At 42.8% G+C, this 72,089-nt stretch overlaps 5 protein-coding genes across 7 annotated transcripts; 1 reads left to right on the plus strand and 4 right to left on the minus strand.

The window, feature by feature from the left end:
- Positions 1-828: 828 nt before the first annotated feature.
- On the minus strand, positions 829-1,797 carry LOC143300787 (uncharacterized). The gene has a single exon (XM_076614717.1). The coding sequence runs from the start codon at positions 1,795-1,797 to the stop codon at positions 829-831; it is 969 nt and encodes a 322-aa protein (XP_076470832.1).
- Positions 1,798-2,438: 641 nt separating this feature from the next.
- LOC143300488 (uncharacterized) lies at positions 2,439-7,418 on the minus strand. 2 transcript variants are annotated; one of them, XM_076614202.1, is made up of 2 exons: positions 7,336-7,418; positions 2,439-6,210 (listed from the first exon to the last, which is right to left on the minus strand). In XM_076614202.1, the coding sequence occupies exon 2, from the start codon at positions 5,917-5,919 to the stop codon at positions 2,911-2,913; it is 3,009 nt and encodes a 1,002-aa protein (XP_076470317.1). In that variant the 5' UTR covers positions 5,920-6,210; positions 7,336-7,418; the 3' UTR covers positions 2,439-2,910. The 2 variants fall into 2 exon arrangements, with proteins under 2 accessions (XP_076470317.1, XP_076470316.1); XM_076614201.1 differs by having other exon boundaries at positions 7,340-7,412.
- A 232-nt stretch (positions 7,419-7,650) lies between these two features.
- Positions 7,651-23,056, plus strand: LOC143300154 (uncharacterized). 2 transcript variants are annotated; one of them, XM_076613696.1, is made up of 3 exons: positions 7,651-7,785; positions 9,328-9,462; positions 11,438-23,056. In XM_076613696.1, exon 3 carries the CDS (start codon positions 11,448-11,450, stop codon positions 15,972-15,974), a length of 4,527 nt encoding a protein of 1,508 aa, XP_076469811.1. In that variant the 5' UTR covers positions 7,651-7,785; positions 9,328-9,462; positions 11,438-11,447; the 3' UTR covers positions 15,975-23,056. The 2 variants fall into 2 exon arrangements, with proteins under 2 accessions (XP_076469811.1, XP_076469812.1); XM_076613697.1 differs by having other exon boundaries at positions 7,676-7,735.
- Positions 23,057-23,872: 816 nt separating this feature from the next.
- Positions 23,873-38,274, minus strand: LOC143300722 (uncharacterized). The gene is made up of 13 exons (XM_076614601.1): positions 38,180-38,274; positions 37,081-37,296; positions 36,497-36,604; positions 35,496-35,711; positions 34,912-35,019; positions 33,906-34,121; positions 33,321-33,428; positions 32,304-32,522; positions 31,301-31,615; positions 27,606-27,794; positions 26,665-26,856; positions 25,293-25,426; positions 23,873-24,222 (listed from the first exon to the last, which is right to left on the minus strand). Exons 1-12 carry the CDS (start codon positions 38,244-38,246, stop codon positions 25,308-25,310), a joined length of 2,073 nt encoding a protein of 690 aa, XP_076470716.1. The 5' UTR covers positions 38,247-38,274; the 3' UTR covers positions 23,873-24,222; positions 25,293-25,307.
- A 476-nt stretch (positions 38,275-38,750) lies between these two features.
- LOC143300788 (uncharacterized) lies at positions 38,751-47,262 on the minus strand. Its single transcript, XM_076614718.1, has 6 exons — positions 47,160-47,262; positions 46,577-46,696; positions 45,599-45,823; positions 44,243-44,356; positions 42,176-42,391; positions 38,751-38,986 (listed from the first exon to the last, which is right to left on the minus strand). Exons 1-6 carry the CDS (start codon positions 47,197-47,199, stop codon positions 38,751-38,753), a joined length of 951 nt encoding a protein of 316 aa, XP_076470833.1. The 5' UTR covers positions 47,200-47,262.
- Positions 47,263-72,089: the final 24,827 nt, after the last annotated feature.

A 72,089-nucleotide genomic window follows, 5' to 3' on the forward strand; every position in this document is an offset into this window, starting at 1 on the left:
GCGGCACAGGCATCCCTGGTGTTGAGTCTCGTACTTCTGTCTGTGAGTAGATGGTGACAGGCTGAATTTCACACAGCACAGTCCTGGGAGGTAGAGTAACTGTGTGGGTTGATGTATTTTCAATGTTGACGTCCACCCGCCCGTTTTTCTTGTAGCTGTAGCTGATGAGAGTTGGAGCTACATCTAGACCATCATCCAGGTTTGTATGAGGTTGCAGGAGGGCGCATGTAGACTGATAGGGGAGATCTTTGTCAACAACACCTTGAACAACCACGTTCTGATTTGGGTAAATGGTAACTGGCTGAGATTCTGCCAACTTTACCAACCCAAGGCAATATTTCATCCGTTCCAGTCTTCTCTCTCGAAGCACAATGCACCTGAAGGCGATGTACCAAGATGTTGCCATGTCAGCTTTCTGAAGAAACTGTTGTCCATACTGGGCCTTGCAATCTGCTATTGTTTGTGACAAGATGTTGGTTCCAAGAAGAACAGGCACTGCGCTGTTATATTTGCTGTCAGGGACTACCAAAAAGATACAAGGGGCTGCCTTATCTATCAAGTCTGGGACTAAGATTCCAGCGTCAATGTAACCAAGGTAGGGCAACTGTTGTCCATCAGCACATTCAATATCCAGCAGGCTGTCTAACTGCTGAATCTCCAGGTGACTCAAAAACTTGGAGTGAAAGGACTGACTAACAGTGGAGACAGATGAGCCAGTGTCCAGGAGAGCTATTACTTGCTGTCCCTCAATGAAGATCTCAGCTTCGTTGGCGTGACCAGTGAGTCCTTCCAAAGGCCTTTTTGTTTCTTGAGGCTGTTGTCCCAAACCTATGAGTCGCCTCTCGTCATAGGTTTTCTGTGAAAATCCTGCTTGAGATGATCTAATCTCACCCGACATCCAGCAGCAACGTGGTCAAACTGGCCACATCTGTAGCACTGGATCCGGCACTGGCTCGACACTGAAGATCTGTCTCTGTGATGCCTCTTTGTTTCTGGGGTATAATGACTCTGTGATTCTTCTTGAGCAGCAGCAGACTTAGTTCGCCAGTACTGTGGTTGGTTTTCCCTTTGCTGACTTTGGGCGTTTGAAGTGACCTGTTTCTTTAAGTTTGCCATCTCATTTGTAAGTTGTTGGATTTGCGAAGTTAGTTTCTTGATGGCTGACGTTTCTTCCGATGACTGGTTCATTTTCGATACCACTGGCTTTTTAGGGACATTGAACTGAGGATGTTGTTTTTCAAGTCGACGAAGAGCAGTTCTCAGTTCATCAAAGTCTTTTATTCGGTCGTAGATGTACATGGAGATGTCCTTCAGCTCACACCTCAGTCCTGTCCATAGCATAGTGCGCAGCATCTCGTTGGGAGAAGAGGGGAGGGGGGCTTGCTTCTTTACTTGATCCAGGATCTCTTCCAGTCTGCAACTCCAGTCAGCTACAGACTCCCCAGGGCCTTGTCTGGCACCATAAAATGTGGCCAGGAGGTCCGACTCCGTGTCTACAGTTCCGTAGATACTGTCCATCTTCTTTATTATGTCAGATACAGAAGCATCCGTTCCCATTCTTATGAGCACTCTTCCCGCTTGACCATGAAGCGATGATCTGATGGCATTTGAGACTTCTTTCTCTGGATACCGATTTGATATCAGGCTAGAAAGTTGATGCCTCCATACAGGATAGCTTTCTATGTCCTCCCCGGTGAACCTCACGAGCCATGGTTTACCAGTAGTCACATTGACAACAGTAGTTGGAGTTGAAGTGTCAGCCATGGCAGAAACATCGGAATACTTGCTCTCAGCCATTTTAAGAAAACAACTTCCAATAAATAATTCTTTTTAAATGTCTGAAGGTATGGCTGAAAGGAAAATCCTTCTCTCGAGAGGGGTGAAGCTTTGTGGGCGGTGAGAACCAGTCAGTGAACACTGGCAACACTGGGGTGACGTTCTGAGTGGTGATTAATATTGGGCGCCATTTTGTAGCCGGTTGGGCAGGGTTCTTTCACCACGTCAGCACCAGTTTTCGTCAAGGCTTTACTCAGGACAAGACGGGGAACATATCGGGACTTGGGTAAAGGGAACAGGGGAGCGGGGGGTTAAAGGGCAAGGGACTGTCCTCGTGAAAGGCGGGAAATAAATAAATGAATGATTGATTACCCCTATCAGGTTGACAGAGGCCCGCACACACACTGCTGTTGCCTGTTCTCTTTTTTAAAGCTAACTGAGAACTGATGATATTGGTTCTACAAGGAAAGGGTAGGAGAACTCACTTCGTAAAAACATATCAAGATGCAGCACATCCACCCTACATGATTATTATTTTGCACGTGAAGTTATCATGCTAAAGCTAACACGGGTCATAAACGTGCACTCACTCACTCACTCACTCTCTCTCTCTCTCTCTCTGCGGGGCAAAGAGGACAATTTCACCCTGTTACATGTGTGTGACCAAATGTGAAACAGTTAGTTTTTTGAGACAGAAGTTAAAAATGTACTGTTCCAACCTCACACAGCTGAAGAACGATGACAAGTAACACTGATCAAAAGAAAAATCAACAACTGGAAACTAATAACAGTTCATGTTATGAAACAAAAGACATACCTTGTTAAACAACCAGACATATGGCCATCACAGTCAATCTGTTTACAACATTGTAATACCTTCAGTTCAATGTTTCCTCGACATTTCTCAAATTCATTCATATTTTCATTTCAGATTATATCACAATGATTTTGTTAATTTGTTGAGTTCATCATTAAAACAGATTTCATGCTTGCCGAATGCCTTCATTATGCCATTTGAGATTTTCGAAGACCAAATGACCGTTATCTGCATCAGGCTATGTGTGTGGAAAAAAACCATAAAAAACAAAAATGATCATGTCAGTAAAAGTCTTGGATTCTAAAATCTCCACACAATTACTGTTCATCTGGCTTGGGCCAGGCCAAAGTCTGGTGGATAAAAGTACTGTAGTGACTCTGGTAGTTCTGCAGTTCAAATAAGCTGATGCTGGGAAGTTCTTCATTAGGCTGTCCTTCAGAGATGTCATAGTGCGGTTCACTGCTGATGGTTTGAGGCGTGTGAACAGCATACCCTTGTCCTGAATGAACTTCAGTATCTGCATCTGCCTGAGATGCACAGATTTGTGTCTCCACGTTTGGGATGTAGTGCTCAAGAGGATGCCCGGGTTCTGGGCTTTTGGAGTCTTTCCTAGGCCGACCTGCTGGGGGGATTTTACCCTGGGGGTACTTGGCATGGCGAGCCATGTGCTTTTGAAGATACACTTTGCGGGTGAAGTGTTTACCGCATTCCTCGCACAGCAACAGGCCTCTGCCCAGCTGGCCATGCCTCTGCCGGGTGTGTCTGTCCAGAATGTGTTGAAAGTAGAAGCCTGCTCCACACAGGGAACATATGTACGGTTTAGCAGTGACAGTGTCGTGATTGGCCATGTGGTTCTTGTAATCGTCAAGGTCTGTAAACCCCCTCCCACACTGGGAACAGATGCAAGGTGTTCCTTGCCCATGACGCTTCAGTTTCAGATGGAGGTACAGGAAATTTTCTCTCCTGAATTCTCTGCCACATTCGTTGCACATGTAGGTATCTATGTGCACCTCCGCGTAATCTGGCTTCGGTGTGTGGTGGGTCATTCTATGGTAGGACAAGTTTGAAAGCCAGCGAAAGGTTTTTCCACAGTCTTGACAACAATGTGGCCGATCTTCTGAATGCTTCCTACTGTGAAAACGCAGAGCTGAGAGAACGGCAAACTGACGGTCACATTTGTCACACTTGAAACGCTTAACGTTGGTGTGTCCACGTTTATGCACACGTAATGTCTGTTGGCAGGAGAACTCTTTGTCACACAAGTCACACTTGAGCACTTCTTTACTAAGGACATCACTCAGTGACATGCCAGGATGTTCTGAAGCAACATGGGCACTAAGTCCTCTCCAGAAGAATGCTTTGTTGCACAGGTTGCATAAATGTTGTTTTGGTTGTTTTGAACCTAGCTGATTCGGATTTGTGAGCTGAACGGTATGCTGATACATATGTTTTTTATAGGGCTTTGCATCAAAAAATTCTTTGCCACACAACATGCATTTAAATGGTCTTTCTTGTCTGTGAAGATTTCGGATGTGTCTGGATAGCTGGTAGGCTGAGGATAAATCAGCATCACATTCATTGCACTTGAAAGGCTTCAAACCACAATGGACACGCATAACATGTATAGACAGGGTCTGCTTTTCGTAGAAGGCTGCCTCACACATAGAACACCGAAATTTCCGGTTTTCTTCATGTCTGTTCAAATGTTTCTTCAAAGCGCCTTGATCGTAGAACTGATTATCACAAAGAGAGCATTTGAATGGTTTTTCTCCAGTGTGACGACGCATATGGGCATGAAAGCGATCTCTCTTTTCATATGTTTTGCCGCATTCCTCGCAAGTGTAGAGTCCCTTTGGGAGAACTTTGCCACAGATAAAACGCTGATGACGTTCCAAGCCAGGAGAGGTGGCAAATGACTTATCACAAGTACTGCATTTAAATGGCAACTGTTTGTCTTTTTCAGAATTTTCTCCATGGTCAGAAGACCCACAAATATTCTGATGTTTGGCAAATCCTTTTGCAGTGACAAAGCCCTTACCACATACTTGGCAACTGAACTCAATACGTTCAGACAAGTTCTTCCCACATGTTTTCTCATGTCTACGCCTTGCTGTTGGGTATGAAAAGTCTTTGCCGCACTTTGTGCACAGGTATGGTCTGGAGGTGGAGTGTTTGGAACGCACATGGTCACGCAGGTGTCCAGCGATCTTGTAGGTAGCATCGCAGTGCTGACACTGGTAAGGCCGGTCTCCTGTGTGGACGCGCATGTGGATCGTGAGACTCTCAGGGCGAGTGAAAGTTTTCTCACAGACATGGCACGTTCTGCTGCCTGGTTTCTTTCCTGCCTTATTTGCTTCCTTCAGTGTTGCAGCTGAAGGCTCAGCTACTTTTGCCTGGGTTTGTTTGGATGACCTTGTGTTTCTTGCCAGGCGGCCCGATCTTCTCTTTTCAACATCACCAGTAGGAGAAACTGCTGGTCTACGGGAACACCTGAGTGACAGATGTGGTCCAGTCTTCAAACTGTCACACTGTTGTGGTTCCTGCTTCGTGGACTTTACAACTGCTCCACTTTGAGAACTTGAAGAGTGTAAATGACGTTTTGGGGAGTTCTTAAATTCCTGCTCACTGTCACTAGAATCTAGACTTGGTGCAACAACAAAAGGAAGTGAACTGGAGGTAGTATTCCGTGAAGTAATCTGGATTGTGCTACCTTCGTTGTGAGAGACTGAGACCATATCTGAAGTGTCATTTGATCCAGCAGTATGTCTGGCAGTTTGTATTGATATAGAAACTGGGGAGCTGCCAGCAGTTGTACTATCCACAGGTCCCTTATTCTGAGAATCCATCAGGCTCATTTCACCATCAGCAGTTGCTTTTTCCTCATTTTTATTCGTGGTATAAAAGCCAGGTTCAGTCTTCAATGTTCCTGTCTCACTTTCAACCTTAAAGGAAGTTGCGGTCCCTTTTTTTCCCTCAAAGTTACAGGGAGTGGCCTGATCACTGTACCCTGTATCAGGCTCTTTTTTAATGCCTGAAGTTGCAACATTCTGCCACTGACTGTGAGTTTTTTCACCAGCACATTTCCCGTCAGGTGGTGCATGGTCAGTCATGGTGGGATCATGGTTGTCCTCAGGAGGAGCACTGAGGTGTACAACATTGGAGTCACTGTCCACAGAAACACAGGGTGGCCCTGACTTGATCACTGATGTCTGGATTCTTGGCGCTGGGGACTGCGTCCCGTCATCGCCAGTTGGAGAAGTGAGCCGATGCATGCTGCCCTTTCTGCCAGACCCTGGAGTAAAATTTTGAGGTCCACTGCTCAACATCTAATCACAGTCACAACCTTCAGCCTTACTGACCTCCTGGCATCTGGTGACTGTCGGCTGTCTCAGTGCACTCTGCTCATTGACATCCTGTGGTCTTGAGATTGTGGACGGTCTCAGTGCATTCTGCATCCCATGTGGTCATCAGAGTGCTGGTCATCAGGGATTGATGTATGGTGCTGCCTGGAGCCTGGGTGACCCATGCACAGGAGCAGAAAGGGTCTGCATGGGGCAGATTTATCTGATACACCACTCCAATCCTCCTCTCCTCCCTGCTCCATCCTGGTGAGTTTGCTGGAACAACCAATTACAATGTGGATAATTTTACTGTATTATTTGTTATATCACTCCAATCTTCTCCTAGTTGCTCCATCCTGATGAGTCTAGAACAACCAGTAATAAAACAAATAATTTTTACTGCATCTTTTTTTCTGAATGAATATTGGTGAAGAATGTGCTGTTAACACCACACTTGTATAAGTATCTTCTATGAGACCTTTATGCCTGACTGATAAGCATTACCATCTTTTACTTGTAAGCGATTTAACTTTCTAATCCTCTGACCACACCTGAAATAAAGGTTTGGTTCATTCATTTTTCCCACATTAGGATAAGTTGTGAATATTCACAATGCTGTGAATAATAGTACTGGAAACTTAAGTTAAACAAGAAAGTCAAAGCTGTCACAGAGATCAGGACTCAAAGATTATACCTGCTTTACAAAAACAGGAACTACCAAATAAAATACTGTATATTGTTAAGAATATCATCTTACAAAAGGACATTTTTTATTTGCACAGTGTTGAGGCCTTCTTACCATTATATAAAATCTGACTGTATACAATTAAAGCTGAAATATTATCAAATATGTGTGTGTGTGTGTGCATATCAGTGTTTGTGTGTGCATGCTGGCGTGGAAATATGCATGGAAGTGCGCTGTTTCACCTTCTACTGCCAGATATATATTACAATGCGAGAACCTATATTAGTATATATGATTTAGAGAAAAAAAAAGTGACCTGTGCACATTAATTTTGTTATTTCAAAAAACATTGAAATATTTTTCACCTCAAGTTTTATTTCAAAGTTATGAAAAAAACAACAACCTGATGACAGATCAAACTTTACATTATTGCAACATTTTCAATTTGTTGGTGGGATACTGGAACTGTCCAATCTTTTTGGACATCTTGGTAAAAACTTGTGACGTCATCTACTGAGGTTCATTGTCCTCAGCTTGACCCCGAACTTGACCTGAGGTGACGTCCACAGAGGCACTTTCAAAATGGCCGCTGAGGATACTTACAGTTTTTCGGCCACACAAATATCATGCAAAAAAGCGCGAGTCCAAGCGCATTTTTCTTTGCAACAGCAAAACGGTTTTAAATTCCACCTCCCGTAATTGGAAAATATGCCCACCAACCAAATCAGATGAGTGCAACTCCTCTTGCAGTGCTGCCGAAACACTAGTCTGCAACCGAAAACCCTGCAAAAACAATTTAGCATATTTCTGCCGATCTGTTTACTTTGTTTCGTATTTCAGCCGATCTTTATTCGATTAGTTCGCTATGTCACATGTAAATTAGACTGGAAGGAGATTGTAGATCACAGTTGCCTGTCAACAATGTCAAATAGCATGTGCGTTTCTCAAACCGTTCATATGTTTCGCGATACAGGACTGTGTCTGTAAATTCTCCACTGTCTCGACGTCTTCGTCGCTGTCATGGCGTTCAGCTCGACGTGCATGATTGTGGTCGGATTTGAGTCTAAATCAGTTTAGTGCATCATTGTACATTCGAAGTCTATGGAGAAACGAAAGGTGCTCCGTTTGTGGCTTGTAAAAGCAATATGAGAAAAAGGATAACATGAGTAAGTGTTGCAGAAATAAAACGACATGGATACTTAGATTTTCACTTTTTCTCCCTAGCCATTTGAAACTTTTTTTTTTTGTTCTCCGTTTTTTACTCGTAGTATCATCCACGACAGACTTGTGCAATAAAATATGTATTATAATGCTTACAAAGTTTGCAAGTGTCAGTTTTAGCACAGCACTTACTACACTGTTTCGCTGGATACTTCAAATGGATTTCCCGTGCCGTGTATGTTTCGGCATAACCAGCTGAGAGTTGGGATGGTAACAGTGAGTTCGCGCCCTTCCACCACCCCAATCATCCCACCCACCTTCAACCCGCCCCCCACACGTTTTTACCCACAGCACATACACGGGTAGGGAGGGAAGCTGGTGTGGCGAGTCCATGCTAGTTGATGAATTTATACAGCATTTTCTTTCACTGTTTTAGTGAAGACAGAAAAGAGGAGTGTATTTTGTTATTGCTCAAATGATGTCATTTATGATGTTATGCTTTCTTGGGGGTAATTTCCCTTTTAAATACCCAAGGTTATGGAATGTGTACATTTGACTTCTTTTTCCAATATCTGGGCATGTGAGAAATGATATGCACTAATGTTGTGGAGTGTAACCCACCCTTGTAATCAAGGAGTTACATAAAAACAACATGAAATGACCCACATCAACTTCAACCAACACTTGCCAACTCAAATCAACATGTTTTTTGTTTACCATTGCATGGTGGGTGGCAGGGGGGGGGGGGGGGGGGTGGGGGGTGTTACAAACTGAAACAGTGGCTCTCTGACTGGCACAAACTAAATGAATGCATCATTGCAGACGATTTTGTGGACCTTGCAAGATGGCTGCACTCTTGTGTAGTGGCTGAATCTAAACAAACAATAATTATGTACAATAACCAACCAGGTATAGTCTAAAACCACAGGAAATTGGTCACTTTAGATTGATAATGGTATTATCACTTAAAACCATGCACAAAAAGTGTTTCAAATTAGGTCCCAGAATATAGGATATTAAAGGAGGAAATTACCATTCTTACATTTCCCGATGAGACACTGCATGTTGAAATCATAGGGGGGAAAAAAGAATTCTAATCAGAGAAAGAGAGTATCATAACAGATATGAAGTTCTCTGGTTGTTTCAGCCATGTCAGAAAAGAGAGAGGAACATGTTGGTGTAAAATACATTGTTCTAAACTTCTGTTGTTTGTAATTGTATTGCCTTGCCAGGTGTCTTTCTTTTACAAGATGATTTATTGATAGATTTGTGTACTGTTGAGTAGATGGTTGTGTGTGCTGGGGAACAACAGGGAGAGAATGACTAAGATTGGAACAATGTTAGGGTGCTGTGATTGATGTGTGTGTTACATTTGTTAAAAAAAAAAAAAAGTACGGCTAATTGATATTTCTCTGTATTTAAAAAAATGTTTTTGGCCATTGTCAGGTCTCAGAAGAATGATAATGTGTTCATCAGTGCTCTAATAATCTCATTTATTGTCATTATAAAACAGAGTGACTAATCATCAAATATTTGTTTTGTTTAAGGCATTCTGAACTGGAGGGCCATCTGACGAGAGGAGCTGTTTTTCTTTTCTCACTTCAACGCCAAAGTTTTCCTCCACTGCTGCAGAGGAAAAGAGCCATCTGACTCGTTGGTAGCATCAGTGGACAGACAGAAAAGTGAGAAATGTTTTACCTCAGCCACATTTATCCGCGACAGTTCGGGGTTGCATGAGGGATCTTAGCAGCGCTAAGTTTGCTTAGCTTTGAGACATGTCCTAAGTTTATGCTTGTTGAATTCCATGCAGACGTAGGTATATTCTTAATGTTAAGTAAACTTTGTGGTGCTAAGACTGTTCATGCGACCCAGCTGTGTGTGGGCTTGCGAAGTTCAGCCATGCCATTCACTTCCATGCGGCATGATGCGCAGACATATATGATTCATGCTATAGGGATAGCTGCATTATCAACAGTCTAGCCGGTCATGCGAAAACGTTTACTTCCTTGTAAATGGCAACTGTCTTGGTGCGTGTTCAAAGTGATATATTTGCAAGTTTTAGCTCAATTTTGATGTGTTTATATTTTTGCGTTTACTTTCATAAAGCGAAAAGGTGTTAATTAAGCGTGTCAATATGGCTGCCAGGACATACAGTACAGAAGAGGTGGCTAGAATTTTTGTTTGATTTTTCTGCACAGCGTCCATAGCAAGAAAAAATGTGATAGAAATAGAAACCAGAGATAATGTTGATGTTGATGTTGATCAACTGAAGTGATTCTTTCATGATGATGATTCCAACCTGCAAAGTACATCAGCAGGAAGGGGACAGGGTTGTGTTGGAAGTGGGTGTGTAGAAACCTGGGTGTTAAATGTTTATGCATGTGTTTATGTTTAGAACATGATAGTGGAGGAAAACAAGATAATTGCAATTGGTTGTTGTGTCTAAACTCTAATATATTTACAAATATTTGAGCACAATTTCCTGTCATAAAAATGAAATTCACACTATCACAGATATACATTTTCTCTTTTTTTAATGAAACGATTTTTGGGGATTAATTTTTTTTTCTGTAAATATTTTGTGCATTTTTTCCCCTAAAAATGTTAATCTTCCCCTAATTGGGAGTTATCTCATCCTGTCAATATTGAACTTATGATGCATTTATAATTCTCTATTGATTTTCCTTCAATTTTCCTTTTACATACTTTTCAGCATTGATTTTTGTGGTATTATTCTTTAGAAGTTGGTGATTTTTATCGTTGCAAAAATTACAAATAGTTCTGGAAATCACATGGTTAAACATCTTAGTGGTCCCAGGGACTCTTTTTACCAAATTCTAATGCATTCCACTCTGCCTTCAGATGGTCACTGTAGTGCTGCACATTCTAGTCAGATCTGCTCTGCTACATACATGTATACATATGCAGGCTTGCATTCTGGTTATGATTATCTATGTTTCTGGGCCGAGGTGGCAAAGAGAAAGAACCCTTCCCTGTACTCAGTGATCCTGGTGTTAAACTGAAATCCCGATACAGGATTTTCACTCTTTTTTTGTGTGTGTGTATGTGTGTTCATTCAATAAATGTTTAGAATGTTCCAGGAACCAACTTGAAAATGTTGTGCACCCTTTTCATTTTCAAAGTGTTAATGATGCATGTTTCTCAGAAGCCCTGACACTGTGGCAGTTTATTTGTCTGCAGGATTATGCAAAAGGTTGTAGATGGATTTTCCTGAAGTTTGAGCAGGTGTTGGCTATCAGACTAAGGTCCAGATGATTTGATTTTTGTGGTGATCAGTCTAGATCAGTACCCTTCTCCAGGCATTTTTAGGGATTCTTGTCTATCTGGAGACTGGGAAGGTTTAAAATTACATCATAGGAATTTGGTGTTGGCAGATGTGTGTTTTTTTTCTGTGGAGAGCCATCTAGTTTATTTTTGTGTGGATACATATTTGACGACTGTAATTTTTTTCTGTTCCTTTTCTTTCTGTCATTGTCAGTTATACACTGTCATTGGTCAAGTGTTTTAAAATTTATTTATTATTTCATTCCATTGTGATTTGTGTTTCTGCACTATATAAGTATCCATATCATATGGTAATCATAATGTGGCATTTCATGACGTCTATTATTTTTTCTTATTCTTTTTTTTTTCAAGGTCAGTAAAAATGATGGGTGACAGTGGAGGAGGAGGAGGAGGGGGACCGCGGCCTGTGAGAAATGACGACCGATCGGCAGCAGCGGCCAGCAGTTACACAGAGCATCGTTACTCACCAGGTCATGCCCTGCCAGCCTTCCTGTCACCAGGCAGCGGCATGGACCGGCCGCCGCCAGACAGGAGTCCTCTCACCTTCCCCCCCACCATGAGCCCTTCATTCTGGCACGGACCTCTGACGCCGGGCTTTATGAGCCCCCCCGGCGTGAGTCCCGCCTGGCCGGGCGGTATGGACTTTGCCTCTGTGGGCTCTGGACACAGTCAGAGCCGATTTGAAGGGTCCCCGCCCCCGGCACATGCAAACCCAGACAGGAAGGTGTACGATGGACAAGGCAGAAACATTCTCCAGATTCCCTTTTATCACAGCGAGAGGAGTGAGCAGGGAAAGAGTTTGGCCTCTGCTACTGCCACTGGTGGTGTGTCAGATCGAGAAAGTGTAAGTGAAGTGAGAGTAGGCGGTCATTCTGACAAAGACAATGATGAAAGCAGAGTGGTGACCAAGAAGCGGGAATACTCACCGATGGAAGAGGAGACAGACAAGTATCCATCATGTAGGACAAAGGAGGAGAGCCCTGGCTCCCCAACTGTGTACACTTCCCAGCCTATTTTCCCCCAGAACGAAGCCAGGATGGTGTACCCTGCAGACTCCAAAAGCACAGACGAAGAGACAGAGAGCACATATGCTCCCTCCAGTTACACAGCTTCTGGTGTGGCCGTAGCAATTAACCCTGACATGTTCAATGTGCCATTCTCCTCCAAGGCCTTTTCTTCTCACTTGAGTGAGCTCTCCAAAGTCCATGGACGTTTTGCGACACACCCTCCAGCACATTCTTCTTCCAGTGTCACAGCAAACCACAATGCTGATTGTGCTGAGAACCAGAGTTCCCCATCGCCTGATGAACGGGAGTCCAATGCTAAAGTGGCAGAGGACGGCACCGATCGGGAGAAAATGTCAGACTGTGAGTCAGCAGAAGAACAGATGGGAACACCACGATCTCAGGCGGAGCTCTGCCCACCCCACCAGACCCAGCCCCCATCTCCTCCTGCAGCCAGAAAGAGCCCCGACCCGGCTCCCCACAGCCAGTCCTCTGACACTGCTGCCTTCATCGTCACACCAAGCTTAGACTCTGGGTCTGATACTGATGAATACACAGAGGCAGACTACAAGCCCATCGTTGAAAAAATTGCAGCACAAAACACCCAGAGCAGCACTGCAGAAAAGAAGGAGAAGAAAATTGTCCCAAAGAAACGCCCCAGAGCTGTCAGAAAAGGTGCAAGGAATAAGGTGGTAGTCAAAGAAGAGCCTGAGAGTGAGAGCGATCACAGTTCAGGGTCAGATTATCAGCCTTCGTCACAAGGCAAAGGCCTTCCTGCCAGGGAAAAGAACCCAGAGAGGGTGCAGCCAGTGCGTCAGAAGAGGCAGAGTGTTCCCTCATCCTTTGTGGAATACTATGAAGATTCTGATGACAGTATACCAGACCGGGTAAGGTCGACAAGGAAAACGCCTGGAAAAGTGAAAAAGTCTACTCCAGACGCAAACGATAATCAATCAAAGAGTAAGAAGAAAAGGAACTCTACAGTCACATCTGCAAAGGCATGTAAGAAATCTGCACCTAAAGGTGCAAGCAATAGAACCTGTCCTGAGTGTAACAAGACCTTCAGCCGAGCAGACAGCCTGACTGTTCACATGCGAGTCCACACAGGAGATCGCCCGTTTCGCTGTCAAGAGTGTGATGCTACTTACAAAGTCTCCAGTCATTTGCGGAATCATGTGAGGTCCAAGCATTCCAACGTCAAGGCCTATAAGTGTGAGAACTGTGGTAAAGCTTTCTCTACTTCCAATGCTAAGCGTCGGCATGAGAAAACGTGTGGCACAGACATATCAGAACGAGTAAAGCATCAGTGCTCACGCTGTCAGAAGCGTTTTGTGACAGAGGAAGGCTATGAAAGGCATAAGAATCAGGATTCGTGTAGTGTTAGTGAGATGAGCATTGAAATTGTTGATGACGACCAAAACATTGACAATGCTGGAGAGGCAACCACGAAACAGGAAGGAAAGGCCTTCAAATGCACTGTGTGCCCGAAAGCTTTTATAGAGTTTTCTGGTCTGGATACTCACCAACGATTTCTGTGTGGAAAGGCACCAGGGGCTGGCCCCTACACATGTTCACAGTGCAAAAAAGAGTTTCTGAGATGGAATCGTTTTGTTGCACATTGTCGACGACACACAGGGGACAAGCCTTATGTCTGCTCCCACTGTGGATCACGGTTCTTTGACAAAGATTCCCTGAGAAAACATGTCTCTCGCCACAAAGGCAAAAGCTCTGTGAAATGTTCGCTGTGCGAAAAACAGTTCACGGTGAAAAGAACTTTAGCAATGCACATTATGCGGGTCCATTGTGGCATGAAGCCCTACAAGTGTAATGAGTGTGATGGGGACTTCGCCAGTGCAAAGTTATTATCCACACACATTCGACGAGTTCACCGGAAAGAGAAACGATTCAAGTGCCAAATTTGCGGAAGAGCATTCTTCGAATCCCAGGCCTGGATGAAACACATGATACTCCATGCTGGCGACAGACCCCCACGAATAAGAGGGCCTGTTCACAAGTACCCCTGTAACATTTGTGGCAAAAGTTTCAACATGAGATTAATGCGAATGCATGTTGAGGAAGACCATCCAGGAGTCGCTCTCAGTGAAGCGGTGACCAAGGCCATGGTGACGTGTAAACTGTGCAAAAAGGAGTTCTCCGACCCCAGCAGCTTGAAAATGCACATGATTCGCCACTCTGGCCGGAAAGACTTCAAATGTGACAAGTGCGACATGTACTTCATCACCCCAGCCGCCATGCAGCTTCATCAGCGGAAGCACAGCGACGACCGGCCCTACGCCTGTGAGGAGTGTGGGCAGACCTTCCGCTGGAGAGCCTCCCTTCGGGACCACAAGATGCACCTGCACAACCCCAACTTGGACCCCCCCGATGCCAACGGTCGAAGGTTTGGCTGCAAGGAGTGCGGGCAGCGCTTCAAACGATACAACACCTTGAGGTCCCACATGATTCGGCACCGTGGCGTCATGCCCTGCATCTGCTCTGAGTGTGGGAAGGGGTTCACGGACAACACCCGTCTTAAAATACACATGTCCTGTCACAGTGGCTCAGACAGGCCGTTCATCTGCGAAACATGTGGCGCCGGTTTTTACTACTCCTTCCTCCTCAAAAGACACATCCAGAGCCGACACAACCCATCCCCTTGGCTCTGCAACTTGTGTGGGAGATCCCTCTGCAGCAAGGACGCACTGAAGCGACACATACAGCACCATGCTAATTCCCCAGACGGGAAAGTCCGTGTGGGAGGAAACCGAGGCAGACCCCGTAAATACAGAGGTCCTGATGAGGAGCAAGAGGAGCCCCCAAAGCCCAAGGAGTCTGTGGAGGCTAAAATCAAAGGCAAGAGAGGAAGGAAGAGCAAGAAAACAGTAGAGATACTGAAGGAAACTGACAATGAAGTTGTCAGCCACAGGGTGTTGAGAGAGGACTTGAGGAATATGATGGAGTCCAGTAATTCCTCAGAACAGAGAGACACATCGGAGCCAAGGAGCATGACTGAACCCAGGGACAGGATGGAGCATGGGAGTATAGTGGATCCCCAGAATATGCCTGAACACAAATCTGCTTTGGAGAACAGGAATTCAGTGGAATCCAGGAATATCATGGAACCTCGGCACGTTGCAGATCCTAGGAACGTGGGGGAGCCAGGGAATATGATGGAGCCTAGGCATGTAGCAGATCCTAGAAATGTGGTGGAACCAAGGCATATGATGGAGCCTAGGCATGTAGCAGATCCGATGAATGTGCTGGAACCAAGGAATATGATGGAACATACACATATAGCAGATCCTAGAAATGTGGTGGAACCCAGGAATATGATGGACCCAAGGAGTTTGATGGAGCCCAGGAATATTGTGGATCCCAGAAGTATGATGGAACACAGGAATGCGATGGAACCCAGAAATATGATGGAACCTAGGAATATGCTGGAACCAAGAAATATGGAACCTAGGAATGCAGTGGAACCTCGAAACATGATGGAGCCCAGGAATGTGTTGGAACGAAGAAATATGATAGAACCCATGAATACAATGGAACCCAGAAATATGATGGAACCCAAGAATGCAATGGAAGCCAGGAACATGATGGAGGCCAGGAATGCTGTGGAGCACAGGCGTATGATGGAGCCTGGGAATCCAGTGGAACCCAGGAATAACTTGGAACCCAGGAACACTGTGGAGCCGAGGACCAGTCTGGAACCCATGTCCACAGAAATCAGCAAGGAGCCCTCCGAAGGAACTTTTGTGGAGCTGACGAGGGCCAGCCACATGCAGATCAACAGCCACATGTATGCCCAGCAGAACTTTGGCTACTCGCCAGCCAGCTACATGATGAACTCCATGCACTGGCCAAAGACTGAAGAGCGATGATGACCCCCACACACTCACCAGTCTATCAGGGAGATAGATTTGTATCATGCAGAAAGATTCTCTGAGATTAACTGGTGGGCTGTGCTGAGACCTCCCCATCTGTCAGAGATCTGTGTCTTGCAGAAAATTTCTCCCTGTTGGGCTGTGCTAAGCCCTCCCAATCTGTCAGGGAGGTCTGTATCTTGCAGAAAGATTCTCCCTGTTGGGCTGTGCTAAGCCCTCCCAATCTGTCAGGGAGGTCTGTATCTTGCAGAAAGATTCTCCCTGTTGGGCTGTGCTAAGCCCTCCCAATCTGTCAGGGAGGTCTGTATCTTGCAGAAGGATTCTCCCTGTTGGACTGTGCTAAGCCCTCCCAATCTGTCAGGGAGGTCTGTATCTTGTAGAAAGATTCTCCCTATTGGACTGTGCTAAGCCCTCCCAATCTGTCAGGGAGGTCTGTATCTTGCAGAAAGATTCTCCCTGTTGGGCTGTGCAAAGCCTTCCCAATCTGTCAGGGAGGTCTGTATCTTGCAGAAAGATTCTCCCTGTTGGGCTGTGCAAAGCCCTCCCAGTCTGTCAGGGAGGTCTGTATCTTGCAGAAAGATTCTCTGAGATTAACTGACGGGCTATTACACAACGGCTCCCCAGTCTGTCAGGGAGATATGTATCTTACAGAAATATTCTCCGAGATTAATTGACGGGCAGTGCTGAGACCCACAATCTTTGAGGGAGATCTACAGGTATCATGCACAAAGATTCTCAGAAATTAACTGGTGGGCTATGCTAAGACTAAGAGTAAGACCCCTCCTTATGTCAGGGGAGATAGTATATTGTGCAGAATGATTCTCTGACATTCATTGGTTGCCTGGTCAGATGATTGATTCTCCTTCTCGCCCTCAACATTATCATCGGTGACAATCAGTACAAGATACTGAGGGATATAAAGACCAAAAATCCCTCCAAAGAAAAAATAAAAACAAGAACAAGACCCCCCCCCTCCCCCACACACAAGAGAATAAAAGGAAAAAAGATCAGAATGAGATAGCAGGCATAGGAAGAGAGGAGTAACCAGAAAAGGTATGGATTAAAAAAACAAACAAAAAAAAGTTTTGGTAACAGGCAGTTTGAATTTGAACATTGATAAATGCTTCTGCCTTTCAGGATTCTGCTGTTGTAAGGAAATAGATACCAATGTTGAAGGACAGCATCTTGGAGGTTAAAGAGAAGGAAAGAAAACGGACGTTATCGTTCTGGGCAACGAGGGAGGTTAGTAGTTTTCAATGGAGTCCGAATACTGTTTGCTGTCATATCACAGGATTGATGTGAAAGTCATAGCAGAGCTCCAGGGTAGCACCAAGTACATAGGCAACTGGGAACAAAATTTCAGTTTGTTTTTCATTGAGAACTTACTGGTACTTTGGGATACATGCGTCAGTGCTTACCATTCTCACTCATTTATCATTTATACAAAATTGGATTTTTTTTGTCACCAGTACAGTACCTAGAAATGTGTGTCTCTGTAGATGAAAGTGAGATGCGGAGGATTTTTGTTTAACGTCCCGTCACATTTACTGGTGATTGTGGACATTTTCTGATTTTGTTCAAGTATTAATTTTCACATTGGAATGTGATCATGTGTCTACATAAATAAGGGTTTTAGGCAGAAGAGAAGGGGGGAGTTGCAAGGTGATTTGTAGGGGAAACGGTGAAATAAGTTGCCCACATGTTTTCGCATTTTCATGTTGTTCACGAACTGTGTGTTGTGTGATAATCTCCTGTTCAAGTGCAGCTTTCTTGGACAAGCATAACTTCCTTCAACATGAGTGTTCATGTTCTGGTCCCAAACTTTATTCTGTGCACCATAAAATGAATGTGTGTGTGTGTGTGTGTGTGTGTGTGTGTGTGTGTGTTGTTCATTTACAGAACAACACTTCTGAGAGTAGAGAAGGTAGATTAGAGAGTTTGAGTCTTGTGAAATGATTTAATTAAGAAAAAAAAATCTGCATTGAAAACAAAGAAATCATGTTCTAAAATTCTAAGAATTGTCATACCAAACATGTATAAAGTAAACATGGTAAACTTAAATCTTAAGTGGATTCGGACTGGGTTTCATTGTGTGTGTGTGTGCATACGTAGACACATTATACATTTTCTTTCTTTTATTTTCTGGTGTAGTTTTGCTATAGGGATTTGCTGTATGGTTTTGCAAAGTTCTACCTTCTTTGATTCATGCTGTTGATAGGTATCGACTGGAACTGCACGTTTGATGCAAGAACTGTGTGAACAGTTATTAGAAATGGCACTACTTGTTTGGTATTGTATATATAATAATGCTTTCTGATAGCCTTTCGTGGAATTATTGTTTGTTTTTTTGGCTGTCAGGCAATGGAAGGTATTAAGTTGTATCACATTTTGTTAATTATATACACAGAAACCAATTTGATCTTCTTCATGCTTTACTTGATAATTGTTATGCAGTTAGCTATGTTTGAAAGGCATATCAAACTCTGTTTTTATTAATTAATGAATGGGTGATTGGCATGGGTTGTATCTGGATTTTCTGAAAAAAGAAAATGTGAAATAGAAATTTCTCTCCTGACATCATAATCCAATATTAACATTATCGTTGTAGAATTTTTTTTTTTTTAATTTTTTTCTACTTTCCGTCAGTGTTCAGAAAAATTATATGGAAATGGATTTGGAGCAGCTGATCTATTGTGTAAATTCATGAAATGCACATTGGAAACAGCAGCTTCCCCTCCCCCCCTTCCAATTTGTCAGTCTTCTGGGTTTTTTTCATGAGGTTACAGTGATGCTGGTCTGGTTTAGGTTTCTTTCGGGGGAAAATAATACTTAACCCGTTCAATCCTGGGTTGTTTTCTGCCATTTTGATGCAGAAAAACATAGAAAATATACTGAAATCAAGCGGTTTTTCCTTCAAATTGACCTGCCAACACATCCAGAAATAGTGTAGAAGTTAGTTCCCTTTGCTTGATGTTTATACATATGTAGGAATGTGGAAACTTGTCTTCATGAAACAAATTTTGACGTCCAAGCATTGCTCGTGTGCAGGGTTGCATGAGTTAATCACCAACTATTCAACTAACCTCATGTAACAGTATGTATTTGAAATCAAACCATTAACTCACTCAGTACGGCCAGTCCTCTCTTCTCCTCTACACAGACCCCTCCGATGTCCAGTGGGTGTCTGAATGACCCGACCTTTAGCTTCCCGTTGTCAGAATTGTGGTATTCTTAATCAACATTCACCTCTTCAGTATAAGAGCCTTCCACTTGCAATATTTTGATGATGGTAATTGGGGTGAAACGCTGTTAACGTCGTCTCTTTCGCCGTTCGTATGGAGAGAGTTAAACAAGATGATTACATGAATGAATGTCATGTAATTAGCTTGTAAATGACTAATGTATTTGTTCAGAACATACTCATTTTCTTTCAAGTTGGTTTTTGTTTAGTGCATATTTGTTGAGAATGTACTCATTTTGAAAACAGTCGAGTCTTGTCTTGTTTTTTTCATTATTTTCCTTGAAGACAACCCGTTGTTCAATGTTGGTACTACTTTATATGTGATATTCTGGCAACCATAACTTTTATACTGCATTTCTTACAGCTTTTCAGGTAATCAAAACCTAAGCTTTGTGAATACTGTACTCTGATTCACCTGTGAGTGAGCAGCTCAAAGGTGGTGAGGGTGGATATAGATAAGCTGTATGATTGTGATTGATTTTTTTAAAGTTCTGTTTTTGATTATGTGTTATATATTTTTGTCAGCGTTTTTAATTTTTCGTTACATGTTTGATATATTTTCATCAGTGTTTTTGAGTTTTGTTGTGATATATATATATATATATATATTTTTAATTTTTCTTTCTTTCTTTCTTTTTTTCCCTTCACCAGCATTACTTTCTTTGGTTTTGATTGTTATAATCTTATTTTCGCAAGATATTTAGACTCGTTAATTTTGCTGATTTATTATTATTTTTTTGTTTATTATACACTTTCTTGGCAGTTCTTAGTTTTGCTTGAGCTGGTTTCTTGGATTGGCGTTGTTGAGGAATGTCTGTATGACCTTTTCACTTTGAAATTATTATGATAATCAGACAATGATCTTGTAGCAGTGAAAATTTGTTGCAGTTGTTTATGCTTTTGTTGCTTGCTCATAGGTATTGTTAATAGGCTGTTAATAACTTTTTACTTTGAGGTTTTGCATTGATCACCAGATGTGCGGAAGCTTAGGAAGGCAAGGAGTGAGGACGGAAAGAAGAGGCAGATAAGATGGGGGGTTATTTTTTCGCTAACGAAAGTTCCACTCTTTTCTTTTCACAGGCTGTTATTTCATCAGTTTTGTGCCAGTGTCATACGAATTGATTTTGTTATGTCGGTAGGCAGTTGGTGGTATGTGGAGTGATGGCCTAGAGGTAACGCGTCCGCCTAGGAAGCGAGAGAATCTGAGCGCGCTGGTTCGAATCACGGCTCAGCCGCGGATATTTTCTCCCCCTCCACTAGACCTTGAGTGGTGGTCTGGACGCTAGTCATTCGGATGAGACGATAAACCGAGGTCCCGTGTGCAGCATGCACTTAGAGCACGTAAAAGAACCCACAGCAACAAAAGGGTTGCTCCTGGCAAAATTCTGTAGAAAAATCCACTGCGATAGGAAAAACAAAAAAAACTGCACGCAGGAAAAAATACAAAAAAATGGATGGCGCTGTAGTGTAGCGACGCGCTCTCCCTGGGGAGAGCAGCCCGAATTTCACAGAGATGAATCTGTTGTGATAAAAAGAAATACAAATACAAACAAATACAAGTAATACATGGTTACCACTGAAAATGGACTGTAGAGCTCTGCAAAAAAAAAGAGTGAGATTGAGAGCAGTATTAAGTGTTAAACCTCATTCCTAGAAATGTGTGAAATTGCTGCCCGTGTGGTTAAAACAGCAGAACTGCAATGGTGGCGCTTCAGGAGGGGGCAGCCTCTGTGATGAAGGCTCTGTGATACTCTTCACTACACACGTTTTTCTACTTTGTTTCATTTACTGAAAAGATCAAGTTATACTGGTTCTGATTGTCTTATATACATACTATGAGTAGTATTGTCCATAGCAGTCAGAGCTGTAATTGTATCTGTAGTTTTCAGCAGTTTTCAGAGGAAAGTTGTGCTGTTTCTTAGGCAAGACAACTGACAAGAGACAAATACTTTCTTTCTTTTTTTTTCAGTTTTGTTTCTCAGGAGGAGGAAATCTCATCATCAGCAGGTTACAACTTCTTCTTCTCCTTAGGTTGAGTTGCCACAATCAACAAGCCAATGTTTGTTATCGTGGTTTTTTGGGGGGCCACTTGGAGTTGGAAGGATGCTACTTTCCCTTGGTGGTTGGAACAAAACATTTTTTGTTCAACCTAATCTATTTTCCCTTGAGCCTCATCAGAGATGTATCAAATGTTGTTGTTGTTGTTTTTTTTTAGCCTAGGGTCATGTTTTTGCTTTATGGTGGTAGTTTTAAATCTGTTTGAATCTGATTTGCATGGGAAAAGATGTATGTATGTGGTGACCAAAGCTTGGCAAGAACTCCCCCCCACCCCCTTTCCCCACTGGCAGTGAATGGATTTGTTGTGAATCAGAACCAAGTTAAATGTTGTGAAGGTAAAGGGAAAGCGTTTGTGTACAGTTGTGAATATATCCTCATTTGATTTCTAAGGCAACAGAAAACATGTGCTGAAGTATGTTGTGATAACTTAAAAGTATTTCTCAATACTGTTCCCTCGGATTGCATTCAATTGAAGAGACAACAGCTGTTTAAGGGAAACTACTCTTGTGTGACCTACTAAAGCAGGATTGGATCCCTTGTTTCATGAGCAAGGGAATTATTGTGAACATTTTCACCGAGGTTGTTTTTTTTCTTAACATGTTAGGTCATCTTCATCTGTACATGAATTATGTATAATTACATTTTGGTTCTTGCAGATGAATTTTCAGTGTATACGTTTTGTTGAGTGATTATCTGTTGACTGTTGTTTGGAGACTTGGTGTATTCTACATGTGTTGAAAGCAGTACCCATGTACTGACCTAAACAGAGTGACCTGGCAGCAGTAAAAGGTTTCTGATGAAGACGACATGTGCAAACCTGACATCAGTATCCCCTTGTCGAGGGTTGTACTAGCATCGGTGCCTGGTGAATCTATGCATCAAAGAGTTTGGTGAAGCCGTGAGAGCAATACGGGGAAAATGCCACCAATGGCAGTATGTTTAGGAGAAATATAGGCAGCACAGAACATGTTTTTGAACACCAATGTTAAGATCAGAGGAGAAAAAAATAATATACAGCACTCATTATAAAAACAAATATCAACAATGTTATTGCCTACGCTCAACTCTCATGAGAAATACCTTTGGATTCTTTAACTTAATAAAAATTAATGTGGGCAGCAGCAGCATATGGTTTAATCACTATCAGCTTTAAGCAATGTTACTTAGATTGTTGTTCCATTGTATTTTTAAGGTAAGGATGAAAAAGTGTTAATGTTATTCCCTTTCATGGATGTATTCCCTTTCATGGATGTTTCTTTGTCGATAATGAATATAGTGTTTGCAAGAAAGGTATGAATAAGATCTTGCTACTTATTGTGATTGTTATTTTCATATTGACATGTTCCTTTGTTGATAATGAATATAGTGTTAGCAAGAAAAGCATGAATAAGACATTGCTACTTTTTGTGATCATTATTTTCATATTTTCTTTCAGCATTTTCCTTTGGTCTTTAAAGAAATCTGTCAGGAGAGACTGGAACTGGAAGTTTCTTTCTATCTAAACTTCTTTGTTTATTGTCTTTTGTGCCATATGTTTCGATAATAAAGGAGTAGAAATACAGTATATTTAACCAGCCATTATAAGTACATAGAGAGGCTTTTTGTGCAGTTTGTTTACTGACATGTTAGTGACATTGTGAAGCTCTTGCACTGTTTGTAAATGCACTAACACAATGAAAATATCAACCATTATTTGTTGTTAAACAGTTCATGTGAGGTGTAAAGTCATCCTTTGCTTTTCTTTTTCACATGTAAATTAAATAAACATCTTTGTTTTTTCTTTGGAATGAAATTTGTTTATTTGCACAGGTGTTCTGACTGTCCTTTTTGTTGTATTTGAAGGAGTGTTTGTGGGAGTGGGTGTATGTGTGTGCATTTCCGTGTTTGCATGTCAGTGTGTCTGTTTTCTCCTCAAAAGAAATGGAAGACAATTATTCATTTGTGAAGGTCTGTCTGACTTTTTTTTTGTTTTGTTTTTTTTTGTTGTTGTTGCTGCCCCATCATCTGCGCCATTTCAGTGGCATTACTCCCACACCGCTCATTTAGATTTCCCCGTACACGACCACACCCGGGTTCATCCGTCACAGTTCCAGCGCATGGGCAGTCCGCAGGGAACCATCGATGTTAGGTCGGCAGGAGGCCACACACCAGAGGAGACCCTGCACTGCTGCTGAGTCACTTCGGTGGTGTTCAGTGGTGCCTGTTCTGATTCAACGTACTTAGGACACCACCTACTAAGCCAGCTACTAACGACAATAATGGCTTAGTCACAGAGCCAGACTGAGTGAGCATTCCTCCCAGAGTGGAGACCGCCACCACGTCCCGCAAACAACAGCCCCCCCATGAATCTGAAGACACTGACAGGTCTCACCCCACGCACAGAAGTGGACTCACCCCACGCACAGAAGTGGACTCACCCCACGCACAGAAGTGGACTCACCCCAAGCACAGAAGTGGACTCACCCCACGCACAGAAGTGGACTCACCCCACGCACAGAAGTGGAGGGGTATCGAAACGGGTCACCATGAGAGCAGGGCATGAAAGGCCACAGACTTTGAGACTAGGTCTGTCTAATTAGCCTATTCCTGATTTGACTATTCTTTTAGGTCTCCACCTCGGGCTGTGGCCTCTTAAGTATTGTTTGACGTTATTTTTTTCCTGACCACAAATCTTGTACTGCCTCAGAATATTTAAATGTTATAAAGAATTTAATTTCAAGCAAGATTCCGATACATAGTCCTGATCACACATACTGAATACTGCCTCCAAAGGTAATTTCTGTTACACTGATAATATCATGTACTGTAGGTTCCTTGATCAAGAGGTAGATGATTAATAAATAGGATTGCAGGAGTGATGAGACTGGTGGTCTCCTTCATTGAGGTGTTTTCTGAATCCATGATGATCCTCTGTACTCTTCTGCTTGCTTCAGTTTTCACTTGTATCTGCCAATAAAAGAAGAATAAAAAGAAGTAAATTTGGGAACATATTTCCGTTGCCTTTATGCTCCGTTCTTCCTCTGATGCTCGACTTCTCAGGATACTTCACGTCAGAAGTAAGACCTATAGACACAGAACGTTTTCTTTTCAATCGCCAAAGATGTGGAACAAGCTCCCTGATAACCTCCGTCATTCTGATTCCCTCGCATCTTTTAAATCTCATCTCAAAACTCATCTTTTCCCTCAGCAGTAAGTTCAGTTGTGGCCGGTCCACTTCCTTTGCGTTTGCTGTGCTTGACTATGTGTGTATACATATGTATGTGTACATAACTACATGCATGTATATGAATGTGTATTGTGTGTGCGTGCGTTTATTTAAGTTTGTGCCTGCCTATGTGTGCGTATGTGTTAGGGTAGCTGTTTGATACACATGTATTGTTAAAATGTATGTATGCAGTGTGTGTGTGTGTGTGTGTGTGTGTGTGTGTGTAGTCATATTTTGGTATGTGTATGTGACATAGATGTAATGTTTTATGTTAACAAAGCGTTTTTGTAAAGCACCTAGAGCAGATTTCTGTATAGTGTGCTATATAAGTATCCATTGTTATTATTATACACGCATATATATATATATATATATATATTATAGATATATATATATATATGACTAAATTGGGATGAGAAAGCTGCAAGGGACAGGTTTGCCTGGTTAAGAGAGATGGAGCAACGTGTGTTTCAATGGCGAATGCGTTCATGTTTTTATGCATGTACATGCTTATAAGTACAGTTTGCATGTGTGTGTGTGTGTGTGAGAATAATAATCTCAAAATACTGTGACCTCTGATATGTCCTTTGCAGCTTTCTCAGTCCCTAAATTTGATTTTTGAAAATCACAATTTATATATAGGCCTAATGACATATGCATATTATCACATGCTTCTGGGGTTTCTAAAATCATTGAAAGTATGAACCATATAAATAGAAACAAAATCATGCCCGCCTTCACTTAAAAAAAAAAAAAAATCATCATGGGACTAATATATGTCAGCACACACAAATGTGTGAAGTAGGCCCACCTTGGAGAGAGGCCACTAGCAGAAGCCACAGAACCTGGCACACACTTGGTGGCCCAGCTCATCCCGGCATGGATCCTTGTCGTATTTGTCCACCAGGTCCTGACATGTCATTCCCACGATGCGATCCTCACAGTCTGCGACAGGTGAACATGCAGAGGTAGGAAGGTAGCAATGTGGCGTTTGGTATTGTCACACACACACACACACATACACACACCGTAAGTCTTCTGACAGATGCCATTACTCACTGCAGAAGCAGCAAATCTGACATCCCTCACCGCAGAAGCTGCAAGTCTGACAGTACTCGCCACAGAAGCTGCAAGTCTTCTGATGTCACTCACCACAGAAGCTGTTAAGGCTGTTAAGTCTTCTGATATTACTCACCAAAGAAGCTGTTGAGGCTGTTAAGTCTTCTGATATCACTCACCACAGAAGCTGCAAGTCTTCTGATGTCACTCACCACAGAAGCTGTTAAGGCTGTTAAGTCTTCTGATATTACTCACCAAAGAAGCCGCTAGTCTTCTGACCGAGGATATTACCATAGAAGCCACAAGTCTTCTGGCAGTACTAACCACAGAAGTCGCAAGTCTTCTCACAGACGCTATTACTCACCACAGAAGCTGCAAATCTTCTGATGGATGCTATTACTTACCACAGAAGCCGCAAAGTCTTCTGACAGATGAAATTACTCATCACAGAAGCCATGTCTTCTTTCAAATGACATTACCACAGTAGCCGCAAGTCTTCTGACTGAGGACATTACTCACCACGTTCGTTCGTTTATTTATTTATAGTCTGTTCATCTAAGATGATGATATTAGACTGAAAATAAATGATATTATTATCATTTGGATAATTATCATTTCTATCATAATGATAATTGTTATTATTAATTAGAAATCGACATTTCTGTATATTCGAATGAAAAGGGAGGCGGTTGAGGTGGAGGGGGGGCGGCAAGGAGGAAGGGACTAAGAAAGGAAGAGAGAGAGAGACAGAGAGAGAGAGAGAGAGAGAGAGAACAGAATGTGGAAAAGATAGAGTACAAAGTCTAAAATGGAGAGGGTGAGTGTCAGTGACTGGAGAAAGAAAAAACATAATATTGAAAGGGTGTGTGTGAGAGGCGGGACGGGGGAAGTGGGATTAGGACAAAAAAAATTATCAATAATCAAATATTGTATGCACTACTCCTGTAGATTATTATTTGAAAAGAGGTTCGTCTGGGGACCTACAATAAACAACCAACTGGACTATTTAACACACAGCTAGCTAACTTTAATAAAGAACAGTTTGAAATATATAACTTTTTCCAAAAAAATGTTAACATTTGACACAGAAGCCGCAAAGTCTTCTGACAGCGGACATTACTCACCACAGAAGCCGCAGGTCTTCTTGCAGATGATGGAGGCCAGAGGGTCGTTGCAGGCCCCGGGCAGTCCGTCACAGGTCAGCCCTAGTCCAACGTTGTCCTCACACCGCTCGGCAGGCGTGGTCATCATTAGAGTGCTGCTAGCCAGGGTGGATGGTGGAGACAGGGTGGTGGCGGGTGTGATGGAGGGGGTGGCTGAACCCAGAATCAGGGAGAGAGGGGATTATTTCTTAGCGTTTTTTTTTTTTTTTTTTAATGCATGAATTTGATTAATTTTTGTTTTTGTTTTGTTCATCCATTGCTGATCGTGTTCCCAATGGTGAAACTAACAATGATCTATTGTTTCATGACAAGCAGGCCTACATGTAAAACTAAAGATCACACGATATTTTGCATTTGTATGTGTGAGTTCGTGTGTATGTGCCTGTGTGTGTGTGTGTGTGTGTGTGTGTGTGTGTGTGTGTTTATGTATGTGTATGTGCACACGCACGTGTAGTATATGTGTACGTCTGTGTTGTACGTGTACGCACCGCCGGGTATGCATGCGCTTGCACTCAGATCTGCTGGCTTGACTCTGTATATAATACGAGAGACAGACACAAACTGACTAATCAACTGAGTCAAGTCAAGTCCAAGTTTAGCATCCTAAATTATTGTTCCTGTTTTACTGGCAATTAATTTGTGTGCATGATTAAAACGATATTACTATTAGTATATACTGAGACCCATTTTAGGTGGATTTCAACTCTTAATTGCACGTTATTTTACTCCATTTTGATGTGGATCCACGGTCACTAAACTAACGTGCCCACCATCTTGCTTTTCCGTTGTTGTTTTTTTTTTCGTCCCACGAACCATGGAATTGTATAACCAAATAGGTGCAGTAATTTAGGATGCTAAAATTGGACATTACCACCAAACTTTCCCTTCCCCTACGGACTCACTTGTCGCCACCACCTCCCCGCACGCGTTGCACGTCCGAGGGCAGACCTGGCGGCCATACTGGTGGCTGGCACACACTGAGGGGATGTCCACACACGTCAGTCCGTTGACCACTCGGTCCACGCAGCCACCTGCCGCGTTGGAGTCTGTCGTCGTGTCCGGCGCGTAGGTTCCAGTCTCCATTAGGGGTACTGGAAGGATCGAGAATCGTTTGAGTACTTTGGTCAGTCTTTTGGCCCTCTGTTGTTGGGGTATGGAGGATGTAGTGTAACGTCCTTAGAAGAACCGAGAATTGTGTGAATATTTTAATGAATCCTTTGTCACACTGTTGCTGGGTATGGAGGATGTAGTGTAACGTCCTTAGAAGAACCGAGAATTGTGTGAATATTTTAATGAATCCTTTGTCACACTGTTGCTGGGTATGGAGGATGTAGTGCAACGTCCTTAGAAGAACCGAGAATCGTGTGAATATTTTAATCAATCCCTTTTCACACTGTTGTTGGGGTACAGAGGATGTAGTGTAACGTCCTTAGAAGAACCGAGAATTGTGTGAATATTTTAATGAATCCTTTTTCACACTGTTGTTGGGTATGGAAGATATGGTGTAACGTCCTTAGAAGAACTGAGAATTGTGTGAATATTTTAATCAATCCCTTTTCACACTGTTGTTGGGGTACAGAGGATGTAGTGTAACGTCCTTAGAAGAACTGAGAATCGTGTGAATATTTTAATGAATCCTTTGTCACACTGTTGCTGGGTATGGAGGATATAGTGTAACGTCCTTAGAAGAACCGAGAATTGTGTGAATATTTTGATCAATCCTTTTGGCCCCCTGTTGTTGGGGTATGGAGGATTTAGTGTAACGTCCTTGGAAGAGCCGAGAATCGTGTGAATATTTTGATCAATCCTTTTGGCCCCCTGTTGTTGGGGGTATGGAGGATATAGTGTAGTGTAACGGTGTGCGAGAAAGAGAGAGAGAGAGAGAGAGAGAGAGAGAGAGAGAATGCGTGTGTGTGTGCACGTGTGAATGTGTGTGTGTGTGTGTGTGTGTGTGTGTGTGTGTGTGTGTGTTTCAATATGTATTTTTTCGCAGCCATTCCTCAAAGATTCAGTGTAAAAAAAAAAAGAAAAAAGAAAAGAAAAAAAAGGTTATAGCCTATTCTCCTTGACTAGGAAATGTGCCTCAGGCAACCAGACTCTTAGAAATTTAACTTTCACTGCAAAATTGACTTGGAATAACACACACACACACACACACTGATGAAGACGAGTGTAAGGAGAACAGAGACTTTCCAGTGAAAATCACCCACCACATAACCTTTCTGGAAGGAGCTGAGAAAAGGATGGGAAAAAAGAAAGAACCCCCCCCCCCCCGAATCCCCCCCCCACCGAAAAAAACCCCCCGCTCTTCTTGTTGTGTTCTCTGCACCTGTTAGGGATGACTATTATTGATTCGTGTTTTTTTTTCATTCTTTCTTTACTTCTGTCTGAACCAAATTGTATTTATACTGGCAATTGTTCAATGTGGAGTGATAGAATAGAACAGAACATGTCTTTATTACCAAGTGTACCCGGGGTCACAAGGAACATGGGGGAGGTGGGGGTGGGATAGTACATAACAAGATACGGACATACATCGAAAATCATACACAAACACAGATACAGCAGAAATTAGGATAAAGACAAGTGCATATCAATATAAAAACTTGTGCATACTCACACATGCACGCAACACACACACACACACACACACACACAAACTCTCTCACTCACACACACACACACACACACACACACACACACGTTTGAACAGAAGTTGCATGTTACGTGTGGATGGGGTTGATGACTAGATCTCCAGGTAGATGGTTGTTGGTGGCCACAAGTGGTAACATGTCCGCTTAGGAAGCGAGAGAATCTGACAACACGGCATCGAATCCTACACTCGCTACCATTTTCCTCCCCATTCCACCAGGACGTGAGTGATGGTCTGAACGCTAGTCATTCGGACGAGACGATAAACAGAGGTACGGGACTTAGCGCTCTGGAAAAAAATAACAACCCCGAAACAAAAAACAAAAACAAAAACAAACAAACAAACAAAAGACAAACACAACACGACAGCAAAAGAGTTGTTCCTGGCAAAATTCTGAAGAAAAATCCACGCTGCTGGTGACAGATAAGAGATATGCGTATGTGTGCGCGTGACTGAAGCATAACAGACAGGAAACGAATGATGAGCGCCCAAAGGTAACTGTCAGTTGGTTGTATCCTGGTAGGCAGGCATAGCTTGTTGTGCAAATGACTCTTGTGTTTGTAAAGCGCGTAGGGTTTGGTCTCTGACCGAGGATATGATAATAATAATAAGATGTGATAATAATATAGCCACTATATAAGAATCATACTAATAACTGATCACAAGACCAGTAATTTCTGATGGAATAGTCTGTGACATTGATATTTCTCTCTCTCTCATTCTCTTTCTATCTCTCTCTCTCTGTCTGTGTGCTTGTGTGTGTTTTGGTTTGGTTTGTCTTCCATTTTTTCATCCTTTCTATGTTAATATTTGTACTGTATCGTTAGTTAAATGTTTGGGGTTCTTTTTGTTCTGTATATTATGTAACAACTAAATAAAAAACAACCCCAAAATACAACAAACAAACAAACAAAAACCACACCAGAATAAGGAGACAAAACAAATCTGACCACAGGAACCACAGAATCTGGGACACAAAATGTCGGCCAAGAGCCCAGTACGGCTGACAAATGTCGGGGTAGCTGGCATTGTATCGAAAGTTAAATGGTCTTTTTTTTCAAAATTTATTTTTTTATTTTTTTTATTGTTCTCTATATCATGTAACAATCGAATGAAAATTCCAAACATAAAAAGGAGAAAAAAACACAAAAAACCACCCCCCCCAAAAAAAAAACAACAACAACCAACAACAACAACAAAACAACAAAAACAACAACTGACCACAGAAACCACAGAACATGGAACACAGAATGTCGGCCAAAGAGCCCAGTACGGCTGACAAATGTCGGGGTAGCTGGCATTGTATCGAAAGTTAAATGGTTTTTATTTTTATTTTATTTTATTTTTTAATATTGTTCTTAATATCATGTACCAATCGAATGAAAATTCCAAACATAAAAAAGGAGACAACCCCCCACCCCCCACACCCGAAAAAACAACAACAACAACAAAACAAACAAACCAACCCCAAAACAAAACCAACAACTGACCACAGAATCCACAGAACCTGGGACACAAAATGTCGGCCACAGCCCAGTACCGCTGACAAATGTCGGGGAAGCTGGCATTGTATCGGAAGTTAAATGGTTTTTTTTTTTTTTTTTTTTTTTTTTTTAAATTATTATTATTGTTCTTTATATCATGTAACAATCGAATGAAAATTCCAAACATAAATAAGGAGACAAAAAAAAAAAAAAAAAAAAAAAAAAAGCCCAGTACCGCTGACAAATGTCGGGGTAGCTGGCATTGTATCGGAAGTTAAATGTTATGTTTGTTTGTTTTTGTTCTTTATATCATGTAACAATCGAATGAAAATTAATTTTAAAAAAATATAAAAAAAAGAGACAAAAAAAACAACAACAAAAACCCCCAAACCCCAACAAAAACAACAAAAAAAACCAAACAACAAACCCCCCCCCCAAAAAAAAACCAACAACAACTGACCACAGAATCCACAGAACTTGGGACACAGGAGGTCGGCCAGGGCCGGGTCCTGCCGACAGATGCTGGGGTAGCTGGCGCACGTCCTCCCGTTACCCACGTGGTCCTTGCACTTGGGCCAGTGCAGAGCCGGGGTGGAGGTGCTGGGAGGGGTGGTGGTAGTGGCGGGAAAGCTCGGGGGTGTGCTGGTGGTGGTGCTGCTGCTGCTGGCTGAAGGGGAGGCGGCGCTGGAAGTCCCTGCTGATGATGGGGGCTGGGTTGGGCTGAAGGAAGGCGGGGCACTTGAGCTTGTTGTTGTTGTTGTTGTGTTCTCTGCATCTGTTTGGATGGTTATTATCATTCGTGTTTTTTTGTGGGTTTTTTGTTTGTTTTTTTCTTTCATTTCTGCTCGAAACAAATCGTATTTATTACATTGACACTTGTTCGGTGGTGCCTTCCCGGCCTTGATGAGAAGGCAGACATAATTTTTAGCAATGGTGAATACCCATCAACGGTTGACAATCGTCTTGGCAAGAAATCCCCCCAAAAGAACACACACACACACACACACACGCCCCGAATAAATAAAACTAATAAACAACAGAAGACATCTAACAGAAGCAGGCTCAATGGCCCCGAAACACTGTGAACAAAAGCTCTTCAAGACGGAAGTAGCGACTGTCACTGAAGTGAACATGGAACATACAGATCTGCTGCAGCAAGAGTTATGACACACTACAAGAAAGTTCACACTTGCATGAAAGACAAGGGATGTGTCGCCCACCTCAGGCTATGCAAGGGGGGGGGGGGGGTGGGGGGGGGGGGGGGAGAGAGAAAAAAAAGGATGTCCCATAGACGAAGTACGAAATCAAACGTTGTTTTTTTTTTTTTCCAATAAGGACCTCTGTTGAACTGGAATACTCAAAGTAGAAGTTGATTCCGTTGAGTATGGCGTTGATATACCTGTTGTGGCTGCAGGCAGCGGAGGGAACAAGGGAACGAGTAAAATGCAGTTAACAGCCTTTACCTGCTACAGTCGTAGACGGAGGAACGGTTGTAGTGGTGGTGGTAGTAGTAGGACCGCAGACAGCACAACTCTTGCGGCAGAACAGTCGTCCGTAGTCGTCGTCACACACGTTGGGAATGACGGGACAGGTCAGAGCACCGACCACGTGATCCATACATGTCTCCGTCCATGGCGGGTACGTGGAGGTGTCCGTTGGAGCTTCTGTCGTCGATGAGGAATCTAGATTGGAGAAAAGTTTAGAATAAGTCAGAACAGATATCGGGGGGAAAAACACAACGCAGATCTGGTACCATGCATGTGTGAATTCATGTGGCATGAATAGTGGTAACTGATTGGAGAAAAGTTCAGAATACATCCGAACAGATATCAGGGAAACAACAACAACAACACCCAAAGCAGATCTGGTACCATGAATGTGTAAATTCATGAGGCACGAGTAGTGGCAACTGACCTGATGTTGCCTGTCAAAGTTTCAGGCTTGTGGTTTTCCCTTTGAAGTTTAGGCTACTCTTTGTAGGTCAAGGACAAATCTAGCTACTGCACCATCTCTGCTCATGTTATTTATAATGTGGCTTCGTGAAATGAATATGAGTGCTTTGTTCTTTAACGAGTGGATTATACCAACAGAGTGCAGACTGTCACAATTTCAAAGAATGAATTAAAAGATCATGATTCGTTTTAAGTGCAGTGGGGCATGAGAATATGGCGGGCGTGGGTACTGGAGGTGGGAAGGTGTGGAAGAGGAGGGATATTTTGAAAAAAAAAAGAAGTCTCTACTCTACTTACTGAATCACAAACTTGTTTATATGAGGATTTACTATTACTGGACTACACTCATGTTGTCACATTTCTGCCATGACTGTTGATGTTACGAGTCACATGATCGTTGTTGCTGCCAGTTGCGAAGAATTTGGAGACACACACACACACGCACACACACACACACACATACACATACACACCCCTAAAAACATGCACGGGCATATACGAGCAGCCATACACAATAAAAAGGCTTACTGCACAGTTTGCAGTATTTTCTGCACAGGAGGGGAGCGAACTTGGAAGAGCAGACATTGGGCAGCATTGCACACTCCAGTCCATGGCCAACCTCATCAGTGCAGGTGTCTGTCCCCGTGGACGGTGGATAAAAGACAACAATAAATGACGTCAACAACCTTTCCCAAATAGAATGACATTCACTCGCACGTGATATTTCATATTTTATATTCCACATATTACTGAACTTCAGGTTTGTGATGTCTTATAGGTTAATGTAACATTTTTTCCCCAACAGAGGCAATCTTGTCCAAAAGGCTGGTATCCTCGTTGCCCTGAATGCTGACAAGTTCAGGATGATTCATGTGATCAGTCCACTTTGAAGATTTCCACGAGATGCATCTATATTCATCGAGTTTCACCGATGAAAAACAGAATTTAAACATAACAGGAATGTTATATCATTGTGATAGAACAAAAACCAACGACCAAAGATTTGTTTGCTTTCAGCTGATTTTTAAATGTGTCAGACAGACACACAAGTTCTAGGCTGTGTCAACTACCTTCTGGAAAAACAAACGTATTCCAGTTAGGAACAGCACTGACCTGCAATTGGTGTAGTGGGAACGGTTGTAGTGGTGGTGGTAGTAGTAGGACCGCAGACAGCACAACTCTTGCGGCAGAACAGTCGTCCGTAGTCGTCGTCACACACGTTGGGAATGACGGGACAGGTCAGAGCACCGACCACGTGATCCATACATGTCTCCGTCCATGGCGGGTACGTGGAGGTGTCCGTTGGAGCTTCTGTTGTCGAGGAGGAATCTAGATTGGAGAAATGTTTAGAATAAATCAGAACAGATATCGGGGGGAAAAATACAATGCAGATCTGGTACCATGAGTATGTGAATTCATGAGGCATGAATAGTGGTAACTGATTGGAGAAAAGTTCAGAATACATCCGAACAGATATCAGGGAAACAACAACAACAACACCCAAAGCAGATCTGGTACCATGAATGTGTAAATTCATGAGGCACGAGTAGTGTCAACTGACCTGATGTTGCCTGTCAAAGTTTCAGTCTTGTGGTTTTCCCTTTGAAGTTTAGGCTACTCTTTGTAGGTCAAGGACAAATCTAGCTACTGCAACATCTCTGCACATGTTATTTATAATGTGGCTTCGTGAAATGAATATGAGTGCTTTGTTCTTTAACGAGTGGATTATACCAACAGAGTGCAGACTGTCACAATTTCAAAGAATGAATTAAAGATCATGATTCGTTTTAAGTGCAGTGGGGCATGAGAGGATGGTGGGTGTGGGTACTGGAGGTGGGAAGGTGTGGAAGAGGAGGGATGTTTGAAAAAAAAAGAAGTCTCTACTCTACTTACTGAATCACAAACTTGTTTATATGAGGATTTACTGTTACTGGACTACACTCATGCTGTCACATTTCTGCCATGACTGTTGATGTTATGAGACACATGATCGTTGTTGCTGCCAGTTGCGAAGTATTAGTAACACACACGCACGTTGCGACACACACACATACACATACACACCCCTAAAAACATGCACGGGCATACACGAGCAGCCATACACAATAAAAAGGCTTACTGCACAGTTTGCAGTATTTTCTGCACAGGAGGGGAGCGAACTTGGAAGAGCAGACATTGGGCAGCATTGCACACTCCAGTCCATAGCCAACCTCATCAGTGCAGGTGTCTGTCCCCGTGGACGGTGGATAAAAGACAACAATAAATGACGTCAACAACCTTTCCCAAATAGAAAGACATTCACTTGCACGTGATATTTCATATTTTATATTCCACATATTACTGAACTTCAGGTTTGTGATGTCTTATGGGTTAATGTAACATTTTTCCCCAACAGAGGCAATATTGTCCAAAAGGCTGGTATCCTCGTTGCCCTGAACACTGACAAGTTCAGGATGATTCATGTGATCAGTCTGCTTTGCAGATTTCCATGAGATGCATCTATATTCATCGAGTTTCACTGATGAAAAACAGAATTTAAACATAACACGAATGTTATATGATTGTGATAGAACAAAAACCAACGACCAAAGATTTGTTTGCTTTCAGCTGATTTTTAAATGTGTCAGACAGACACACAACTTCTAGGCTGTGTCAACTACCTTCTGGAAAAACAAACGTATTCCAGTTAGGAACAGCACTGACCTGCAATTGGTGTAGTGGGAACGGTTGTAGTGGTGGTGGTAGTAGTAGGACCGCAGACAGCACAACTCTTGCGGCAGAACAGTCGTCCGTAGTCGTCGTCACACACGCTGGGAATGACGGGACAGGTCAGAGCACCGACCACGTGATCCATACATGTCTCCGTCCATGGCGGGTACGTGGAGGTGTCCGTTGGAGCTTCTGTTGTCGAGGAGGAATCTAGATTGGAGAAAAGTTTAGAATAAGTCAGAACAGATATCGGGGGGAAAAACACAACGCAGATCTGGAACCATGCATGTGTGAATTCATGTGGCATGAATAGTGGTAACTGATTGGAGAAAAGTTCAGAATACATCCGAACAGATATCAGGGAAACAACAACAACAACACCCAAAGCAGATCTGGTACCATGAATGTGTAAATTCATGAGGCATGAGTAGTGGCAACTGACCTGATGTTGCCTGTCAAAGTTTCAGTCTTGTGGTTTTCCCTTTGAAGTTTAGGCTACTCTTTATAGGTCAAGGACAAATCTGGCTACTGCACCATCTCTGCTCATGTTATTTATAATGTGGCTTCGTGAAATGAATATCAGTGCTTGTTCTTTAACGAGTGGATTATACCAACAGAGTGCAGACTGTCACAATTTCAAAGAATGAATTAAAAGATCATGATTCGTTTTAAGTGCAGTGGGGCATGAGAATATGGCGGGCGTGGGTACTGGAGGTGGGAAGGTGTGGAAGAGGAGGGATGTTTTGAAAAAACCAAAGAAGTTTCTACTCTACTTACTAAATCACAAACTTGTTTATACGAGGATTTACTGTTACTGGACTACACTCATGTTGTCACGTTTCTGCCATGATTGTTGATGTTACGAGTCACATGATCGTTGTTGCTGCCAGTTGCGAAGTATTTGAAATACACACGCACGTGCACACACACACATACACACCCCTAAAAACATGCACGGGCATACACGAGCAGCCATACACAATAAAAAGGCTTACTGCACAGTTTGCAGTATTTTCTGCACAGGAGGGGAGCGAACTTGGAAGAGCAGACATTGGGCAGCATTGCACACTCCAGTCCATGGCCAACCTCATCAGTGCAGGTGTCTGTCCCCGTGCACAATGGATAAAAGACAACAATAAATGACGTCAACAACCTTTCCCAAATAGAATGACATTCACTTGCACGTGATATTTCATATTTTATATTCCACATATTACTGAACTTCAGGTTTGTGATGTCTTATGGGTTAATGTAACATTTTTCCCCAACAGAGGCAATATTGTCCAAAAGGCTGGTATCCTCTTTGCCCTGAACACTGACAAGTTCAGGATGATTCATGTGATCAGTCTGCTTTGCAGATTTCCATGAGATGCATCTATATTCATCGAGTTTCACTGATGAAAAACAGAATTTAAACATAACATGAATGTTATATCACTGTGATAGAACAAAAACCAACGACCAAAGATCTGTTTGCTTTCAGCTGATTTTTAAATGTGTCAGACAGACACACAACTTCTAGGCTGTGTCAACTACCTTCTGGAAAAACAAACGTATTCCAGTTAGGAACAGCACTGACCTGCAATTGGTGTAGTGGGAACGGTTGTAGTGGTGGTGGTAGTAGTGGGACCGCAGACAGCACAACTCTTGCGGCAGAACAGTCGTCCGTAGTCGTCGTCACACACGTTGGGAATGACGGGACAGGTCAGAGCACCGACCACGTGATCCATACATGTCTCCGTCCATGGCGGGTACGTGGAGGTGTCCGTTGGAGCTTCTGTTGTCGAGGAGGAATCTAGATTGGAGAAATAGGAAAGAATAAATCAGAACAGATATCGGGGGGAAAAACACAACGCAGATCTGGTACCATGCATGTGTGAATTCATGTGGCATGAATAGTGGTAACTGATTGGAGAAAAGTTCAGAATACATCCGAACAGATATCAGGGAAACAACAACAACAACACCCAAAGCAGATCTGGTACCATGAATGTGTAAATTCATGAGGCATGAGTAGTGGCAACTGACCTGATGTTGCCTGTCAAAGTTTCAGGCTTGTGGTTTTCCCTTTGAAGTTTAGGCTACTCTTTGTAGGTCAAGGACAAATCTGGCTACTGCACCATCTCTGCTCATGTTATTTATAATGTGGCGTCGTGAAATGAATATCAGTGCTTGTTCTTTAACGAGTGGATTATACCAACAGAGTGCAGATTGTCACAATTTCAAAGAATGAATTAAAAGATCATGATTCGTTTTAAGTGCAGTGGGGCATGATAGTATGGCGGGTGTGGGTACTGGAGGTGGGAAGGTGTGGAAGAGGAGGGATGTTTTGAAAAAAAAAGAAGTTTCTACTCTACTTACTGAATCACAAACTTGTTTATACGAGGATTTACTGTTACTGGACTACACTCATGTTGTCACATTTCTGCTATGAAGTTTCTATCTACTTACTGAATCACAAACTTGTTGTTTATATGAGGATTTACTGTTACTGGACTACTCATGCTGTCACATTTCTACCATGATTGCTGATGTTACGAGTCACATGATCGTTGTTGCTGCCAGTTGCGAAGTATTAGTAACACACACGCACGTGCGCACACACACACATACACATACACACCCCTAAAAACATGCACGGGCATACACGAGCAGCCATACACAATAAAAAGGCTTACTGCACAGTTTGCAGTATTTTCTGCACAGGAGGGGAGCGAACTTGGAAGAGCAGACATTGGGCAGCATTGCACACTCCAGTCCATGGCCAACCTCATCAGTGCAGGTGTCTGTCCCCGTGCACAATGGATAAAAGACAACAATAAATGACGTCAACAACCTTTCCCAAATAGAATGACATTCACTTGCACGTGATATTTCACATTAATTTATATTCCACATATTACTGAACTTCCGGTTTGTGATGTCTTATGGGTTAATGTAACATTTTTTCCCCAACAGAGGCAATCTTGTCCAAAAGGCTGGTATCCTCGTTGCCCTGAACACTGACAAGTTCAGGATGATTCATGTGATCAGTCTGCTTTGCAGATTTCCATGAGATGCATCTATATTCATCGAGTTTCACTGATGAAAAACAGAATTTAAACATAACATGAATGCTATATCACTGTGATAGAACAAAAACCAACGACCAAAGATTTGTTTGCTTTCAGCTGATTTTTAAATGTGTCAGACAGACACACAACTTCTAGGCTGTGTCAACTACCTTCTGGAAAAACAAACGTATTCCAGTTAGGAACAGCACTGACCTGCAATTGGTGTAGTGGGAACGGTTGGCGTGGTGGTGGTGGTAGTAGTAGGACCGCAGACAGCACAACTCTTGCGGCAGAACAGTCGTCCGTAGTCGTCGTCACACACGTTGGGAATGACGGGACAGGTCAGAGCACCGACCACGTGATCCATACATGTCTCCGTCCATGGCGGGTACGTGGAGGTGTCCGTTGGAGCTTCTGTCGTCGCTGAAGGTACTGGGTCAGGGAAAAGAGAGAAGAAAATCAAAACAGGTGAAGGAGATGACTGAAACGGACCTGTGAGACAAAAAACAAACCATAAAACAAAAGAAATCTGCCACAGTGCAGGAACATGATACATTGTAGCAAAGCCGGGTAGTCATGTCTACACTGATCATCATTCCAGTGTTCTGATGTGCAGAATGGTTAAGGTGCTCATTTGCCAGTGCAGTGTCTGTGAGGGTCTGGGCTCACCCTCCCCCCACCCCCCAAGCCTGACTGGAAAAAATCAATCTGAGCGTCTAGTCTTTCGGATGAGATGATAAACCGAGGTCCCGTGTGCCGGACTTTGTGCACTGAAAAAGAACCCACAGCATCAAAAGGGTTATCCTCTCGTAAAATTCTGTAGAAGAAATCCACTCTGATATTTACACATACATAATTCATGCCTGGACTCAAGGGGTCAGGGGTTGGGTTAAGCTGCTGGTCAGGGCATCTGCCTTGCAGATGTGGTGTAGCGTACGTCAGATTTATCCGAACGTAGTGACGCGCCCTTGAGAAACTGCAACTGAAACAGGAAACTGAAACTTTAATGTGTTGACACATGTTGGGGTCGAATCAATTGATATTTGAACTTTTTCATGACTTCATATCGGCCCTCCAGCCACGATATTTCACGATTAACTCACTCAGTACGGCCAGTCCTCTCTTCTCCTCTACACACACCCCTCGGATGTCCAGTGGGTGTCTGAATGACCCAACCTTTAGCTTCCGTCGTCAGAATTGTGGTATTCTTTGTCAACATTCACCTCTTCAGTATAAGAGCCTTCCGCTTGCAATATTTTGATGATGGTAACTGGGGTGAAACGCTGTTAACGTCGTCTCTTTCGCCGTTCGTATGGAGAGAGTTAAAGCATCAAACTCATATCAAACACACCACACACAAACTGACATGCTGGCGTGATGCCGGAAGAAGAGCAGGAGATATATATATTGGAAAGGTATTTCAGTAATTTGCTTTATTCATCTCTTTATCTGTTTAGTCTATAAGTCTTCTTCTTCTTCTTCTCCTTCGTTTGTGGGCTGCGACTCACATGTTCATTTTTACGTGTCTGACCGTTCTTAACCCCGCCGTTTAGGTAGTCACACTCCGTTTTCGGGGGGATTTTTGTAAGCTATCCGTTCAGATGTTTTCTTGAAGACTAATATATATATATATATATATATATATATATTTTTTTTTTTAAAGTATAAAAAGAAGAAGAAAATTAGAGCCTGCAAAGCTAAGCGTCTGCATCACATGCACACGGGTAGACATGGTAGACATGCTAAGTTTAACTGTGACGACCTCCAAACCACGAGGCAAGTAGATCTGTTTACTCAGATGATGGTCAGCAGTGAACACTTAGGCATAAAAAGTGATGATTGTGCAAATAAAAACCAGCGGCCTTCTGAGCCTCCTTTCAAATAACATGTGCGAACAAACGATAGCATCAGCATCAGCATCCTGATTTTCCGTTCGAGGACTTGCTGAGCACCGGTGTTGATTTAGCTACCGGTACTGGTGTCATTGCTGCAAGCTATACTGATGTGTTTTGTTCTTTATGTGTTACAGGCGAAAAAGAGGGCACAGCTGGACATACACACACACACAAACTAACACACACGCAGACAGACACGCACGCACGCACACACAAACATACACAAACAAACAAGAAACAGTGCCATTTTTTCAGACCAACACTGTTTACACAACTGAGCACAAAAAAAGGTGGCTACTCACATCGCCATAGAACAAACAGATTGGATGCTGCAATACAGAGCGTGTATATACATACACTATAACGACCGTCACTACTTACCGCACAGTTTGCAGAATCTTCTGCACACAAGTGGGGCGTACTGGGAGGAGCAGACGTAGGGCAGCATTTCACATGTCATTCCATAACCAATTCTGTCAGTACAGCTTTCTGCGCCTGTTAAAACAGTGGCGAAAAACACAACAACGAACAACGCTAACAATAACCCTCTCGTCTCACCCCCTTAACCCTTTCACTGCCAAGCTCGCATTTATACACAGACGTGGTAGAAGACCCATGTCACTGAAAGGTGACCCATTCCTTGGTCTGTTATCCATGAACCTACTGCTCTTAATGTTCGGTGGTAGGACAGGCCATATTTTCTATACATCGCAGGGGGAATCCCCAGCTATTCTCAGCCACTGTCTTTTCTGTGTTCATACCACAAGGGAATTTTGTACTCTAAATTGACTGGCGGTGAAAGAGGTAAATAGATACCTCCGTTGTGATACAAGTCAGTACTACATAACATTCTCCCTCGAAATATGCTTAATGTGGAAAGGCAGATTTGTGTACCTAAGGTTGTTCTCTTTGAGTTATGTCTTTTGAATCAGTTCAGTTAAAAGAAAAAAACCCAAAAAACATAGCCACGAACTTGACACCTTTTCCCCACAATCACTCGTAATCGGATGGATTCCCTTCATGAAACAGAATATTGCACCTAGAAATCCCGATGCTTTAGCAAATAATTCCAAAAACATTTTATATAAATTTTTTCACAAAAACAGTATTGCTTATTCAGAAGTCACACATACAAAGAAAGCTAAAAACTTAAATCTGCTGTCAGATTAAAATGGGTATTTTCTAATAATAATATACATTTGACCAAAATAATGGTATACATCTTGCGAAAACAAAAATTAGCAACAACAACAAAACAGGACAATATAGTCAGAATACAGAAAAAAAAACCAGATGCCAGAAAGAACCAGGCACTGCAGAATTTGTAAAGGGTGAGGATACTATTTCTGGCTGACTTAACTCACTCAGTACGGCCAGTCCTCTCTTCTCCTCTACACAGACCCCTCGGATGTCCAGTGGGTGTCTGAATGACCCAACCTTTAGCTTCCGTCGTCAGAACTGTGGTATTCTTTGTCAACATTCACCTCTTCAGTATAAAAGCCTTCCGCTTGCAATATTTTGATGATGGTAATTGGGGTGAAACGCTGTTAACGTCGTCTCTTTCGCCGTTCGTATGGAGAGAGTTAATCAGCACCCTCATTAGGAAGAGACGTTTTCATGAAGGAAAAGTTCACCCAGAACGATGGATGATTTCTGGAATTAATTGCGCTTCGTTAAACTGTGCGAACCGAGGTTCACAAAGTAAAATGCAGTTAACAGCCTTCACCTGCTACAGTCGTAGACGGAGGAACGGTTGTAGTGGTGGTGGTAGTGGGACCGCAGACAGCACAACTCTTGCGGCAGAACAGTCGTCCGTAGTCGTCGTCACACACGCTGGGAATGACGGGACAGGTCAGAGCACCGACCACGTGATCCATACATGTCTCCGTCCATGGCGGGTACGTGGAGGTGTCCGTTGGAGCTTCTGTCGTCGCTGAAGGTACTGGGTCAGGGAAAAGAGAGAAGAAAATCAAAACAGGTGAAGGAGATGACTGAAACGGACCTGTGAGACAAAAAACAAACCATAAAACAAAAGAAATCTGCCACAGTGCAGGAACATGATACATTGTAGCAAAGCCAGGTAGTCATGTGTACACTGATCATCATTCCAGTGTTGTGATGTGCAGAATGGTTAAGGTGCTCATTTGCCAGTGCAGTGTCTGTGAGGGTCTGGGCTCACCCTCCCCCCACCCCCCAAGCCTGACTGGAAAAATCAATCTGGGCGTCTAGTCTTTCGGATGAGATGATAAACCGAGGTCCCGTGTGCCGGACTTTGTGCACTGAAAAAGAACCCACGGCATCAAAAGGGTTATCCTCTCGTAAAATTCTGTAGAAGAAATCCACTCTGATATTTACACATACATAATTCATGCCTGGACTCAAGGGGTCAGGGGTTGGGTTAAGCTGCTGGTCAGGGCATCTGCCTTGCAGATGTGGTGTTGCGTACGTCAGATTTATCCGAACGTAGTGACGCGCCCTTGAGAAACTGCAACTGAAACATGTTGGGGTCGAATCAATTGATATTTGAACTTTTTCATGACTTCATATCGGCCCTCCAGCCACGATATTTCACGATTAACTCACTCAGTACGGCCAGTCCTCTCTTTCCTCTCTTCTCCTCTACACACACCCCTCGGATGTGCAGTGGGTGTCTGAATGACCCAACCTTTAGCTTCCGTCGTCAGAATTGTGGTAGTCTTTGTCAACATTCACCTCTTCAGTATAAGAGCCTTCCGCGTGCAATATTTTGATGATGGTAACTGGGGTGTAACGCTGTTTACATCGTCTCTTTCGCCGTTCGTATGGAGAGAGTTAAAGCATCAAACTCATATCAAACACACCACACACAAACTGACATGCTGGCGTGATGCCGGAAGAAGAGCAGGAGATATATATTGGAAAGGTATTTCAGTAATTTGCTTTATTCATCTCTTTATCTGTTTAGTCTATAAGTCTTCTTCTTCTTCTTCTCATTCGTTTGTGGGCTGCGACTCACATGTTCATTTTTACGTGTCTGACCGTTCTTAACCCCGCCGTTTAGGTAGTCACACTCCGTTTTCGGGGGGATTTTTGTAAGCTATCCGTTCAGATGTTTTCTTGAAGACTAATATATATATATATATATATATATATATATATATATATATATATATATATATATATACATTTTTTTTTTAAAGTATAAAAAGAAGAAGAAAATTAGAGCCTGCAAAGCTAAGCGTCTGCATCACATGCACACGGGTAGACATGGTAGACATGCTAAGTTTAACTGTGACGACCTCCAAACCACGAGGCAAGTAGATCTGTTTACTCAGATGATGGTCAGCAGTGAACACTTAGGCACAAAGTGATGATTGTGCAAATAAAAACCAGCGGCCTTCTGAGCCCCCTTTTAAATAACATGTGCGAACAAACGATAGCATCAGCATCAGCATCCTGATTTTCCGTTCGAGGACTTGCTGAGCACCGGTGTTGATTTAGCTACCGGTACTGGTGTCAATACTGTAAGTTATACTGACGTGTTTTGTTCTTTATGTGTTACAGGCGAAAAAGAGGACACAGCTGGACACACACACACACACACACACACACACACACACACACACACGCACGCACAGACACACACACACACATACACAAACAAACAAGAAACACAGTCATTTTTCAGACCAACACTGTTTACACAACTGAGCACAAAAAAAGGTGGCTACTCACATCGCCATAGAACAAACAGATTGGATGCTGCAATACAGAGCGTGTATATACATACACTATAACGACCGTCACTACTTACCGCACAGTTTGCAGAATCTTCTGCACACAAGTGGGGCGTACTGGGAGGAGCAGACATAGGGCAGCATTTCACATGTCATTCCATAACCAATTCTGTCAGTGCAGCTTTCTGCGCCTGTTAAAACAGTGGCGAAAAACACAACAACAAACAACGCTAACAATAACCCTCTCGTCTCACCCCCTTAACCCTTTCACTGCCAAGCTCGCATTTATACACAGACGTGGTAGAGGACCCATGTCACTGAAAGGTGACCCATTCCTTGGTCTGTTATCCATGAACCTACTGCTCTTAATGTTCGGTGGTACGATAGGCCATATTTTCTATACATCGCAGGGGGAATCCCCAGCTATTCTTAGCCACTGTCTTTTCTGTGTTCATACCACAAGGGAATTTTGTACTCTAAATTGACTGGCGGTGAAAGAGGTAAATAGATACCTCCGTTGTGATACAAGTCAGTACTACATAACATTCTCCCTCGAAGTATGCTTAATCAGGAAACGCAGATTTGTGTACCTAAGGTTGTTCTCTTTGAGTTATGTCTTTTGAATCAGTTCAGTTAAAAAAAAAAAAAAAAAAAAAAAAGCCACGAACTTGACACCTTTTCCCCACAATCACTCGTAATCGGATGGATTCCCTTCATGAAACAGAATATTGCACCTAGGAATCCCGATGCTTTAGCAAATAATTCCAGAATATACCCATGACGCCAAAACATTTTATATAAATTTTTTTCACAAAAACAGTATTGCTTATTCAGAAGTCACACATACAAAGAAAGCTAAGCTTAAATCTGCCGTCAGATTAAAATGGGTATTTTCTAATAATAATATACATTTGACCAAAATAATGGTATACATCTTGCGAAAACAAAAATTAGCAACAACAAAACAGGACAATATAGTCAGAATACAGAAAAAAAACAGATGCCAGAAAGAACCAGGCACTGCAGAATTTGTAGAGGGTGGGGATACTATTTCTGGCTGACTTAACTCACTCAGCACTGCCAGTCCTCTCTTCTCCTCTACACAGACCCCTCGGATGTCCAGTGGGTGTCTGAATGACCCAACCTTTAGCTTCCGTCGTCAGAACTGTGGTATTCTTTGTCAACATTCACCTCCTCAGTATAAGAGCCTTCCGCTTGCAATATTTTGATGATGGTAATTGGGGTGAAACGCTGTTAACGTCGTCTCTTTCGCCGTTCGTATGGAGAGAGTTAATCAGCACCCTCATTAGGAAGAGACGTTTTCATGAAGGAAAAGTTCACCCAGAACGATTGATGATTTCTGGAATTAACTGAGCTTCGTTAAACTGTGCGAACCGAGGTTCACAAAGTAAAATGCAGTTAACGGCCTTTACCTGCTACAGTCGTAGACGGAGGAACGGTTGTAGTGGTGGTGGTGGTGGTAGTGGTGGGACCGCAGACAGCACAACTCTTGCGGCAGAACAGTCGTCCGTAGTCGTCGTCACACACGCTGGGAATGACGGGACAGGTCAGAGCACCGACCACGTGATCCATACATGTCTCCGTCCATGGCGGGTACGTGGAGGTGTCCGTTGGAGCTTCTGTCGTCGAGGAGGAATCTATATTGGAGAAATAGGAATGAATCAGCAGAGAGACAGAAGAAGACTAAAAACAACAAACAAAAAACAAAAACAACAATAAAAACAAACAAACAAACAAAAACACAAACACAACTTGAAAGCCATGTTATGAATGCTTTTTCAGTCATCATGGTCAGCAAGTCATTTAACTCACTCAGTACGGCCAGTCCTCTCTTCTCCTCTACACAGACCCCTCGGATGTCCAGTGGGTGTCTGAATGACCCAACCTTTAGCTTCCGTCGTCAGATCTGTGGTATTCTTTGTCAACATTCACCTCTTCAGTATAAGACCGTTCTGCTTGCAATATTTTGACGATAGTAATTGGGATGAAACGCTGTTAACGTCGTCTCTTTCGCCGTTCGTATGGAGAGAGTTAACTTCTTCAATGGGACTTAACCAGGGATACAAAACAGCGCCTTTGTTGCCACTTATTCTTCCACATGTAATGAGTGAATCACAAAACACACACACACACACACACACACACACACACACGTACACAGACTGTCGAGACAAGGTGATTACATAGACTCATTGTACACACGTGAATCAGCAACCTCTCTCTCTCTCTCTCTCTCTCTCTCACACACACACACACACGCCGTGTACCCTATTGAGTTCTCTCTTATACATTCTCTTTCTCTCTAACACACACACACACACACACACACACACACACACACACACACTCCGGGTTCAGGCAGTATAGAACCTAGAACCTTTACCACTTACCGCAGAACTTGCATGATCTCCTGCAGAGAAGGGGCGCATACGTAGAGGAACAGACGTAGGGCAGCATTTGGCAGGTCATCCCATAGCCAATGTTATCCTCGCAGCTCTGCGCCACTGCCACTGGTGGAGAGAGAGAAAAAAATGGACACTGACAACTCACACTGCGCCTGTCCTCGGTTCAGCCAGACCAAGCTAGGATCTATGTGCTTTACATACATGAAGCCATTTGCGCAACAGCCTCCCCCCCCACCCACCCCACCCACCCAATTCCCCCTCCACCCAAAAATGAAACAAAATTGATTCAACTTCCTCTCAAACCGTTTCAATACTTTTGACATGGAAACCAAGAAGAAAAAAAAAAGAAAAAAGAAAAAGAAAAAAAAAAGTATTTCAAAAGGTGAAAAAGGACGAACTAGAAGTGTCTTAAAGATGTGTGTCTGCATTTCACTGACAGCGAGGGTGAAAAAAAAAAAACAGGCAAAAAAAGAAAACGGGAACTGCACAATGCTTTGATTTGCCTGACGACTCTCATACCAGGTCTGAACTGATGAAACAATAACTGAAAAAGGCTTTGGCTTATTACCCCCCAAAAGAACTCTCCCCAAAACGTGTAAGTTTCTCATGTCTGGTTCTTGTGAAATCTTCCTGGAATGATCCCTGTCTGTTTGTCTTTCACACACACACACACACACACACACACACTGGCGACGTCGGACACGGAAGGGTCTGAAAACTAGACCTTATATACGTGAACATCACTCGCGGATTCTGGTGCACGCACTGAACTGAAGAACACACAAATTAGCTGTCACAGAGTTACACGTCAAGTCTCACCTCTGGCCTCTTGGGACACCCAGATGAGAAGGAATACAGACACAGCACCTCGCATTTTTGTTCAACAACACGCTACGTTCACGTATAAAAAATGTTTGCCGCGATTTAATGAATGCTTACATTAAAAAAAAAACACCAAAAAACGGGCGTCTCTATCTCTTTGCCGTGTTCACAGACATAAGTAAGAAAGCGTGTGCACCACCAGACCACAGCACCCCACGACTGAAATCAGAATTAGCTGTTCCAAGATAACGATAGTAATGTTGAATGCTATTGTCCACCACGCTTTCCTAGCGAACGTAAGGTATTCCATGTGCCTAAGCTTACCGATCAGTTTTGTTAAACAAAGAGGAAAAGAGAAAAAAAAGGTAATTCCACACGTGCGCGTTTCGATAAGACGATAAAACCGAGATCCCATGTGCAGTATGTCTCAGGCACGCATAAAAAAGCCCATAGTAATAAAGAGGTTCCAGAAATACATTCCATGTAAAAGCCAGTTTGGTAAAACTATACATGCACACTCTCGTGATGAGCTCTTTCCCAGAGGCGAACCCGAGTTTACACTAATCTTTGTGACAAAAAGACAGGAAAAAAAAGAAAGAAAGAAAGAAAAGAAAAGAAAAGAATGGAATATAACATAACATGATACAAATCAAAACAACACAACACAAACACACAAACACATGAGCGCGCGCGCGCACACACACACACATGTCAGTCAAATGTAAAGAACCAAAATTCAAAGACATTTGAGGAAATGAGCAAGAAAAGTGTGTTCGCGGAGGTTATCTCCTTCCCCCGCCCCCTTCTCTCTCCCTCTGCGTGTGTGTGGTGTGGTGTGGTGTGGTGGTGGTGGTGGTGGTGTGTGTGTTTGTGTGTGTGTGTGTGTGTGTGTGTGTGTGTGTGTGTGTGTGTGCATGCGTATATGTGTGCTCGTGCACATGCAAGTCAGTGATCAAATCGGTTTGTCATGCATCTCAAGCTGCTATCCAGGGTGACTCATATAATTATGGCCAATAATCTCATTTTTCAATCAAGAATAGCGTGAACATTCATCCAGTGTCTTACACGTTTCAATGTTCTTTTTTTGTGTTTTCGCAGCCCTTCCCACCCTTTCCACTCTCCCCTACCTAGGTTTGTCACCATCTCCATCGTTTTTGACTCACTTGTGTAAACAAAGTGAGTCTATGTTTTAACCCGGTGTTCGGTTGTCTGTGTGTGTGTGTGTGTGTGTGTGTGTGTGTGTGTGTGTGTGTGTGTGTGTGTCCGTGGTAAACTTTAACATTGACATTTTCTCTGCAAATACTTTGTCAGTTGACACCAAATTTGGCATAAAAATAGGAAAAATTCAGTTCTTTCCAGTCATCTTGTTTAAAACAATATTGCGCGCGCCTCTGGGATGGGCACAAAAAATAAAAAAAGAAGCCTAATTATATGCAAACTGCATTTACTGTTATATTTATATTTTTGGTTTTCTCTAAACTTGGCACTTTGACCTCTTATTTTGACACAACAACAAGAGGAGTCATTATTATCATTTTTTGTTCAAACAGGAACTTCTTTTGCTAAGCATGGAATTTTTATTTATTTTGCAAACGTTTTGTTGCAGAGAGTAAAAAAGGGAAATTACTCTGTAATTAATGCTAGGGGACTTAATTTATCACAAGTGAGTATTAAAGGCCTTGCCTCTCTTGTTTTCCTTTTTTCCCCCAAAACAAAATCAAAGCTGGTCATGGTTTTGGTTAAAACCCGCGAGTTGTCCTGTTTGTTGCTTTCGTTTACGTTTGACTAAAATCTGACCCAAAATATCACCACATCTCTTTGATGGATTGATGTACTTCCTGTCAGACAAACAACCAGTCGATTCATAATCAGTTAGTCAATCATTCAGACCAGTAAACCAGTCAAAGACAATTTATGAAAGTAGTCGAACCAGCAACGACAACCACGATTATGATGACAATGAAAAGACGATAGTCGGGGAATTATCGCAAGTCATTCAGTCCGGGAAATCTAACATGAGATGACAAGCAAAAACCTGTTTCTTCACACAGGGCCTCAAAACGATTGTCAAATCATATGACGGTGTCTAGATCTGTTAGTTCTGTGAACATTCCCTTCAAACGTGCGATTCAATGAAGTACGTTGATAAGACGGAAGTCTCTTTCTGTTTCATGAATTGACTTTTTGTAGAATTATAGCTTTTTTTTTTTATTATTCGTCGGCAGTTTCAGTTTCAGTAGCTCAAGGAGGCGTCACTGCCGCGTTCGGTCAAATCCATATACGCTACACCACATCTGCCAAGCAGATGCCTGACCAGCAGCGTAACCCAACGCGCTTAGTCAGGCCTTGAGAAAAAAAAAGGTGAATAAATAAAAGATAAGCTTACATAAATAAATAAATAAATAATAATTATGATAAAAAAGGTAGTATTAATGATAATAATAAAATAATAATAATAATAAATAAATAAATAAATAAGACAACAATGATGATAAATAAGCAAATAAATGTAAAACATGAAGACACACATTCACACATACACCCACACATGCATAACAGATATGCACCAAACATGCAGTTTCACAGATAGGAAAGCACAGTCAAATACATATAAACCAGCAATCAACCAGTAGTCCTAGGACAGTGACTTCAGCGTACAGAAAACGGGCATCATTCCTCTTCTAACCTTATCTTACTCCTGGGCAGTTAAGTCGTGTGGCTGATCTGACCGACCCACATCCTCTGACAGTGCAGAGAACACGGCAAAGATAAAGACGTAACTCCTTATCTAAAGAGTTCTCTGATGACCTTCATCACCACAAGAGCACTCTTTGAAAACGACACATCCTAATCTCTCGCCGCCAGCTGTGCGGTGCATTAAACAATACAATACAATACAATTACAATAATCGTGCCCAACAAAAGCTGCGCAGACTGCAAACAGCGCTAACAGGAATGAAGCCCATGTAGAGAGACAAGAACATCAGTCTCAGAACAAAGCTCAGAACGACATAATAAAACCTACTGACCACAGTGAAAAGACAGCACGTCAACATAATAAAACCTACTGACCACAGTGAAAAGACAGCACGTCAACATAATAAAACCTACTGACCACAGTGAAAAGACAGCACGTCAACATAATAAAACCTACTGACCACAGTGAAAAGACAGTACGTCAACATTATAAACCTACTGACCACAGTGAAAAGACAGCACGTCAACATAATAAAACCTACTGATCACAGTGAAAAGACAGCACGTCAACATAATAAAACCTACTGACCACAGTGAAAAGACAGCACGACAACATAATAAAACCTACTGACCACAGTGAAAAGACAGCACGACAACATAATAAAACCTACTGACCACAGTTAAAAGACAGCACGTCAACATGATAAAACCTACTGACCACAGTGAAAAGACAGTACGTCAACATAATAAAACATACTGACCACAGTGAAAAGACAGCACGTCAACATAATAAAACCTACTGACCACAGTGAAAAGACAGCACGTCAACATAATAAAACCTACTGACCACAGTGAAAAGACAGCACGTCAACATAATAAAACCTACTGACCACAGTGAAAAGACAGTACGTCAACATGATAAAAAAAAAATACTGACCACAGTGAAAAGACAGCACGTCAACATAATAAAACCTACTGACCACAGTTAAAAGACAGCACGTCAACATAATAAAAAAAAATACTGACCACAGTGAAAGGACAGTACGTCAACATGATAAAAACATACTGACCACAGTGAAAAGACAGCACATCGGTGAGAATAAAAGCTAGTTTCTTTTATGTTTGGACACCTAAATCATCTTTTTCTTTCGAAAATCACATTTTCCAGAAATATAGTTAGCCAATGATTTTAAAATATCTTCGATGTAAGCATTAATTATCATATCTTGTTACCATAATTATAATTATGTACCCTGTAAGAGTACATTTTTAAGGATAGAATCATAGGACTAGTACTGAAACGCTGTTTTTCATCATCAGTTGCTGAGTTGCAGTGAGTGATGCAGTCATTAGTTAACTCTCTCCATACGAACGGCGAAAGAGACGACGTTAACAGCGTTTCAGCCCAATTACCATCATCAAAATATTGCAAGCGGAAGGCTCTTATACTGAAGACGTGAATGTTGACAATGAATACCACAATTCTGACGACGGAAGCTAAAGGTTGGGTCATTCACACACCCACTGGACATCCGAGGGGTCTGTGTAGAGGAGAGGATAGGACTGGCCGTACTGAGTGAGTTAAAACACGTGCCACCAGAGGAACACACAGAGAGAGAGAGAGAGAGAGAGAGAGAGAGATCGCCCCAAGCCGGGATCACTGCCTAGCGTCACGTGACCTTTGAGACATGGCGACCTTTATTCAGCGAGCTTGTCGGCAGGTTTCCATGGTTACTGCCCATCACTTGCACTCAGAAAGGCTCCAATGGAATTCATCAAAGTCAGGCGAAGAGAGGACAAGGAAAATGGATATTCTGCCTCTGACATGTGGCACGCTTCACAATCTGCTTCCTGGGCAGCGTGGTTGCCATGGTAACCCTTCATCCCCCCCCCCACCCCCCGCAACGGATTAACGTTTGAGGGATACTTCTGGAAGGGAGGGAAAAGTGTGGGAGGGGCGGGGATGGGGGGGGGGGGGGGGCGAGGTTGGGTGTGTGTGTGGGGTGGGGGGAGAAGAGGGGGTGGGGGGGCGGGGTGTGTGGCGGGGTTGGTGGCGCAAGGAGAAACCAGTTACGTCATAGAAGACGTCAGATTCACACCTGTCCCATTGTTTGATGTGAGAGCACTTCATTGCATTTCTCTGTGTATGGGGAAAAGGTAAATACACGAGGGAATGGTTCCCTAAAAATAGAAAAAAAAAAAAAATGCTTGGAGATTTGAGTTAAAATAATTGAAATAAAACACAAAGAAGCGCGTGCGCGCACAACGAAAGAGAGAGAGAGAGAGAGAGAGAGAGAGAGAGAGAGAGAGAGAGAAAGATAGATTAACCCACTCAGTACGGCCAGTCCTCTCTTCTCCTCTACACATACCCCTCGGATGTCCTGTGGGTGTCTGAATGACCCAACCTTTAGCTTCCGTCGTCAGAATTGTGGTATTCTTTGTCAACATTCACCTCTTCAGTATAAGAGCCTTCCGCTTGCAATATTTTGATGATGGTAATTGGGGTGAAACGCTGTTAACGTCGTCTCTTTCGCCGTTCGTATGGAGAGAGTTAATAACTCACGCTTTGACACCACCCTGAAAGTAAAAACTTATGACTGGAGTTTGAAAAGCTACGTTCACAGCATGACATTCCTGTGTGGTCAGTGTCTGTTCACAGCATGACATTCCTGTGTGGTCAGTGTCTGTTCACAGCATGACAGTCCTCTGTGGTCAGTGTCTGTTCACAGCATGACAGTCCTCTGTGGTCAGTGTCTGTTCACAGCATGACATTCCTGTGTGGTCAGTGTCTGTTCACAGCATGACAGTCCTCTGTGGTCAGTGTCTGTTCACAGCATGACAGTCCTCTGTGGTCAGTGTCTGTTCACAGCATGACAGTCCTCTGTGGTCAGTGTCTGTTCACAGCATGACATGTGACTCGAAGGAGCACAATATAGTGCAATACAGCTCACAATAGTGGGACTCGATGGAGCACAATTAAGTGCAATACAGCTCACAATAGTGGGACTCGATGGAGCACAATAACCTGCAATACAGCTCACAATAGTGGGACTCGGTGGAGCACAATAACCTACAATACAGCTCACAATAGTGGGACTCGATGGAGCACAATAACCTACAATACAGCTCACAATAGCGGGACTCGATGGAACACAATACAGTGCAATACAGCTCACAATAGTGGGACTCGATGGAACACAATAACCTACAATACAGCTCACAATAGTGGGACTCGATGGAACACAATACAGTGCAATACAGCTCACAATAGTGGGACTCGGTGGAGCACAATACAGTGCAATACAGCTCACAATAGTGGGACTCGGTGGAGCACAATACAGTGCAATACAGCTCACAACAGTGGGACTCGGTGGAGCACAATACAGTGCAATACAGCTCACAATAGTGGGACTCGGTGGAGCACAATAACCTACAATACAACACACAACAGTGGGACACGGTGGAACACAATAACCTACAATACAGCTCACAATAGTGAGACTCGGTGGAGCACAATAACCTGCAATACAGCTCACAATAGTGGGACTCGGTGGAACACAATAACCTGCAATACAGCTCACAATAGTGGGACTCGATGGAGCACAATAACCTACAATACAACACACAACAGTGGGACACGGTGGAACACAATAACCTACAATACAGCTCACAATAGTGGGACTCGGTGGAGCACAATAACCTACAATACAACACACAACAGTGGGACACGGTGGAACACAATAACCTACAATACAGCACACAATAGTGGGACTCGGCGGAGCACAATAACCTACAATACAGCACACAATAGTGGGACTCGGCGGAGCACAATAACCTACAATACAGCTCACAATAGTGGGACTCGGCGGAGCACAATAACCTACAATACAGCTCACAATAGTGGGACTAGGTGGAGCACAATAACCTACAATACAGCTCACAATAGTGGGACTCGGCGGAGCACAATAACCTACAATACAGCTCACAATAGTGGGACTCGGTGGAGCACAATAACCTACAATACAGCTCACAATAGTGGGACTCGGCGGAGCACAATAACCTACAATACAGCACACAATAGTGGGACTCGGCGGAGCACAATAACCTACAATACAACACAAAATAGTGGGACTCGATGGAGCACAATACAGTGTAATACAGCTCACAATAGTGGGACTCGATGGAACACAATACATTGCAATACAGCTCACAATAGTGGGACTCGATGGAGCACAATACAGTGCAATAGAGCTCACAATAGTGGGACTCGGTTGAGCACAATACTGTGCAATATAGCACACAATATCACGCACGCCTTATAAATCCCTTGCAGGCGAGTGTTCAGTGTCTTATCAAACGCACACCAAAAATCGCATAAACCTCACGTGTGTGCTGAGATACGTATGCTGTGTATATACAGCTTTCACGGAGGGTATTGCAATGACACCCACCCACACACACACACACACACACACACAGAGCACAAACCAACCGATTTGCTGCACAAAAAGCTGACTTTTTTCTGAAGGGAGACACATTTTCTTCCAGTCATTTTCACCGACAAAATAATACGCGCCGAGAAATGCAATGTCAGCTGCGCGTTGGCCTGTCCAACCACACCCGACACTGGGTTCAATCACCACCCAGAGCGCAACTCTATAGTCTGCCAAGAGTGACGGGTGCCCTTTTGTCTGTCTATCTTATGACCCTTTCTCTAAGTCCACACGTTCGGTGCAGATCGATGAACGGGACAGGAACGATTGTGACTCAACGCTTGGACCCAACCACCTTGTCCCTCAAAACATAAATCCTACGCTCCATTCTCTGACAGTGCAATCTCGCCCGTCGATGGAGTTGGCCACGAGCGCACTGATTCAACTCGCCAGGATTTCTTTGTGGGGGAATCAAAGCAGAAAACAACAACAACAACAACAACAACAACAACAACAACAACACACACACACACACACACACACACACACACACACACACACACAAGGAGTCTCTCAGTGTGACGGCCTTGACAGTCTGATCCTGTTTATCTCATGTCTACCAGAACTGATCCTGTTTATATCATGTCCACCAGAACTGATCCCCCGTTTATCTCATGACCACCAGAACTGATCCCCTGTTTATCTCATGTCCACCAGAACTGATCTCGTTTATATCATGTCCACCAGAACTGATCCTGTTTATCTCATGTCCACCAGAACTGATCCTGTTTATCTCATGTCCAGTACTGATCCTGTTTATTTCATGTCCACCAGAACTGAACGCCTGTTATCTCATGTCCACCAGAACTGATCCTGTTTATTTCATGTCCACCAGAACTGATGCTTTTTGTCTCATGTCCAACAGAACTGATCCTGTTTATCTCATGTCCACCAAAACTGATCCTGTTTATCTCATGTCCACCAGAACTGAACGCCTGTTATCTCATATCTACCGGAACTGATCCAGTTTATCTCATGTCCACCAGAACTGATCCTGTTTATTTCATGACCACCAGAATTGATCCTGTTTATCCCATATCCACCAGAATTGATCCTGTTTATCTCATGTCCAACAGAACTGACCCTGTTTATCTCATGTCCACCAGGACTGATCCCCTGTTTATCTCATGTCCACCAGAACTGATCGTGTTTATCTATTGTCCACTAGAACTGATGCTGTTTGTCTCATGTCCAACAGAACTGACCCTGTTTATCTCATGTCTACCAGAACTGATCCTGTTTATCTCTTATCTGCCAGAACTGATGCTCTGCTTATCTCATGTCTACAAAAACTGATCCTGTTTATCTCATATTCACCAAAAGCTTATGCTGTTTATCTCATGTCTACCGGTACTGATCCCCTGTTCATCTCATGTTTCCCGGAGGTTATCCTCTGTTTATCTCATGTCTGCCATATCTGGAAAACGATGTTTGTGTAGTCTGTTGATACTCATCTGTATTTCTTGCATATTGCTGAAAAACGATGTTTGCGTAGTCTGTTGATATACATATGTATTTCTTCCATATTGCTGAAAAACAATGTTTGCGTAGTCTGTTGATATACATATGTATTTCTTCCATATTGCTGAAAAACGATGTTTGTGTAGTCTGTTGATACTCATCTGTATTTCTTCCATATTGCTGAAAAACAATGTTTGCGTAGTCTGTTGATATACATATGTATTTCTTCCATATTGCTGAAAAACGATGTTTGTGTAGTCTGTTGATACTCATCTGTATTTCTTCCATATTGCTGAAAAACGATGTTTGCGTAGTCTGTTGATATACATATGTATTTCTTCCATATTGCTGAAAAACGATGTTTGCGTAGTCTGTTGATATACATATGTATTTCTTCCATATTGCTGAAAAACGATGTTTGTGTAGTCTGTTGATACTCATCTGTATTTCTTCCATATTGCTGAAAAACGATGTTTGCAAATGCAGTTAAACAAACCCGTACGTTTTCCAGAGTTAAACATTCTTCTCTCCTCACGGAGAGAGAGAGAGAGAGAGAGAGAGAGAGAGAGAGAGAGAGAGAGAGAGAAAGGGTGGGGTGGAGAGAGAGAGAAATAGGGAGAGGGAGAAAGAGAGAAGGAGATACAGATAGAGAAGGAGAAATGAGAGAGAGGGAAAAGGAGAACAGAACAGAACGGAATAAGACAGAACAGAACGGAATAAGACAGAACAGAACGGAATAAGACAGAACAGAACGGAAGAAGACAGAACAGAACGGAATAAGACAGAACAGAACGGAATAAGACATAACAGAACGGAATTAGACAGAACAGAACGGAATTAGACAGAACAGAACTGAATTAGACAGAACAGAACGGAATTAGAACAGAACGGAATTAGGCAGAACATAACTGAATTAGACAGAACAGAACGGAATAAGACAGAACAGAACGGAATAAGACAGAACAGAACGGAATTAGACAGAACAGAACGGAATAAGACAGAACAGAACGGAATAAGACAGAACAGAACGGAATTAGACAGAACAGAACGGAATAAGACAGAACAGAACGGAATAAGACAGAACAGAACGGAATAAGACAGAACAGAACGGAATAAGACAGAACAGAGCGGAAGACAGAACAGAGCGGAAGACAGAACAGAACGGAATAAGACAGAACAGAGCGGAAGACAGAACAGAGCGGAAGACAGAACAGAACGGAATAAGACAGAACAGAACGGAATAAGACAGAACAGAACGGAAGACATAACAGAACGGAATAAGACAGAACAGAACGGAAGATAGAACAGAACGGAGGACAGAACAGAACGGAATAAGACAGAACAGAACGGAATAAGACAGAACAGAACGGAATAGGACAGAACAGAACGGAATTAGACAGAACAGAACTGAATTAGACAGAACAGAACTGAATAAGACAGAACAGAACGGAAGACAGAACAGAACTGAATAAGACAGAACAGGGCGGAATAAGACGGAACAGAACGGAATAAGACAGAACAGAACGGAATTAGACAGAACAGAACGGAATAACACAGAACAGAACGGAACAACACAGAACAGAACGGAATAAGACAGAACAGAACGGATGACAGAACAAGGAGATACAGACAGAGAAGGAGAAATGAGAAAAAGAGAGAGAAAAGGAGACATAGAGAGACAGAGAGAGAGAGAGAGAGAGAGAGAGAGAGAGAGAGCAGGGAGAAGAAGAGATAGACGAAACGAAATCAAACGAAATTATGAGAAGAGAGCATTGAAAATGAATCAACACACAATATACGTTTACTTGAACATCGGCGGTGGGCAAAATATTGAAATGTAGAGGGAAGGAAGGAGGTGAGAAAGAAACAGAGAGACAGAGACAGAGACAGACAGAGACATAGAAAATGACGTCGACTCAGACAGATACTATCAAATATATAAAATAACAAGGCACTAGACCAGACAAACCCACCACACAGAATCAATAAGAAAGTCATCACAGCTCACGCACCACCAAGATGGCGCATGCCACCACATCCTATATAAATATGGTCTCACCCCATCATATTCTTTTCTTCATGTTCTTGTTGGTGAGACCCATTTCTTTTGGGAAACCTGCTGGAGAAACCAACCAGTCCCAGAGAGTTACAGTAGTTCCAGATGCTGTTCTACCGATCCAAATAACAGAACAGCACAGAACGGAATAAGACGGCACACAACGGAATAAGACATAACAGAACGGAATAAGACATAACAGAACGGAATAAGACAGAACAGAACGGAATAAGACAGAACAGAACGGAATAACACAGAACAGAACGGAATAACACAGAACAGAACGGAAGAGAACGGAATAAGACAGAACAGAACGGAATAAGACAGAACAGAACGGAATAACACAGAACAGAACGGAAGAAGACATAACAGAACGGAACAGAACGGAATAAGACAGAACAGAACGGAATAAGACAGAACAGAACGGAATAACACAGAACAGAACGGAAGAAGACATAACAGAACGGAAGAGAACGGAATAAGACAGAACAGAACGGAATAAGACAGAACAGAACGGAATAAGACAGAACAGATCGGAATAACACAGAACAGAACGGAAGAAGACATAACAGAACGGAAGAGAACGGAATAAGACAGAACAGAACGGAATAACACAGAACAGAACGGAAGAAGACATAACAGAACGGAAGAGAACGGAATAAGACAGAACAGAACGGAATAAGACAGAACAGAACGGAATAACACAGAACAGAACGGAAGAAGACATAACAGAACGGAACAGAACGGAATAAGACAGAACAGAACGGAATAAGACAGAACAGAACGGAATAACACAGAACAGAACGGAAGAAGACATAACAGAACGGAAGAGAACGGAATAAGACAGAACAGAACGGAATAAGACAGAACAGAACGGAATAAGACAGAACAGAACGGAATAAGACAGAACAGAACGGAATAAGACAGAACAGAACGGAATAAGACAGAACAGAACGGAAGAAGACAGAACAGAACGGAATAAGACAGAACAGAACGGAATTAGACAGAACAGAACGGAATAAGACAGAACAGAACTGAATTAGACAGAACGGAAGACAGAACAGAACGGAATAAGACAGAACAGAACGGAATTAGACAGAACAGAACGGAATAAGACAGAACAGAACTGAATTAGACAGAACGGAAGACAGAACAGAACGGAATAACACAGAACAGAACGGAATAACACAGAACAGAACGGAATTAGACAGAACAGAACGGAATAGGACAGAACAGAACGGAATAAGACAGAACAGAACGGATGACAGAACAAGGAGATACAGATAGAGAAGGAGAAATGAGAGAAAGAGAGAGAAAAGGAGACATAGAGAGACACAGAGAGAGAGAGAGAGAGAGAGAGAGAGAGAGAGGGGGGGGGGGGATGGGGAGAAGGAGAGATAGACGAAACGAAATCAAACGAAATTATGAGAAGAGAGCATTGAAAATGAATCAACACAATATACGTTTACTTGAACATCGGCGGTGGGCAAAACATTGAAATGTAGAGGGAAGGAAGGAGGTGAGAAACAAACAGAGAGACAGAGACAGAGACAGACAGAGACATAGAAAATTACGTCGACTCAGACAGATACTATCAAATATATAAATAACAAGGCACTAGACCAGACAAACCCACCACACAGAATCAATAAGAAAGTCATCACAGCTCACGCACCACCAAGATGGCGCATGCCACGTCATCCTAAATAAATATGGTCTCACCCCATCATATTCTTTTCTTCATGTTCTTGTTGGTGAGACCCATTTCTTTTGGGAAACCTGCTGGAGAAACCACCAGTCCCAGAGAGTTACAGTGGTTCCAGATGCTGTTCTACCGATCCAAATAACAGAACAGCACAGAACGGAATAAGACAGAACAGAACGAAATAAGACAGAACAGAACGGAATAAGACGGCACACAACGGAATAAGACGGCACACAACGGAAGAAGACAGAACAGAACGGAATAAGACAGAACAGAACGGAAGAGAACGGAATAAGACAGAACAGAACGGAATAAGACAGAACAGAACGGAATAAGACAGAACAGAACGGAATAAGACAGAACAGAACGGAAGAGAACGGAATAAGACAGAACAGAACGGAATAAGACAGAACAGAACGGAATAAGACAGAACAGAACGGAAGAGAACGGAATAAGACGGAACAGAACGGAAGAGAACGGAATAAGACGGAAGAGAACGGAATTAGACAGAACAGAACGGAATAAGACATAACAGAACGGAATAAGACAGAACAGAACGGAATAAGACAGAACAGAACGGAATTAGACAGAACAGAACGGAAGACAGAACAGAACGGAAGAAGACAGAACAGAACGGAATTAGACAGAACAGAACGGAATAAGACAGAACAGAACGGAATAAGACAGAACAGAACGGAATTAGACAGAACAGAACGGAATTAGACAGTGTTGGTGAGACCCATGTCTTTTTGGCAAACGGCTGGAGAAACCACCAGTCCCAGAGAGTTACAGTGGTTCCAGATGCTGTTCTACCGATCCAAATAACTCAGAAAGAACTGCTGATGATGATGGCTGCCTGCATGACGCTGTCGAAACGGGTCGTGCACGTAAAAGCCCATTCTTTTAATGAAACAGAACACCACAGAACGGAATAAGACAGAAGAGAACGGAAGAAGACAGAAGAGAACGGAATAAGACAGAAGAGAACGGAATAAGACAGAACAGAACGGAATAAGACATAACAGAACGGAATAAGACAGAACAGAACGGAAGACAGAACAGAACAGAATAAGACAGAACAGAACGGAAGACAGAACAGAACGGAATAAGACAGAACAGAATAAGACATAACAGAACGAATAAGACAGAACAGAATAAGACATAACAGAACGGAAGACAGAACAGAACAGAATAAGACAGAAGAGAACGGAATTAGACAGAACAGAACGGAATTAAACAGAACAGAACAGAATTAGACAGAACAGAACAGAAGAAGACAGAACAGAACGGAAGACAGAACAGAACTGAATAACACAGAACAGAACAGAATAAGACAGAACAGAACGGAATAACACAGAACAGAACGGAAGACAGAACAGAACTGAATAACACAGAACAGAACAGAATAAGACAGAACAGAACGGAATAAGACAGAACAGAACGGAAGACAGAACAGAACTGAATAAGACAGAACAGAACGGAATAAGACAGAACAGAACAGAATAAGACAGAACAGAACGGAAGACAGAACAGAACGGAATAAGAAAGAACAGAACAGAAGAAGACAGAACAGAACGGAATAAGACAGAACAGAACAGAATAAGACAGAACAGAACGGAAGACAGAACAGAACGGAATAAGAAAGAACAGAACAAGACAGAACAGAACGGAAGACAGAACAGAACAGAATAAGACAGAACAGAACGGAAGACAGAACAGAACGGAATAAGACAGGACAGAACGGAAGACAGAACAGAACGGAATTAGACAGAACAGAACGGAATAAGACAGAACATAACGGAAGACAGAACAGAACGGAATGGGACAGAACAGAATAAGACAGAACAGAACGGAACAACACAGAACATAACCGAATTTAAGAAAAAGGAAAAGAAAAAGAAGAAAGATAAAAGGCAAAAGGAAAAACAACAACAACAAAAGAAAAAGAAAGACAACAACAACAACAACAAAAACCATCAACAATAGGAGCTCGGAACTTGATCTCTGGTGAACCGTGGAGCAGAAGATCCAATGCCTGAATGATTTTGCCTCGGGGTCTCCTGAGACTATACAGATTATGACACTAACACGAAAAACGTGTCCTGGGTTTCATTCCAGCATTGACCGTGATTTTTCAATACTCCGTTTCGCTGCACATTTTGTAATGGTGTGTGTGCTGGTCTGGTGCTGATGAGACGATTATCAAGAGATCCATATTCAGCGAGCACATAGCGCAGGTTAAAGAACCCACGGTAACAAGACTTGTTCCTGGCAAATCGGTGTGCAAAGCCCGACTTTGGAGGGAATAAAGAGGAATTGCGCCGGATTAGGACCAAGCTTTGTTCCCGGGGAGAGCAGCAGGGACTTTACACGCTGAAATCTGTTGTGACAGATGCTGTAAAGAACACCCGCCTGAAAGAATAGAAAGCTGTGTGTGTGTGTGTGTGTGTGTGTGTGTGTGTGTGTGTGTGTGTGTGTGTGTGTGTGTGTGTGTGTGTGTGTGTGAGTGTGTGTGCGTGTGTGTGTACGTGTTTGTTTGTTTGTTTGTGTGTGTGTGTGTGTACACGCGCGCGCGCGCAGAAAGAGAGAGAGAGAGAGAGAGAGAGAGAGAGAGAGAGAGAGACAGAGACAGAGAGAAAGACAGAGAGAGAGAGAGAGAGAGAGAGAGAGAGAGAGAGAGAGAGAGAGAGAGAGAGAGAGAGCCCATCCCAGCTGCCTAACCTAATAGCAAAATGACGATCTTGGTGTTGGCAATGTCAGCTGACAAAACGCCCTTCACGTAAACATCGCTTTGCACCCTTCGACTCAGCCCAGCATTAACCCCCTCATGCCAATACGGTTTACTAATAGTTAAAGACCACTTGGGACTTTGCACAGTTTTCTTTGTGGGGTTGTGGTGAACTGGTGCTGAATTTTCGGGCGACAGCAGTGTATGCAGCTGATGTAGGAAACCCAGTTGTGTTTTCTTCTTGCGTTGTGCATTTGCACTTCCATGGTTTAGAATGAAAAACCCCTAAAGTGTTTATAAACCACCGAATGACTGAAACAGCAATATTTTTAAAGGCATTTGTTCAAGCTGTTCATTGTGCATGTGTGCTTGAAACAGCAAGTCAATGTCCAGTGAGAGGCCAGCGGTACACCTTCACAACCAACGTGATTTAAATCATAGACCTTCACAACCAACGTGATTTAAATCATTAGACCTTCACAACCAACGTGATTTAAATCATTAGACCTTCACAACCAACGTGATTTAAATCATTAGACCTTCACAACCAACGTGATTTAAATCATTAGACCTTCACAACCAACGTGATTTAAATCATAAACCATTACAGCCCACGTGATTTCAATCATAGACCATCACACCCAACGTGATTTCAATCATAGACCATCAGAAACTTTGTTACTTAAATCATAAAACATTACAGCCTACGTGATTTGAATCATAAACCATTACAGCCTTCGTGATTTAAATCATAGACCATCACAGCCTTCGTGATTTAAATCACAGGCCATCACAACATTCGTGATTTAAATCATAAACCATCACACCCAACGTAATTTAAATCATAGACCATCACACCCAACGTGATTTAAATCATAGACCATCACATCCAACGTGATTTAAATCATTAACCATTACAACTTACGTGATTTAAATCATTAACCATTACAACCAACGTGATTTAAATCATAGACCATCACAATCAACGTGATAGACCATTACAGCCTTAGTGATTTAAATCATAAACCATTACAGCCTTCGTGATTTAAATCATAGACCATTACAGCCTTCGTGATTTAAATCATAGACCATCACAACCTTAGTGATTTAAATCATAGACCATTACAGCCTTCGTGATTTAAATCATAGACCATTACAGCCTTCGTGATTTAAATCATAAACTATCACAACCTTAGTGATTTAAATCATAAACCATTACAGCCGACGTGATTTCAATCATAGACCATCACACCCAACGTGATTTCAATCATAACCATCACACCCAACGCGATTTCAGTCATAGATCATCACAAACTTTGTATTTAAATCATAAACCATCACACCCAACGTGATTTCAATCATAGACCATCACACCCAACGTGATTTCAATCATAGACCATCACAACCTTCGTGATTTAAATCATAGACCATTACAGCCTTCGTGATTTAAATCATAGACCATTACAACTTACGTGATTTAAATCATAGACCATCACAACCTTCGTGATTTAAATCACAGACCATCACAGCCTTCGTGATTTAAATCATAGACCATTACAGCCTTCGTGATTTAAATCATAGACCATTACAGCCTTCGTGATTTAAATCATAGACCATCACAACCTTCGTGATTTAAATCATAGACCATCACAACCTTCGTGATTTAAATCATAGACCATCACAGCCTTCGTGATTTAAATCATAGACCATTACAGCCTTCGTGATTTAAATCATAGACCATCACAACCTTTGTTAATGGGTGTTCCTCACTTCACCCAGGTGTTAATTGGTGTTCCTCACTTCTCCCAGGTATGAACTGGAACCTGACTTCCGTTAGGGAATGGTCAGTTGACGTGTTGAAAATGTCCAAACCATACTGTGCGCAAGTGCTTCTAATGTTCGTGCTCTCGAAGCGTGTCCAGATGAAAATTTAACACGCTTACACACGCGAGCATGTTCGTGGTCAGTCGCACGCTTGAAAATACCCTCTCTCTCTCACCTTCTTTCTCTCTCTCTCTTTTTGTTTGCCCCCCTCCCCCCACTCCCCCTTCTTTCTTTCTGTATTTGTCTCTTTCTCTCTATCATACACATGCATACACACACACACACACACACACACACAAACGACAGAAAAAATACATCCGTTCGAAGACCAGGAATAAACTTAACCATTTGGATTCCAACCACACCACACCAGGGAAACATTATTCAGGCAGCGTGGGTTTGAGCGCAAACTACTTCCTCTTCACCCCCCCCTTTCTTCTTTCCCCCTCCTACAGTTTTCCTACTCCTCACATGTTACTTCTGTTCACTTACCGATGCAGACAGAGGTCTCTATCGGCTTATTGATTGATTTTCGATCGATTTTCGAGGTCTTTCTATTCAGAAGCTTGAAATTAAACTACGTGATTCACATAAAAAAAATGGCAGACAGAGAGAATGAAAGAGAGAGAGAGAGAGAGAGTGGGAAAGAGAGACAGACAGACAGAGACAAACAGAGACAGAGACAGACACAGAGATTTCTGGGGGGTGGTGGGGGGGCGGCAGACAGAGTCTAACTGAAACTCCTACACTTCAATGTCATTTGATTAACCCCATAGCAACACAGACCTCTGTGACGTGACAGGCACTTGGTGTCCACACTTCAATGTCACTTAATTAACCCCTTAGTGACAAAGACCTCTGTGTGACGTCATAGGCACTTGGTGTCCACACTTCAATGTCACAGGAAGAGACACAGGAAGCGACCCGGAGAGACAGGAAGCGACCCAGAGAGACAGGAAGCGATCAAGAGATACAGGAAGCAACCCAGAGAGACAGGAAGCGACCCAGAGAGACAGGAAGCGACCCAGACAGACAGGAAACGACCCACACAGACAGAAAACGACCCAGAGAGACAGGAGGCGACCCACACACACAGGAAGCGACCCCCACACACAGGAAGCGACCCAGAGACACAGGAAGCGACCCAGACAGACAGGAAACGACCCACCCATACAGACAGGAAACGACCCACACAGACAGGAAACGACCCACACAGACAGAAAACGACCCAAAGAGACAGGAGTATACCACATCAAAAAGTGACATGCAAAGAAGCGACCAGAAGACCGGAAGCTCACCAAAAAATAAAACTGAGACAGAATCAAACACAGAGACAGAGATGGAGAAAAGAGAGAGAAAGAGAGAGAGAGAGAGAGAGAGAGAGAGAGAGAGAGGGAGAGGGAGAGAGGGAGCGAGGGAGAGAGACAGAGACAGAGAGACAGACAGAGAGAGAAACCGACCCATGGACAAGACAAACGGACAGACAGACAAAGTTCTGACTGAATCCAAGATAACTTTGGAGCCGAGTTGTTATCACGCTCTGAAAATACAGCTACCCACGTGAAGCAGGGCCCTGTACTGCACCCTTCACACCTCACCCCGCACTCCACAGACACGCACGTGAAGCAGGGCCCTGTACTGCACCCTTCACACCTCACCCCGCACTCCACAGACACCCACGTGAAGCAACACCCTGTACTGCACCCTTCACACCTCTCCCCGCATTCCACAGACACCCACGTGAAGCAGGGCCCTGTACTGCACCCTTCACACCTCTCCACAGACACCCACGTGAAGCAACACCCTGTACTGCACCCTTCACACCTCACCACAGACACGCACGTGAAGCAGGGCCCTGTACTGCACCCTTCACACCTCACCCCGCACTCCACAGACACCCACGTGAAGCAGGGCCCTGTACTGCACCCTTCACACCTCACCACAGACACCCACGAGAAAAATATAAAATGTATATGCGGTAAGCAAATAACTGTAAGTCATCTACTCATTCATTGTCCGAGCATAAGACATTTAATTCCTAAAGATGTAGTTGATGACTTTTCTTCCAATGTTTCATTAGCCACTGAAAAGATTTTGAATGATTATTCATTGCTTAGAATGTTTTCGGAAATTTTAAACTCCAGTCCAGTTGGTATCCTCCTTTGATGTGTTATAATTAATGTTGTTATTTATATTTACATTGTTGTAGGTTAATACTTGTTGATATGCATATACATATTCTCCTTCCCATGACACCTCATTCAATACACACCACAATCTCCTTAGACCTTTTTCTTATAACATACTTTTCCTCTGATACATAACATGAATACTTTTTTTTACACTAATATTCACATGCATTCCCTTTCCTTTATCCACTTCTTTACTCCTTTCCGTCTAAAAACACTTATAGTGAATAGACGTTAAACTGAAGATAAAACCCACGTGAGGCAGCGCCCTGTACCGCACCCTTCACACCTCACCCCGCACTCCACAGACAATTGAAAAGCCAGTTTAACCGAAGCCATCTGGTACACTGGCTGATGGAAATACATACATGAGAAGTACCACTTGTGTCGGTTTTAACAGTTTTTTTTTGTTTTTTTTTGTTCCGCAGAGTTGAGTGGAATGTCTGGGTCAACCGTTCAACCCCCCCCCCCCCAGACAGATAATTATGTATGTAGCATAAACATGAACACAGATAAAGTACAAACATTATCCAAAACGTTCACAGAAATATCCTGGGCCATAAAGACAAAGAAAAAAAAGGAAAAAAAAAATATCGATAGATAGATAGATATAGATATATAAAAGAAGAAGAAATACATAAAAACGAAAATGCCATCACCGCTTCACCAGAACCGTGTTTGTCAAAAACAGCGCCTTGCTCCCCGAGGATCGCCACAAACCTTAGTGACTCGGAGCTCCCCAACACCACATCCAATGGACAATGTATGCTGCATCCACAGCAATTATTTAGAAAGGCTTTACATCTCTTTATTCCATCAAAAAAAAACAACAACACACGTGTTTTGTCCGGTTTTGTCTGCGCCTCCATTGAGCTCCTTTGAATGCAGTAAAACATCGAGAAACGATGACGTGTGTGTATACACACACAACAATGGAAACAAGAAACAAAATGATTTTATTTTTCTTATCACACAGTTTCCCCCCTTTATCATTATAACCTTCTGATATTATGCAAAAATTCAGAGGTGTTATCTGTGATTTTATTTGGAACAGGATTCGACCATAAACGCATGGGAAGGAGATAGAGAGAAGGAGAGAGAGAGACAGGGGTGGGGGTGGTGGTGGTGGGGGGAAGCGGGTGCGGGGTGGGGTGGGGGGCCAGGGGGGGGGGAGGGGGGTGAAGGGAGTTGGGGGGAAGAGGCAAAGACAGACACAGAGAGATATAGAGACAGAGACAGAAAGAGACAGAGAGATATAGAGACAGAGACAGAAAGAGACAGAGTGATATAGAGACAGAGCAAGAGAAAAAAAACAAACAAAAAAACCCGAGACAGACAGACAGACACGGACACAGACACAGACAGACAGACAGTAACAGCATCAGTATCAGTAGCTCAAGGAGGCGTCACTGCGTTCGGACAAATCCATATACGCTATATCACATCTGCCATGCAGATGCCTGACCAGCAGCGTAACCCAACGTGCTTAGTCAGGCCTTGAGAAAAAAAAGAGAAGAAAAGAAATGAAGATAATAATAATAATAATAATAATAATAATAATAATAATAATAACAACAACAACAATAATGAAAATAAAATAAAAGACAATGATAATGATAAATTAGCAAATGAATTAAACACACACACACACACACACACACACGCGCGCGCGCGCGCGCGTATAACAGATATGCAACAAACATGCAGTTTCACAGATATGAAAACACAAACAAATACACATAAACGTATACGAGCCCCGAGGAGAAAGAGAGACAGAGACAAAGAGAGAGAGAGAGAGAGAGAGAGAGAGAGAGATGTAAAGATATGCCAGTGCGGACAAAAAAGAGTTGGGTGAGGATGGTTCACAGTTTGTAATACATGTAAGTATACAGAATCGTAGACATGACCAGACTAGAGTTTGATTTCGTTAGTTTATGTCCACTGTAAGGAGAACACATTCAGATCTCTGAAAGCGATGTTCAATGGCGTGATACGTTATCAACTGATTGACGTATTTCGACATAGTTTGAAAGGATTGTCAGTGACAATATTTTTACCAGATTTTCGGTCTGGCTTTCGGCACACATGTACTGTCCAAGTTTCTCTTTGAATGTTGTGATTGAAAAGGGTTCTTTGAGGTGTTTGGGGAGATTGTTCCAGCAGTGCGTGCCGGAGTATGCCAAACTCAATTTATAAAGGTCTATTTTTGGCTTGGGTAGAATAAGTGTCGCATTTCGGGAGTTAGGGTTGCGAATTTCATAGCAGGCAATGGTTTGGTGTGGATACGCAGGATAAGCAGGAGATTTACAAAAGATAATTTTATGCATAAGTACGCACTTATTTTGATATCAGGTGCTTAGTCAAGGGAAGAGGTGCTGGCAGTTGATACTGATGACTGCGTGTGTTTCGTAAAAAACAACAACAAACCCATTGAGGTGTACAGATGGGAGAGGGAGAGGGAAGCAGAGGGCGGGAGGAGGGAGAGAGATGGAGGAAGAGAGATGGAGGAAGAGAGATGGAGGAAGAGAGATGGAGGAAGAGAGAGAAAGAGAGAGAGATTCAGATACACACACACACACACACCACACACACACACAGAGAAAGAGACAGAGAATGAAAAAGAGAGAAAGAAAGAGAGACAGAGAGAGAGGTGAGGTTTGGGAAGAAGGGTTGTTGGAAGGGACCAAAATGACGATGCCAGATCTCCTCACGACAGCTGCCAACAGAACGGCGTGACGAGCTATGACATCTTCCTCATGTCCCCCCAACGACCCCAGCGGTCGAGGGAATGAGTGAGTGAGTCAGTTGTTGGAAGGAGGGATGGAAATTTTACCATTGGTGTTCATCCATAAACTGGCAGTCTGAAAGTTGTTCTAAAATACGTCGATGGACTCAAAATAAATGATCACAGAATGCAGCCATCAGTCGAACATCATCTAAACTAAACTAACCATCTCATACTGACCGATCAATTTCCAAAACATAATGTGGTGTAATTTAAAAAAAAAGGTTTTTCCCTATTCTTTTTTTTTTTTATTTTTTTTTTTTACATCACTCCTATTGTCTGTATGGTGTGTGCTGAAAGATGCACGTGTGTAGTGTCTCAATGCCCGCAGATGGAATATGGGAGAAACTATCTTACCTTGCCTTGCCTCTGCTGTTCATGGCCACGTGGGCGTTCCCTCCTCCTCCTCTGGCCTCATTACGTCCCGGCTGACTGCGAGGGGCGCAAGCAGGCAAGCAGCAACCGATGTGATTTTGAGGTCCGTGTGATCTCTTGTTGAATGCTTCTGCCTCTTTCTTGGACCCCCTGAAGAGCGACAGCACAACATCGGTCGTAAATTTATTTGTATTTGTATTTCTTTTTATCACAACAGATTTCTCTGTGTGAAATTCGGGCTGCTCTCCCCTGAGAGAGCGCGTCGCTACACTAAAGCGCCACCCATTTTTTTTTTTTTTTTTTTTTTCCTGCGTGCAGTTTTATTTGTTTTTCCGATCGAAGTGGATTTTTCTACATAATTTTGCCAGGAACAACTCTTTTGTTGCCGTGTTTTTTTTTTTTTACGTGCGCTAAGTGCATGCTGCACACGGGACCTCGGTTTATCGTCTCATCCGAATTTACGCCTGATAACAACAACAAAAACAACGACAACATCAACACAGACAATCAAGGCAATCAGCTTATCAACCTACCGACGAAATGGTTTACTGTGATTAGGTTCTAATGGTAGCTAATGGGTGGAGAGAGAGAGAGAGAGAGAGAGAGGGAGAGAGAGGAGAGAGAGAGAGAGAACCAGACAGTAATCTGACATGCAAAACGGCCAACTGATGAATAACGGGGGGAAAAAATGAATGGTATAAAACACTAGGAAATGCATCAGTACCGTCATGCGTATTTCAAAGGACATATGGCAGCACCCTAAATCCTTTTATCATAGAAGACTGATGGTTTTTTGTTGGGTTTTTTTTTTTTATCAGACAGGACTGATGTTTTTGTGGGTATTTTTTTTTCCACTGGCTTCTCCTTTTATCACAGAAGACCGACGTCTTTTTGTTCTTTCAGTAGCTTCTTTTATCAGAGAAAACTAATGTTTTTTTCTTCTTCCAATGGCTTCGGGGGAACCTTCACTGATCACGCTGACGCTGACAGGAGATGGCTCTATACAGCAGACGGCCAAGTCCTCGGCAAAGAAAGAACTGGTCCCAGACCACAAGGTCTTTAAATCACAGAGATAGCACCGAGGGACACGCTGGAGGATCGATGAGGTGACATGAAATGGCTGTTTTCCTCTGACGGTTTAGGTCCACAGTCATGGGGATATGTCTTGATGAAGTGACATGGAATGACAGCTTTCCTCTGACGTTTTGGGTCCACAGTCATGGGGATATGTCTTGATGAAGTGACATGGAATGACAGTTTTCCTCTGACGTTTTGGGTCCACAGTCATGGGGATATGTCTTGATGAAGTGACATGGAATGACAGTTTTCCTCTGACGTTTTGGGTCCACAGTCATGGGGATATGTCTTGATGAAGTGACATGGAATGACAGTTTTCTTCTAACGCTTTGGGCACAGAGTCATGGGGATATGTCTTGATGAAGTGACATGAAATGACAGTTTTCCTCTGACGGTTTAGGTCCACAGTCATGGGGATATGTCTTGATGAAGTGACATGGAATGACAGTTTTCCTCTGACGTTTTGGGTCCACAGTCATGGGGATATGTCTTGATGAAGTGACATGGAATGACAGTTTTCCTCTGACGTTTTGGGTCCACAATCATGGGGATATGTCTTGATGAAGTGACATGGAATGACAGCTTTCCTCTGACGGTTTAGGTCCACAGTCATGGGGATATGTCTTGATGAAGTGACATGGAATGACAGTTTTCCTCTGACGTTTTGGGTCCACAGTCACGGAGATATGTCTTGAGGGCACTATTTGAGCGAAGGTAGCAGTTGGTTAAGCTTCCCGCCTGGGGGTGGGGGTGGGGCTGGGGGTGGGGGGGTCTTTTGAAAGGGGACCACGGTGCGGAATCGGTCAGGGGTTCACTCCCATTTTACTCACTCGACCCCAGGTGTGAATGTGTATCTGACTTAGGTACGCACACACACACACACACACACACACACACACACACACACACACTTGGATGGAGTGGGTGACAGGAAAGAGTGAAGAACAGAGCCGGGACGCAAGCGGAAAGAGGCAGATGGAGAAAGAGAGACAAACTGAGACAGAGACAGACAGACAGACAGACAGATAGATAGATAGATAGATAGAACAGAGAGAAAGAGAGAAAGAGAGAGAGAGAGAGAGAGAGAGAGAGAGAGAGAGAGAGAGAGAGAGAGAGAACGAACGAACGAATCTTTTTAATGAGGGAAGTGGAATAAGCATGCATAAGCTTTTTTTACATCCAGCCCTCAGGGCAAAAAGAAATGAAATCAAAATGTTCACAAGATAACAAAAGGTTATAGAAAAAACATACATGAAATTCAAATACACTCAATTGCACAGTAGCAT

This window comes from Babylonia areolata, chromosome 26 (genome assembly GCF_041734735.1).
Source record: "Babylonia areolata isolate BAREFJ2019XMU chromosome 26, ASM4173473v1, whole genome shotgun sequence".
Lineage (NCBI taxonomy): Eukaryota > Metazoa > Mollusca > Gastropoda > Neogastropoda > Buccinidae > Babylonia > Babylonia areolata.

What these genes read in the sequence shown, in the direction of transcription:
- LOC143300788 (XM_076614718.1), bottom strand. Translation starts at nt 47,199, where the DNA reads ATGAGAAACTTACACGTTTTGGGGAGAGTTCTTTTGGGGG. An exon ending in GGGGAGAGTTCTTTTGGGGG is followed by an intron (nt 46,697 to 47,159) that starts GTAATAAGCCAA and finishes TCTCTCCACCAG; the next exon opens with TGGCAGTGGCGCAGAGCTGC. An exon ending in AAGATTCTGCAAACTGTGCG is followed by an intron (nt 42,392 to 44,242) that starts GTAAGTAGTGAC and finishes TCCCTGACCCAG; the next exon opens with TACCTTCAGCGACGACAGAA.
- LOC143300488 (XM_076614202.1), bottom strand. Translation starts at nt 5,919, where the DNA reads ATGTTGAGCAGTGGACCTCAAAATTTTACTCCAGGGTCTGGCAGAAAG.
- LOC143300154 (XM_076613696.1), top strand. Translation starts at nt 11,448, where the DNA reads ATGATGGGTGACAGTGGAGGAGGAGGAGGAGGGGGACCGCGGCCTGTG.
- LOC143300722 (XM_076614601.1), bottom strand. Translation starts at nt 38,246, where the DNA reads ATGCTGCCCAATGTCTGCTCTTCCAAGTTCGCTCCCCTCCTGTGCAGA. An exon ending in CGGGGAGGTGGTGGCGACAA is followed by an intron (nt 26,857 to 27,605) that starts GTGAGTCCGTAG and finishes TTCTGGGTTCAG; the next exon opens with CCACCCCCTCCATCACACCC. An exon ending in GAAGACCTGCGGCTTCTGTG is followed by an intron (nt 25,427 to 26,664) that starts GTGAGTAATGTC and finishes CACCTGTCGCAG; the next exon opens with ACTGTGAGGATCGCATCGTG.
- LOC143300787 (XM_076614717.1), bottom strand. Translation starts at nt 1,797, where the DNA reads ATGGCTGAGAGCAAGTATTCCGATGTTTCTGCCATGGCTGACACTTCA.